Below are 67474 nucleotides of genomic sequence, written 5' to 3' on the forward strand. Positions count from 1 at the left end.
CCCCCCCCCCTCTAGACTTGTACCCCATCCCCTTGGGACCAACATATATATATATATATATATATTTGTTCAAATGCGACGGCGAGCTCCGGTGCGGTCATGCGGCCTAATCTGCACCATCCAATTTCATTAATCCTACTGAAATTCGCGTATGTTTAAGTGGGTCTATTATGGTAATTTTAGTATTTATATTACGTGAATTGGAATGGTACATTTTAGTACATAGTGTGGTGCGTTTGAATACATGATGTGATGCGTTTTATTACGTATGTTGGTGCATTAACTGTGTTCAGGAATGGTGTGTTTTAATCTATCCGCTGGTGCATTTTCATACGTAGAATGATGTGTAACTGTGTTGTGGAATGGTGTGTTTTAATACGTTGTTTGGTGCATTTTAATACATTGAATGGTGTGTATTTTAACACATGTGTTTCTAATAAGTGTGGTGAATTTTAATATGTAGAATGGTGCATATTTTAGCACACGTTTTCTAATATGTGTAAATAGTGTATGCTTATAATCTAACATGAGGCACGTTGTGGTACATTTTAATACGTATAATGATGTGTTTTATTAACTATATTGATGAATTTTAAGTGAATAGGCGCATTTGGTATATTGTGTGGAATGGTGTGTTTTATCGATCATCTAGTGCGTTTTAGTACGTAGAATGGTGTGTTTTGTAACATAATGCGTTATGACCTGTGGTCGCCTGCCTGGTGGGGGCGGCTCCTCCGTTATGGGTAGATCCCAGGGAACTAGTTAAGGCAATCGGGGCCTTTTTGATCTCATTCGTATTAGCGCGATTGATTGTTGGAAGAGGTTTCACCGAAGCCGGTTATCGCCTTCCAGGCCCAGCTACTGAGGCATGAGAGAAAATCATATTGGCTAGTGATTGTGAGGCCCCAATTCTTGACTGGAGGGGACACCAAAGGCCTCTACCCTTCCATCTCTTAGCTCCGTTGGCCCCCGCTTCTGCCTTTATCAAGCGGCGACAGCCCCCCCGCCACAGCATAGACGAGTTGCTCCTTAATCGGCGCTACAACCAATATATATTGCGCGTTGATTTGATGAGTTGATATGATCTAATGGCTGAAAATAAGCCGCACGGCCACACCTAATGACCAGTCCACACTTGATCATGACTCTATATATATATATATAGGATTGCGTTCAGGTGAGAACCACCCCGCCCAGAAGAGAACTGAGAATAATGTTTCGCAGTGTGCCACGTGTCAGATGTAGTTGCACTTAAAGTTATAACTAGGTGCATCTAATGTTATAACTAGCCAACTAGGTCCACCTAGGTTGTACCAGGTGCATGAATGTTAACAAGGTAAATTACTTGCACTTGGTGAAAATAGGTGCACAACTGCAAGTAAAATGTATTGCAGGTGCAAATAAATTGTACACTGAGCATCAATACTAAGTGCACCTAATGTACGTTATAATTAGGTGGGTGCATGAATGTTAACAAGGTAAATTACTTGCACTTGTAAATGAAAATAGGTGCGAAAATAGGTGCACTTGTAAGTGAAACTAGGTACACTTAATATATATATATATATATATATATATATATATATATATATATATATATATATATATATATATATATATATATATATATANATATATATATATATATATATATATATATATATATATATATAGGGTAGAGTTCAAGTGTGGACGCAAAGATGCATGTGAACAGTGCGGCTTCACCACTATGTATACAGATATACACCACTCAGTGTTAGAAAATGCACCACACAAATATGCACCGTTAGGTACACATCACCAAAAAACACAACGGCCCTGTTTGGTAAATGATTGTTAGCTGATTGGGTTGGCTGATTGGGTTAGCATTTTGGAGTTACAAAAAGCTTATTATTTACCAACTAATAGTGGTCAAATAAGCCAATTGCTAATTGAAAAGGCTGCTTTGAGTAGCCTTTTGAATTTTAGCATTTTGGAGTTACAAAAAGCTTATTATTTACCAACTAATAGTGGTCAAATAAGCCAAAATTGGCTGATAGGCTGATTATTTACCAAACAGGGCCAACATTAAGTATGGAAATATACACCACACAGTGTTTGGAAATACACAATTAGGGGTAGGGGAGTTATGGTGCATTATTTTGGGTGTGTGATGTGTTTTTTTGGTGTTTTTTTCGTATTTAACATTGAGTGGTGCATTTTATAACATTGAGTGGTATGTTCGCACTGTTCACACGTTAAGACGCGTCCACACACTTGGACAAACTTATATATATATATATATATATATATATATATATATATATGAGTTTCTCGATCGTATAATCTGCAATCCGGCGGCGCAAGAGACAAGAAACGGAGAAGAAGAAAGGCATGCGAGTTGCCTCCATTAAAAAGTTATAAAACATAGAAGCTGTTGTAAGAATCTGCTATCTCCTTCTCTTTGTTAAAGTTGAAAAATAAGAATGAAAAAGTTGTAAACAATGTGCCTTCCCTTGCTTGCTTGCATTGTTGTGCTATTCCGGTTGGTAGTGGTAACTGTTGTCCCTTCTACTACCAGAGGCAAAGCCAAATAATTTGACTGTTTAATATTTAGTGTTTGTGGTGAAACAATGAACTTACTGCACACTATGCTCTTCTGTTTAAAATAGAAAAAAATAAGGAAAGTTAAAAAATAATGTGCTTCACTCTTGCCTCCATGGATTGTTTGTATGCTGGATGATAGTTGTTTTTTTGTCTACTCATGGTAAAAATGGGCTCCAAGAGTTATGAAACCTTTTTTTCTTAATTTTGTCAAGTGAGATTTGAGAGTGAAATTATATTTGAAACCTTTTTTTTTTCTTCTCCTAACCAGTAGTTTCTATGGTCAAGTTGTATATTGTGTTTGAATTGTAACTTCTCTTGCAGCTCAGGAACTTTAATGCTGGTGCTTTTGACCTATTTATTAGATCATGTGTGTTTTGACAAACTGACAAAATGCTTTGAAACATATTTTGTATATAACAATCAAATTTAAAATTCATATATTTCCTTTAGTTAAGCAAAAGCTTCCAGCACTGCCTCTGGTTATATGTCTATTTACTATTTGCAAGTGCTAAATTCTATAGAGATATTTTTATTTAATTACGAGTTTAATTTCTTGAATTACATTTATAAATTATTTTTAAAAAAAATTATTTCGTAATTTATTAAATTATATTTATAATCAAAATTAAAAATTATAATTATAAAGTTGAAATTATTAATTATAGAAAAGTAAATAAAATAATATGTAGATGATGTGTAGGGGTGAGAAGGAGCCACAAAATGGGAAGAAAAGAGGAGAAGGATTAAAGAGAGAAAAGAGGAGAAGGATTAAAGAGAAAATAGGAGAGAAGATTAGAGGGTGATGTGAATTGAAAGAGCTGGGCCCATAAAATTGGGAGAAAAGAGGAGAACCATTGTGGATGCCCTAACCCTTACTATTATTATTATTTTCAATTTCAAATTGAAAATTTTCATATGAAATATAAGTTTATAAATTGATGGAAATTTTATAGAGTTGAGGGTGAAATTGATTCATATGAAATTTTATAGAAAATGAAATTGAATTGATTCAATAAATCATAGGGTCTAGTTTGTAGTTACGGAAAAATTAATTAAGAAGACCAAAATGTGATGTATGTTTTCCTTTGTCCTTGTGTTACATCTTAGAAAATTGAATTGTGACAGGTGCATTCGATGATAAGGCATGATTGCAATCTGTCACATATTTATATAGTAATAGAAATTAATATTTTAGATAGACTATCATGAAATTTTAAATAATATTAGGAGTTGTGGAATTATAAATATTATTTTAGTTTAGTAGAAAGTAAATTGAGAAATATGAATATTGAGTACGGTTGGAACCAAAAAGTACACCGAGGCATAAATACAAGTGGTTGAATTAATGATTTGTATGTTGACTTGATATGCACGAATCATTGTTCAACAATTCGTTGCTTAACGATTCGGTGGAAGAATTGATTTCATCAATTCGGGTAGAATTGCTCTCCTCGGGGTGAATTATGTATGTATTCGGATCCTTCGGCTGAGGAAATGAAGTCAACTTTCGAATTAGCAATTCAAATATGTGCGACTGCACTATAATATGTACATATATATATATATTTAATATTTTATTTGCATGGACCCATGCATAGGGGTGGAAATAGGCTAGGTCGAGCCGAGCTTTAGAAATTTAGGTCTGGGTCTGCTATGGAAATCTAGAGCCTAAGCCTACGCCTGGGCCTGCATGTAGGCTTTTTTTTAGGCTCAAGCCTGAGCCTACAGTTGGCCTGGCCTGGCCTGAAGCCTTTTTAAAAGCCTATTTAACATATAGGCTTTTGAAAAGACTTCAAAATAGATCATAAATAGGCTTTGAGCCTATTTAAGGCATCCATTTTTAAGCCCTTTAAAGTATACATGTAAAAAATTTACAAAAAATACCTAAGTTTAATTGTATTATTATTAGTTATCCTATCTTTGTGGGGAGGAATTCCGGGAGAACCCGGGTTCAATTCCCACAAGTGACGATTCCCCTTGGACCAGCTCCTGTGCCTCTCGGAGCGAAAATGGGTCCCCCTCTCGGAGCGAAAATGGGTGGACCCCGGACCGTTAAACGGACGGAGAGAAAGATCTTGTAAATTTACCAAAAAAAATTATTAGTTATCCTATATAATATCATAAATAATAAACAATCCAATCACATTTCATTAAAATATAATACACATGATCTAGGCCTAACTAGGCTTTAATTAGGCCGGGCCTGTAGGCCACATGTGTGTGTGTGTGTATAGGCCCATGATCTAGGCCTAACTAGGCTTTAATTAGGCCGGGCCTGTAGGCCACATGTGTGTGTGTGTGTATAGGCCTGTAGGCCTGAAGGCTGAGCTTGGTATATATAGGCCTGGTCTTTTTACTAAACGAGTTAGGCCTAACTAGGCTTTAATTAGGCCTAGCTCTACTGGCCGTGCATATAAGATATTAATATATATTTGTTTACTTAAATATTTTGCATGAGTACATATACGTGAGTACATTTCTACTATATCCCAAGGCAAGTTATATATTACGGAGTATTATTTAAGATATATCTGGTGGAAGCTGGAGTTTTGAACTGTCCGTAACTTCCATGTAACCTCTTTAACCGTCAAAATATTTAATATAAATATTTTGGAGAGACATCTGAAAGACACAGACAATTAACTTGTTTTTTACCAAGATATTTCATAGTCTTACAGTTCTACAGGAAATCCTTAATCAAAGCAACTTAATTAAGAATTTCATTCATCTTCTTGTATCCCATAAGATTAAATCTTGAACCTTGTTGGTTTTTCTGGAGGAGATTTAAAGCTTATAGGAAAGTGATTACACGCTTGAAGATATTAAATGATCCAATTTTGTTCCCTTGTTCTTCTGTATTTTTGTTGTATATCAAATGTATTACAGAATACCAGCATTTTTCTAACACAATTAGCATTTTCAAAGAATTTTCAGTTAGAAGTGGTGTTTGATGATTTCAGGAAAAAAATGTAGTAAAGGTTGATAAAAAAATGTATTAAAGGTTGATATATATATATATATATATATTGAAAACAGTAAAGGTTGATATTAAGTAGCAATTCAAAGTTGTGATGTCATAGTATGTGATTTCTGCACTGCCAATTCAAAATTTCAAATGAGTTGTGCTGGTTGTATGCAGTTCTTGCCACAGAAGAGTTCATTAGAGTTGAACATGAGACACCATAAATGTAACATACAATTTATGCATAATGTAGCGTCCGAGCCATTTTGCTATACACCTCTGAGGTTAGCTATATCGTTCTAGAAATTTCCTGCACTAAGTAGTCTAGTACATAGTTTTCCAAAATTAGTAGAATTTTTTGGAACCTTGTACATAACACTAGTGACGTAGAGAATCATAGAATCTTCTACAACATTTTAGAACCCATAAGATTGTATAGAATTTTAGGGAGGGTTATAACTATAGAATACAAGTAGATCTCTACGGTCTATTGAGGAGGTGGAAGGTAATAAATACCCCTCAAATTAAAGGAACTCATTTTGTAACAACCCCAACAATAATAGTCTAAGAATCAAGTTAATCAAGTTGGGAATAAAGCTTACCAGTTGAGAAGTGGTTAGCACCCTACTCAAGTCTTTTTTATTTTATTTTTATTATAAGGATGAGTCTTTAATAAACATACAAATGTTTATACAAGTCAAGCTGAAATGACCCAAACTCAGAATCTCTATCAAGTAATCAAAGCCAAAAGGCTACCAAATACAAGAAATAAGTTCTCAAATCATAGGCATAAAGTTTCCCTCAACTATTCATACATTTATCTCACACAACACATACAAAAGCCCTTAATTAATAACATGCTCCTTGCCCTACACCAGAGGATGGGAACGATGCCCAAGTAGTCAGATCCAATATAGCTTCCAGCCACCCTTTGGGCAAAGGCCAGCCCCACCGTACAGATCTCTGTATTTTAATCCTGAAAACCTTTACAGCCTCTACCCTAAATAATAGCTCTCTCGGGGGCTCATAGCTTAGGAAATCAAGTCAAGGCTACCTCCCCTGTCACCCTTAACATCCTAGTTGGTCTCGTACAGAACTCTGCATTTTAACCGCAAGAGCCTTTCCAACCCGGATGCAAAGTAATGGTTCATCCAAAGCCTACCTCAAAGATCTCTTCTACATCTGGAGCATGGAAAATAATAAAAACCTTTACAGCCTCTACCCTAAATAATAGCTCTCTCGGGGGCTCATAGCTTATGAAATCAAGCCAAGGCTACCTCCCCTGTCACCCTTAACATCCTGCTAATCGGTCTCTCCCGACAGAACTCTGCATTTTAACAGCAAGAGCCTTTCCAACCCAGATGCAAAGTAATGGTTCACCCAAAGCCTACCACCCAAGATCTCTTCTATATATGGAGCATGAAAAATAATGAGTCAATCAACATGGGTATGCAAGTCAAGAAGTGACTAGCCGCTCAAATCAAAACCAACTTGCAAACCGTTTTCATAGGATCTCTAGTGACAGAGTTGTGTCGTGGCTTGGGGCTTGAAGAAAAGTTGGAAAGAAAGAAGGTGGAAGCAAGAATGGAGCCGATTACCTGGGCGGATTTGGATAGCGCCCGCAGGCCTAAGGAGAGGAGGTGATGCTTTGGAGGATGATGATGATGGTGATGATGAGGAAGAGCAACAAGAGCAACAAGAATGAGCAAACACTGTGTCACAAGGGATGCCATGCTTTTGGAGGATGATGATGATGGTGATGATGAGGAAGAGCAACAAGAATGAGCAAACACCGTAGGCATGCCAAATCTCAATGTCCACAGTTATTTTTTTTTTAAACCGTGACAACATGGGGTTGTTGCAGGAGAAAAACTTCTCCAAAATGCAACAACACCACATGGGGTTGTTGCAGGAGAAAAACTTCTCGAAAATGCAACAACACAATTTGTTAAAAACTAGGCCTTAAGTTTTTATTTCTTAAAATCTGTGCCAACAACGGCTAATGGGAGGACCTTACAACTTGTACAGTTTTACACACATGAATTGTTAAAATTTAGAGTTATATTTATTAGGACTCTACATAATAGAGTCATACTTATGATTCTCAGTCCTAGTTTACTTATGATTCTCAGTCCTAGTTTACTTATGATTCTCTTGTATATATACTCTTGTATTCCTACAGTTATATTTTGTGAACTCTAATACAAACATAATTGTTCTCATTTGGTATCAGTCGCTAGGGTTTCGTTCTTGTTCCCATGGCTACGAATGACGGCTCTGCCTCTGAGCGGACCGTTTCAGATGTTGCTGTGAGTTCTGCGGTGCCGGCTCCCGTGTCGTCGCTCTCTTCTGCTCATCACTACATTAGCATCAAACTCAACCACCGCAATTTTTTGTTTTGGCGTACTCAGGTTCTCCCGTTTCTACGTGGCCATGATCTCATTGATCTTGTTGATGGATCGTGTCCTTGCCCGGAGGAGTTCCTCCCTGCCGTGTCTGCTGCTACCTCGTCCGCTGCTGCTGCCCGTGTTCGGAATCCGGCGTTTGTTGCGTGGTCTCGCCGTGATCAAGGGTTGCTGTCTCTCCTGGTTTCTTCGCTGTCCGAGGAGGTGCTCTCCATCGCCGTCGGCTGTCGGACATCGAAGGAGTTGTGGGATGCCATTGAGCAGTCCCTCGCTTCCGCCTCTCAATCCCGCCAACTTCACTTGCTTAGCCAACTCCATGGTCTCCGGCAAGGAGATTCGTCGACGGCAGAGTATCTCGGGCGAGCTCGGCTTATTGTTGAAGATTTAGCTCTCGCCGGCCGGAAGGTAACGCTGGAAGAACAGAACCTGTACGTGTTCCGCGGCCTTCGACCGGAGTTCAAGGGTGTCACCTCTTCGCTGGCGGTTCGAGGACATCCGGTGACGCTCCTTGAGCTTGCTGACTTGCTGGTCGCGCAAGACTTCATCGCCGGTGATGATTACGCATTGCCTGGAGGTGCTGCACCGGCGGCTTTCGCTGCTCAGGGAGGTCGCCAGTCACATGGCGGTGGGAGAGGCCGTGGCAGAGGCTCTTCCATCCAGTGTCAAATTTGCGGTTGATTTGGTCACTCGGCTTTGTCTTGTTACAAGTTGCCTTATGTTGTTTCTCCGCAAGCGAATTTTATTCATCAGGGTGATTCGGCGAATAACGTGACTGCTCATACCTGGTTGCCTGACACTGGTGCAACACATCATGCCACACCTGATATAGCTGCCCTCTCTACTTCTGAAGAATATGGTGGTAACGACACTTTACGTGTTGGTGACGGTACGCCTTTACTTATTAGTAACGTGGGTCATGCTTCTATTTCTACGCCTTCTAGGTCTCTTAAGTTGTCTCACATTTTACATGTTCCCCGTCTTTCTGCCTCTTTATTATCCGTTCAGCGCTTTGCGTCGGATAATCAGGTGTTTTTTGAGTTTCACCCTTCCTTCTTTGTTGTGAAGGATATTCGGACCAAGGAAATTCTTTTGCGGGGCAATAGTTCCGGTGGGCTCTATGCCTTGCCGGTTCCTTCTGGTTCACCTTCCGCGTTTATTTCTGCTCGTGCTTCGGCGTCTACGTGGCATGATCGTTTGGGTCATCCGCATCAGCGTGTTTTACATCGAGTCTTGGAGTCTTGTTCTGTTAGTGAGTCGAATAAAACTTCTCATACTGTGTGTTCTGCGTGTCAAATGGGTAAATCTGCACGTTTCCCATTGCCACGTGTTGTCTCTGTTAGTTCGAATGTGCTCGATTTAGTTTATACGGACATTTGGGGCCCTGCTCCTGTACTCTCTTCTGAGGGTTATCGTTATTTTGTTTTATTTGTGGAAGACTTTTCTCGTTATACTTGGTATTTTCCTATGAAATTAAAGTCAGATATATATTCTGTTTTTGAGCGTTTTCGATGTTTAGTTGAACGTGCCTTCAATCGTAAAATCAAAGCTGTTCAATCTAATTTAGGGGCTGAGTATAAAAAGTTACATTCTGTTTTTGTTCAGCTTGGTATTAGTCACAGGCAATCGTGTGCGTACACACACGAACAGAATGGTCGTGTGGAACGGAAGCACAGGCATGTGGTTGAAACCGGGTTAGCACTTATGGCTCGTGCCTCTGTGCCGTCTCGGTTCTGGCATTTTGCTTTTGAGGCTGCTGTTTTCCTTATTAACAAAATGCCCTCGCATACTCTCCATAACTCTAGTCCTCATGTCTTAGTGCACAGATCTCAGCCATCATATTCCTTTCTTCGTGTCTTTGGCTGTCTGTGCTATCCGCACTTACGACCATATAATCGTCATAAACTGTCTTACAGGTCTTCTCCATGTGTCTTTCTGGGCTATCCTGATTCGTTTCGGGGTTATAGGTGCATGGACCTGCGTACTAATAAAGTTTTTGTGTGCCGTCATGTGCGGTTTGATGAAGCTGTGTTTCCTTTTGGTGCTAAGTCTGTTTTGCAGGCTCCATCAGAATCTATTGCACGACCTTGGGCTGAATCTGTTTTTCATCCTGTGGCTGATCCATCTGTGGTAGCTCCCTCGCCTCCTGCTGATGTGGCTCAGAAGAGGCCTCGTGGTCGGCCACGTGGTCGTACTGTGCGTCCCACGGAGAGGTCTCACTCCATGGCCACTAGGAGTCGGTCTGTGGCTCCGGTTGCGGGTTTGACTGTGCAAGTTTCCTCTGTTGATCCTACTTGTTATACTCAGGCAGTCAAACACTCTGAATGGAGGGAGGCAATGGATCAGGAGTTCAATGCCTTGTTGCAGAATCAGACATGGTGCTTGGTTCCTCCCACTGCGTCTATGAATATTATTGGCTGCAAGTGGGTGTTTCGCACGAAAAGGAAGGCTGATGGATCTGTTGAGCGCTACAAGGCCAGGCTCGTGGCTAAAGGGTTTAATCAGGTCCCGGGTCAAGATTTCTTTGACACTTTCAGCCCGGTGGTTAAACCTACTACAGTCAGGTTGTTGCTCTCTCTTGCTCTTTCTTCTGGTTGGCTAGTCAGGCAATTGGATGTGCATAATGCATTCCTTAATGGTAATCTTACAGAAACTGTTTACATGCGTCAGCCTCCGGGGTATGTTGATTCTCAGCACCCTGATCATGTTTGCTTGTTGAAACGCTCCCTGTATGGTTTGAAGCAGGCTCCCCGGGCTTGGTTCACTCGTTTGCACACTTTTCTGTTATCTGCTGGTTTTAATGCCTCTAAAACTGATGTTTCGTTATTTTATTATTCTCGTGGATCGGCTACTGTTTACCTGCTTGTTTATGTGGATGATATTCTTGTTATGAGCAATGAGCATGGTGCATTGGAGGCTTTGCTCTCCAAGCTCTCTAGTACTTTCAAGATTAGAGATCTTGGTGAGCCTGGGTTTTTCCTTGGGATTGAAACAGTCAAGTGTGCAGATGGAGTGTTGCTTTCTCAGCGCAGGTATATGACTGACATACTTAAACGAGCTGGTATGACAGACTGCAAACCTGTGTCTACACCTACTACGACTTCAAAGACAATATCTACCTGTACAGATCCATATGATGATCCCACGCAATACCGGAGCATTGCAGGTGCACTACAGTACCTAACTATCACGAGACCAGATTTATCCTTTGCAGTTAATCTGCTTTGTCAGCACATGCATGCTCCAACCACTGCACACTGGGAACAACTGAAACGTGTGTTAAGGTATGTTAAAGGTACTATGTCTTTGGGTCTGCGATTGAGAAAGTCAAGTTCAGGTGAGCTTCATGCATTCTCGGATTCTGACTGGGCTGGTTGTCCTACGGATAGAAAGTCTACTAGTGGGCATGCTGTGTTTCTTGGAACCAATCTAGTGTCCTGGGTATGCAAGAAACAAAGGACTGTTGCTCGATCTTCTACTGAAGCAGAGTACAAGGTTCTTGCAGATGTATGTGCTGAAGTTCTGTGGATCCTCTCTTTGCTGCGAGAAATAGGAATTTCACCTCTTCCAGTGCCCAAACTTTGGTGTGACAATCTTGGAGCTACTTATATGTGTGCTAATCCTATTTTTCATGCTCGCACAAAGCATGTCGAAATTGATTATCACTTTGTGAGAGACAGAGTAGCTGCAGGAGACATTCAGGTGCACTTTATTTCTACTAAGGATCAGCTAGCTGATATTTTCACCAAGTCACTCGCAGGTCCCCGGTTCTGCTTCTTACGTGACAAGCTACAGGTTACTTCCGTACCATCCGCTTGAGGGAGAGTATTAGGACTCTACATAATAGAGTCATACTATAAGTCTCAGTCCTAGTTTACTTATGATTCTCTTGTATATATACTCTTGTATTCCTACAGTTATATTTTGTGAACTCTAATACAAACATAATTGTTCTCATCATATTTGTTAAGAACTCGTTAATTTCATGTCTTTATGAAATTTGCTTATTAATTAAATTTACTATATTAATCCGTTACAAGCTTCTTAAAAGCTGTTAGTACAAATTAATTTATTACGGAGTACTTAATTTAGATTTCTGTTCATTTTTTTTATCCTCGACTGTACTCTTTCACATATGGTCTTTGACAACCAATTTAAACCTGTAAATTAGTAAGACTTATTAAGATATGGGGTCCTCAACTATTACAATAATTTATTTAAAAAGGTTAGATGGTTAATTTTTTACTTGATTTAGTCCCCTAAGGCCCTAACTACTAAAACATTATCTTGTTAGATTATCTATTATGTTTGTCGTAAATTAAACATAGGACTTTTTTTTAAAAAAAAGTAAATCGTCATAGTCGAGGGATCCCAACTATTTTTAATATTTTCATGATTCTCACACATTTTATATCTTATATTTTTAAAAATTGTTTTTTTTTTTCATATTTCATGTCACGCTTCCTTGTTGCCTAGATGATAGACAATAGTATTGGTCTCGAATATGTCTGATAAATCAAAACATAAATCAAAATAACAAGATTTAATTTTAAGAAATAATCTCAACAAAGGTGTTGACGGTAAATATGTTATCGGAGTATAATTGTGTATTGGTTCATAAGGAAGCACCGCTGGGGGAGGAGGAGGCGCCGCTGGAGAAGGAGGAGGCAATGCTGTGGATGAGGAGGCGACGCCGCTTGGGGAGGCGACCCCACTTGAGGAGGCGGACGCCCTGCCATGGAAGGCACCGGGGCGGCCTTTCTTTTGTAATATGTAGAGCTGTGCTTGAGATTTGGCCTCAGCTCTCAACAAGAGCACCAATGACGGTAAATATGTTACCGGAGTATAATTGTGTATTGGTTTATAAAGACAATGTTCATTACAAGGAGTGTTTTGTATACAAGAGTACATAAGTTTTGTACAATAGTGTTTGAGGACAGTGGTGTTGTGTGTTAGAAACCAAGTCCCCCCTTCTCCAACGAGACTCCTCTTTTATATCCTCAAGTGCTAACGACTCTTTGCGAGTAAGTAACGGATGCGTAATGTTGTACTAAGTGCTGCTAATGATGATAAGGAGTAACTCCTCTTCAATGTGTCGTCTTTGTGTAGCGGGTGACCGTTTGTTGCCTTCGGGTCAGTGCTGGTTATCCGGGTCGAATGCTGCATGTCTGATTACTTTGTCAGGTGTATAAGAAAAATCCAAGTTGCGTGCAATGCACACTTTATTGAAATTGATTTGCTACGTCCCATGAGTGATAGGAGTGTTGTAGCATCAAAAGAAGATATGAGTTTTTCACACGCGAGAGAGAGTCTCTATGTTACACAATTCAAACTCTCCCAAAAAGGAAATTTACATGCTAGTACAAACTTACATCATTTTTTCAATATGGGACAAAGGCTATTATAACAAAGTCTTCTCAACTTCGTTTTCCAACTAAAATTCATACACTTTTAGAATTAATTTCTTATTTACTCATTATTGTCTGTTTTGAGCATGTAATATATCAAATTAAACATCCCAACTTAAGAAAATGCGAATTCACTTTGACTCAACTCAAATTAGATGTGAAACACAATCAAAACTTTGCTTCAATATGACCATTTTACATGCTAATTTTTTATTTTTTTTCTAACAAATAGTTCTTGGTTCCCTCAGAAACTACTTCTCTCCATTTGTCCATTGATAATTGCATCATTTCTTCTTTTATATATATTTTGTTTCATCAATTGATTGATTGTCCGATGACATTGAACTCAAAGGCAACAATCACTCTAAGCTGTAAAAAAAAAACATAGTGAAATAGTTCTAGTTTGACGACAACCGTTCCATGCTTACATAGGAGGGAGAGTCCTTTGGGCCCTTGCCGGCACCAATTACACTATAACAGTGGGATGCACACTATATTATTGCATCAAAATTAGAGGCTGATTCATATAATATAATGAGATCTCGAATTCATGTGAAATTGTGCATACATTAACGTCTTTAGAAGAGTTGTTTTTGAATTGTGTCGAGTCTGACTAAATTTCAGTTAGATTTGTGTACTCGTGAACTTCAACTAAATTAGTCGTACCCACTAGATACAAATATTAGCACAATACATGAAAGAAAAGAAAAGTTAATACCATATGAATTCCATCGATTATTATGATTTACTTAAAAAAGGCAAAATTTAATTTTTTGCTTGAAAAGATGACTTTGTCCTTAAGTTTGACGGACAACTAATGATAAACATAACAGAGGACATAACAAGTTAAGGTAACACTTTAGTATTTAGAGGACTAAATTGAGCAAAAAATTAAATAAAAATTCTTTTTAAGTAAATTGTAATAGTCGAGGGACCGCAACTAGTATTTATATTTATTAAATTTATTTATTTATATAATAATAAGGTTACTCGTTGATCTCATCAAAATAAAAAATCAGTGATACTTTGATTTGTGGTCAACCATTGCATTTATGAGGCATTGGAATAGATTATTATGAAATGAAGTTTGGGGGTGAATGTATGATAACATGAAAGAATGAGGGTGAGAGTGAAAAACTAGCCACAAATTTTCACGTGTTTTGTTTTGTTTTTTTTTTTTTTTCTTTTTCTTTGCGCTTCCCTCCACATCTTTCCGAACCAAAATTCCCTCGCTTCCCTCGTTTTCTGCTTTCTCTTCCACCCCCCACACCGCAACCAAACCCTCAAAGGCTCAAACCCTTTACCGCACTCCACACTTCATATCTGTAAAACCCTTTGTTCATTTCTTCGATACTCTGCATCCATCGCTGATTGAATCGCCATCTCCGGCGCCAGAGCTCGATCTTCGGATTTTTGAATAATTTTTAAATTATGTCTGGAACTCCGACCAGAGCGGCGGCGCCACCTCCGGCTCCGTCGAATGCACCGCCCGCTAACGGAGTTTCAGGAGCCCAGATCCCTAGGCCAACCAGGCGCCACCTCGCCTTCGCGTCCATGAAGCCGCCGTTTGTCCCTCCCGAAGACTATCACCGATTCTCCACCCCTGGTGCCGATGGTGGGCTCGCTGCCGTGAACAATCACCAGCCTGAGGCTATTATAGTCAAGTCCCCCGTGAGTTCCTGTTTGGTTCTTATGCATTTCGTGTTTTGATTTTTTGCGGGGAGTTTATTTGTTCAGTTGGGGTTTTGTGAATAAATTTGAGTGTATGGGTCCGTGAGGAATGCCATCATTTCGGATTAGATGATCTTAATCCAAGTAAGATTTGACGAAATTTGAAATAAATTTGGAATTTCCTTGTCATTAGATAACTGCATTCTAATTGGCTGATTATAAACACATGTCCACTGCCTCTTTACCGAAGATAGTTACTTTTGAGCAGCTTATATTTGGTGATTAGTTGATTTGTAAATTATATTTTTACTTGAAGAATTTTGGGTGAGATGAGATGAGATTATAAAGACTTATGTGATTGCTTTTATGGAAATGCATTAAGATTGGCAAGTGTTCCAAGTAGAGTCAACTCCTTAAGTATATAACTATACTCAGGTGGCAATTATAGATACTGAAGCAAGTTAATTGTAATGGGATAAACAAAGACTTCCGAATGGGTAATATGAGCTGTTTCTGGTAAAAAAATGTTTTTGTTATTTTTTGGACTGGATGAAACATCCCACTCTATGCTTCCTTTACTGATTCATTCTAGAAACAATGCTCGTGCAAATTGTTTCTAAATCCACTGCAAGAGGCTCTCCTGTTCTGTATTAAGTGTCAAATACTTTCTGAGTACCCATACTCAATCTGCAAAGATAAGATGCTTACTTTGGGATGTCGTTGACTCTTGACATTCTTAATACTGAGGAATATCAATAAGCTGTTTAGTATTTGCCATACTACCTTAACCTTAAAAGTTAATTAGTTAAATAAGATCTTCCTTATAGGTTGCACCTCTCTGTGCTTGATTTCTAAGGATGCAGCTTTCTCAAATTTGCACCTAGGCCCTAGGATGTTGTTACTGAAATGTTTGCCATGGACACTAGGACATTAGGTTCTTGAGGGAGGAACACAGACTATAACAACTTACAGTTTCATTATGTGTAAAAATGTGTTCTATTGGTGTGTGCAGGTTGCCTGCTTAATTTTAAAAAGTTGAATTGTTTGATGTTATATCCACTGGCAATCTGGCATGAGTTATTGAACTGCTATTTGCTTACCTTAGATTGATATTTTGCCAATATGAAGTACCAGTTTGCTCTTATTGTTGAGGAATAATTGCAAAAGTGTGGGAGAAGAAATTTAAACTTCTACTTTCACTTGATGACAGTGGTTTGTGGCTTGACATTACTATCATGTGCAGTACATTGTTCAATTACCATTTCAGTCACTAATTTTGACACTACTATTGTGTGGCTTCTCTCAGCCAATGAAGAGAAAGGGTAGAGCAGCTTCTTGTGAAGCTGAGTCCAGTGAATGGAGTGCAAGTCCTGGGTATACTGATATGGTCAACAGTCCCCTCCAAACACCTGTATCTGTAAAAGGCGGAAAGGCATACGGGCGGTCAAAAACCACAAAGAACAATAGGTCTGGACCACCGACACCTGTGTCCAATGCTGGTGAGAAATGTTCTTTATTACAAGATATCATGTTTCACTTTTGTGCATGAATGCTTTTACACTTCTTGGGTTTTATGCTGACATGGTGTCATTGTTCTACTGGTGAAGAAAAAAACGTATAACATTAAAGTTTTGCAAATTTTCAGGTTGTCCTTCCCCTCTGACTCCCGTTGGCTGCCGCTATGACAGCTCCTTGGGTAATTCCATTACTCAATCATTTGGATTCGTTGATTGCATATACTTCTTTATTGGACCTTGAAGAAGCATGATCCAATATGAATGTATTTCAGGACTTTTAACAAAAAAATTTATCAACTTGATCAAGCATGCGGAAGATGGTATGATTGATCTTAACAATGCTGCAGACGCTTTGGAGGTATCTGCTTGCTAGATTATGTCATGTCAAGACTGCATTTAAGAAAATTATAATGGGAAGTTATATTTTACAGGTGCAAAAGAGACGTATATATGACATTACAAATGTCCTTGAGGGGATTGGTCTGATTGAAAAGAAGCTCAAGAACAGGATCCAATGGAAGTAAGTTAGTTTTGCTGATATCAGTTTTTCTTTACCATCAAAAGGTACGTTTAATTTTACTGAGCATTAAAGTCCTGCATAGGGGAGTTGATGCTTCACGACCAGGGGATGTAGATACCGATGCGACAATTTTACGGGTATGTAGTAGACTTTTATCCAACTCCAAATTCTTTGATATTATTGCATGGATATGTTTTTGAGGCTTGTCCACACAGTGGTATCTTAAGCTTCTGTTTATCAATATGTTTGGTAGTATCTACTTAGAGATGCCTTTAACAGTCACATGTAAAATGCAAATGGTACATTTTGTTCAAATGTCAAGCTACTTTTCAGCTTTGTATTTCTGTCTTCAGGCAGAAGTTGAAAACCTTTCCATGGAAGAGCAAAGATTGGATGGCCGTATAAGGTAATGGTTATCAAATATTTGAGTACTCCATATTTTTGTTGATGTGGGCTGTTGTATTGATGGTTCAGATGACTGCAGAGAAATGCAGGAAAAGTTGAGGGGTTTGAGCGAAGATGAAAATGACAAGAGGTAACCTTAATGCCCTCAACCAGAAGTATCTCTTACCTATGTAATTTTTAAACTTCACTGATGCAGCTGTTCAATTGTGATTTTTTCTAGATGGCTTTTCGTAACTGAAGAGGATATCAAAACTCTACCCTGCTTTCAGGTACTTGTTTCATGGTTTCAGTATATGAGCCATCAGCGTTATGGAGTATTTTCATGCTTGTGGGTAAAACAATATACATTGGATCATAGATGAGTTTACACCTATCTGATACCAACTTTAATCCTTTTGATTTGACAGAATGAAACTCTGATAGCAATTAAAGCTCCACATGGGACCACATTGGAAGTCCCTGAGCCTGATGAGGTACGTTTAAAAACCAAAATCTTATGCTATATGTGTATTATATGTTTGTAGTGACTGATGCACCTGGCTTCTTGTAACAACAGGCTGTTGATTACCCCCAGAGGAGATATAGGATAATTCTGAGAAGCACAATGGGCCCAATTGATGTCTACCTTGTCAGGTAAAAGGCATAATGCTTCTTCTGTTTATTTGGTTAGAAAGTCTTACTAGCAATTTTCTTCTTTCAAGATCCTAACTGTCAAAGAAAATGAGTTTCTTATCTCATATTGTATTTGAACTTCATCTTTATTTAGTCAATTTGAGGAGAAATTTGAGGAGATGACTGGTGTTGAACAATCAATGAGTGTCCCACTTGCTTCAAGTTCAGGCTCAAATGACAATCCATCAACAGATAGATCAACTGTTACAAATAATCTGCCTGGTAATGGATCACTAGCACATGATAGTCAAATGAGCTGTGATCTTGGTGCTTCTCTGGAATTCAATGGAGGAATGATGAAGATTGTCCCTTCAGATGCTGATGTGAGTCTGGTTGTTATTAACTTGATTTGCTGGACTGATAAGAACGCTATACTTAGATTTCTTCAAGAGTCAAAATAGCATATCTTAAAGGCTTTAAAGCTGGCCCATAAAATAATATTGCAATACATAGAAATACAAACTCTATTCTTTTCCCATCACCATGTTCCATATAATATTACAGGTTTGAAGTACTTATTTTTCTTTTACAGAACGACACAGATTATTGGCTCCAGTCAGATCCTATTCCTGGTCTTAGCTTAACAGAAATGTGGAAGACAGATGGTATCCTTGTTTAAAGTGGTTATACTGATTTGTTTAATAACATTAACATAAAATGCTAAATTTCCTTATTTTGTTAACAGGTGACATTGATTGGTGTATGGAGAATATGCTTAATGAATTTGGAATATCTGAGATAAGTACACCACGACCACAGACTCCATCAGCTGTTGCTGATGTACCTCCTGCTGTAAATATGCCACCAAGATGATATGCTAGTGCGAAAAAGCTTCGTTTCTACTCCAGGGCTAGCTCTGCTTCATCAGAAGCGAGCCCATTTGATTTCGTTGCTAATTTGATCAGCTTGGTTCCTTTATAGACTTTGCATGTTAATTCTATACAAATGGAATCACGGTGAGGATACAACAAAGAAAGCGATAGGAGAAGACCAGTTATATATGTTCAGCTCAGATCATAATCGAGAAACTGCTTTGCCCTTCGATTACAGAGGTTAATTAATAAATTGTGCCATATGTAGCATGGAGAACATGTACGATAAATTGAGTATACTGTAGGGGTATTATTGTTGAACAAATAGACAAGGCAGTTCTAGATCCTGGTAATTTATCTCAAGTCTTTATGAGTCGTGACATTTCATTGTATACACCTGCTTTCTCTCCCTAAACAGAGCTATGAATCTCATAACATTTGCTGGAGAATTTTATGAAATGCAGGAGTTGTTGCAAATTCATCAGATCATTTGATTTATGTGCTTTCGTTTACATACATATTGTTACATTACATAGATTGAATGACATTACAGTTATAGTATGTTTGTTTGTTTTAAGATGACAATTGACATTGTTGCAAAATCTTGGTACTGTTGTTCCAGAAGCCATCCCAATTAACTTTGTCATGGGTAGAAAGCTGGTGATCCTTCAAAATCCCAATGAAACAATCCTTGCCAACATCCTTCAATACACCACAGCAACGTTTAACCACACTCCCCTTTTTGAGAGCACCAGTAACAAACTCTTGCTTGCACTTTCCATCACTCGCCTTCTTCAAGCAGTCCTCGAGTTCCGGGCTGGGCGGCGAGGTCACGCCCTGGGTGGCTAACATGGCAATGCTGATGAGCAAGAGGATGGCTAAAATGGTTGTGTTGCTAGTGAAAGGGGAGAATTTAGCCATAGCCATGGATGAACTTAGCTTAGCTACCTAAAAAAGCTGTCTCTCTTGTTGTTTTTCGTATTTGCGTGCTCAGTTACGGAATGGAGGAAGAGAGGATGGATATATATATACAATGCAGTTTTGTTGCTGTAAACCAATGGTTCAATGTTTCTGACATGGAAATATGGAATAGCAGTTATTATTATTATTAGAATTCATGAATCATTTATCTTAGAGAAGAATTTAATGCTAACCCGTCTTAATTATCCCATCCCCTTTGTCCATTTGTTGAATATGAAATTTATATGGCTTGTACAATTTTTTTTTTATAGAGAAGTAAATAGTTGTTTTGAAGGGCAACAAAATTAATTTTATTCATAACTTAAGATATAAGACATTGTAAAATCAAAGGTGGCCACTCCCTACAACCTGATAAAGAACGAGCTTACCTGTAATTTTTTTTTACATTATCAATATAATCAAGCCAAACATACTATCCTCGGACCCTCAATGCACAACCAAAAAGACGTGTTGAGTGTCCATTTCCACAATCACATTATCCATACTCAATTCCTTGAGCCAACTTAGAGCTTCCCGCAACTCCATCACCTCTGCTCCCCTTGTCTTTCCCTTAGTAGCAACAAATTGTCCCCATGCATGCATCACGTATTACCCACCTAAAACTCATACATTGATTATGATTATCAATTGAAGCATCTACATATATTCATCTTAACTCTTAAGGAAACCCACAACCGGCCTCACCCACAACTAATTTCCTATACCCACTTTTTTGCCATATCAGTCATTAAGGAGCTCACCCGAACCCCCTATTTAGCCTTAAAGACGTACTAGTTAGACATGCAATTAATAATGTTAGAGAATTTTTCAAATTAAATAATAAATGAAATGTTGTAACTTTTATTTTGAATATGAAAAGTTGCAACTTTTACAAGAAACTCCAACAACATTTAACACAATACCAAGTTTTTGAAAAAGTTAAGCAACACAAAAAAAAATTCTATGTTTTGAACTCAATTTTGAAACTCCATAGCTATATATCCAAGAAAGGAAAAGTTGTTTGAAAAAATTTAAGGATTTTTCAATTCTTTGTTTCCATTCTAGCTCTTTGGTTTGCACTTTCGGTTCTCCTGAAACAAAGAATTATTAAATTTTTTATATATTGACCCCTATTATATTTATTTTAGTGGGGTCAATTTCAAGATTTCTCTCTCTTTCTATATAATAATAATAATAATAATAATAATAATAATAATAATAATAATAAAAAACAATAAAATTTGAGTGGGGTGATAGTCTTCTCTAAACAAGCACGCATGGTTTCGAATTAGTTTTTGAGTCAAATAAATTTGTACTGTCGGGGTGTATTCAATCATGACTTTCATAGAATTTTAAAGACTTTTATGAACTTTGAAAGTTTGGAGGTATTCAATTCAAACTTTTAGAGAGTATTTAAAAGTCATGAGGTATTCAATCAAGATTTTTAAAGAGTTTTTAAAAGTCATGTGGTATTCAATTAAAACTTTTAAAGAATCTTTAAAAGTCATGTGGTATTCAAAAAGTTATGAACTTGTAAGGACTTTTTAATTTTAGAACTTCTGTAGACTTTTATATACTTTTCCTTCTCAAATATAAATAGTTGAAATCCAACCCCCAGCCCCAAGATTTCAAAATTTTCTTTCTACCAACACTGAAGGTTTTTTTTCCTCTCTTCCTCTATTTAAACTCTATTTTTTTTCTCCTTATTTAAAATTTTAAACTTTATAAACCTTATACCTAAATTCAATAAATTATTTTTTCTTCATTATCCTATATTTTCTACATACCTAAACTCTACCAATTTTTTTCTCCCTCCTAAACATTACAATCTTCCTCTAAAAATTCAAAATAATATTATTTTTATTTCATTGTTGCTTGTATATTTTGATTTTTTTCTACGAACTTTTTATCCCCAACTTCTAAACTTTTTCTCCTAAATACATGAACAGAGTAAATTTTTTCATCTATCACCGTCAACTTTTACTATATGTTTCATAATATTCATATGTTTATTCGTAATATATTTTTTCTTTTTTCTTTTCAACAACATGCTGTTACGAATAGTGAACTATTGTTCGCAATAGCAATTTGAGGCTACAAAGAGAAGCACCTTGTTGTTGATAGCAGTCCCATATTGTTATTGCAAATAATAGTTCTTTGCTTGATACCTAGCAGTATATCAAATATAATATATATATATATATATATATATATATATATATATATATATATAAATTTTTTTTATGCAAATAGTAATTATATATTTTTTTAAATATTAATTTCTCAAGAAAAAGTAATTATATTTTTAGATATTTTATTTGAACAATTCTATGACTACAAATTTTTAGTGTTTAATATTGTTATGAATTGCTTATGAAAGTTTGTAAGGATGTATTCAATTTAGAATTTTAATGACTTTTGTAGACTTTGTAAAATAAAAAAGTTGATAAAAGTTTATGCAAGTTTTTTATACAGACTTTTATAGAGTCTTACAAAATTTTAAAAAGTTTTGAACGACTCTAAGAAAGTCAATAAAAGTTTATTAAAATCTATTATTTTAAAAGTTTTTAATAATCTACAAAAGTCATGATTGAATACACCCAAGTTTTTTAATAATCTACAAAAGTCATGATTGAATACACCCAAGTCTTTTGTTGGTAAATGTTTTAGGTACGATGGGATGCAATTTTATGTTTATAGCATCATTATCTAGGACATGCTAATGAGAAAATGTTGCATATTATGAGTTCTCTTGATTCAAATATTATATTATGTTTCAGTCTGATCTTGTGGGATATATTTTATTAGAGGAATTTAATGACTGGATGTTGATATTTGCAGGAACCTATTCCTCTAATTAATATATTAGCATAGAAGTTAGGGTTCCCAAGAAGCAACAAGCAATAAGCAATACTTTGAAAATGTTAAATTGCTGCATTCCATAATAATATCCATTTGGTTTCCTTGTATTTTGGCTTTCCCATGGGTAGGAATTAGGATCCACACTACTTTGCTCAAGAAATGCATGCATACTCAGCACAAGTTGCAAGAACTAGCACAACAGGTTTCTGTTGAAAGGAAGCTAGCTATCTCTATCGGCAAATTATACCATGGATTAGGATCGACCTTACATTATGAACCTTGATCCAAAATGACAATTAGATTGTGTCTATAATTAATATATTACGTTCTTGTAATTAATATGTTGATTACAAATTTAGAAGTACAACATAATAGGTTAACGCATATATATTAACTACATACCCATAACTTTAGGACCAGAATTCACAATGTAACGTGGACCTGAAGTTAATATGTTAACTACAATTATATAATAAGTTAACTGCAAGCACATAATATGTTAACATTATGGACCTAGTTGGCCACCTAGACCTCCTAGTCCATGGTATAACAATTGATCACTATTATTAGGTCCATATTGAGCTTGCAAAAATATAATTTTAAGGTGGGGATGGCTGAGTTGGTCTAAGGCGCTAGATTCAGGTTCTAGTCCAAAAGGGTGTGGGTTCAAATCCCACTCCCCAGAATATAATTTCTTTTTTAAAATGTCACATTGTTGCATTCCATATTCCAAAATAATGATACCCATTTGGCCTCCTTGCTGCCTAATTTGTTTTATTGTTCATTTGACATACCTTTCTTTTAATGCAATAATGCTCTCCCTTTATCTCTCATTCCTTGTGTTCTATATGATGTCCAGGGACACATGTATCTTCCTAAATCTCAATAATCTTCCTACCTAGCTCATATTGGCTATACTTCCCCAATCCTTCTACCATATCAACATATTTTAATTTGTAGCTTTCACCATCTTGTGAAGAAGAAGGCAACTTTGACAATGGGGCATTGATATTTTTGGTTGACGAGTCGATGGAGACTATATGTGCTAAAACAAAAATCACTAAAACTTAATTTCTGAAAGAAAAAGTCTTAGCTTTACTTGAACTAGTGCATAATTATGTATGTGATTTGCATAGCACACCTACTTAGAGGAGGCAAGCTTTACTTTGCAACAATATTTGTGGATGATTTTTTTAAATTTTGTGAAGTAGAAAATATGTGCAACACCAATATTAAGTTTCTTTGAATTGCTGAGTATCAATTTTCTATATATTGTCATGAAAAAATGGGCATAATACATGAAACTTCTATTGCTTATATATACTTTAAAACGAAATTGTGTATTCAAAAGGAAAAATAGAACATTAATAGAAATGGTAAATGACATGTTGTGTTACTCAAGTTTAGCAAAAGATATTGGTATTGGGAGAAGCTTTACTTACTGCTTGCCATATCCTAGATTGAGTTTCAAGTAAAGGTAGTAAGGTTACTCCATATAAACTATAGAAAAAATAAAAAACCTAACTTGTTATATCTTCGTGTTTGGGGATGTAGAACAATAGTTAGGCTACTACTTGACCCCAATTTGTTACACTAGGTGGAGGTGTTATTGCTTGGGGGTTACGTTCAAAGAAACAAACTTGCATATATAGTAGATTCAACTATGGTTGTGGATTTATAGCTCTTGCTTAGAGTTGTTAAAACGGACTTAACCCGCCGACCCGGCCCATCCCGCTCCCTATTTGAAAATAGAAGCCCGCTAAAGAGCGGACATTTTTGGCCCGCGGGCTGCCCGCCATATTTTTTAATATATATATATATATATATATATATATATATATATATATATATTATATTTTTTAAACATGTATAGGTTATTTTAATTATTTTTGTATAGACAAATGATACAATTTAGATAAACAATAAACTAACAATTAAAAAAAAAGAAGAAGATAGTTTGGTGGGGGCTCGTCTAGCCCGTGGGCCGAAGGCGGGGCGGGTCCGGGCTAGTAAAGTCCAGGTCCACCAAAGAGCGGGCTTTTTGGCTTGTTTTGTTTAGGATCGCGGCTCGCCGGGCTTTGGCCCGCCCAGTCCCACCAGCCCATATTAACAGCCTTACTCCTGCTTCAGGGGTGGTGCCGTCTCCAAAGTGGTTAGGCAACTATTCAATACATTAATGAATAAATCCAAGATATGGATTAAAAAAAAAATATCCAAGATATGGGATACATGCCCTCTTTATGTGTCATTTTACGAACACAAAAAGAACATTCAATAAGTGTGTGAGGTGTAAGCTTTTGGTTAATCTCATAGTCATAGGGTTATTGGTTCAAAGCTTTTCTACCTTGCCACCTTCATTAACATGACATATGAAACATTTTTACTATGCAGATATAGACACATTTATTTATGGATAAGTTTGGGAAACTTGCGTTAGAGATTTTTTCAAAATCACATTCATTTTGAAAATGGTGGAAGCTAAGATTGTTATGGCATTTTCAAGGCATGAATGGTTGTAACTCTTCATATTTTCTTTTGAATTCAAAGTTTGAATGAAAAGTAATCTCTTTTGAATTTAAGGACATCTCCATCCTTTCTTCAATTTTCTCACTATTTATGGGCTCAACTCTCCCACATCACCACTCAATCTCTTTCCTTACTCTTGTCTTGAGTAATATTACATGAATTCTCATTTTCTACTTTATTTTTACTTCATATTATGTGCCATGCTTGCTTGATTGATTAATAAAAAGGGGTAAACCATGATTTTTGATCATTCATTTTTCTTAATCCAATAAAAAATAAACACTTGGTGAGAGTAGTTATACTCCATGGGAGTACACTTACCATGTTCCTTTTATCTCCCATGCATCTAGGGGTGAAATAAGCCGAGCCGAGCTTTAGAAAATTAGGCTTGGGCTTGTTACGAAAATCTAAAGCTTAGACCTGGGTCTGAGCCTGAATATAGGCTTTTTGTTAGGTTCAAATCTGAGCCTACAATTCGCCTGGCCCGACTTGAAATATTTTTAAAAGCATGTATGTTTAATATTTAGGCCATTAAAAAGGTTTCAAATTTAATCCTACTTTGAGCCTACATGTTAAGACTTTTTTAAAAAGTTGAATAGGTATATCTAAATAATTTAAGAAATATACCAAATACAAAACTAATACATAATTACATAAGTATATCACCACAATGCAAACATAATAGCATTAAAATATAAAATGAAATAAAACAAGTCACAACTTTAGAATACTCGTTAACTTGTTTATTAGAAATAAATTCAATTGTATTATTGTTTGTTATCTTATATTATCTCATAAATAATTAACAATCAACACACATAATTAAGTTGCGACATTCCATTAAATATTAATATGACAATAAGAACAGTTAATAAAATAATTAAACAATAAGAACACTTATAGCAGGATTAGCAGCAATGTTTATAGTTGAATCATAATTTAGAATGAGATTTTGGAGGTGGAGGATTAGGATTTAGAAATTATATATACTTGGGTTATATTGTAAATATTAAAATATACTCCGTATTTTATATATATATATATATATATATATATATATATATATATATATTTATTTATTTATTTATTTATTTATTTATATAGGCCGAGCCTAAAGGCCAAGCCTGGTATATATAGATCTGCCCTGTTTAGTTTAATAGGTTTTGAAATTGGCTCAAGCTGATCTTTTTACAAAACGAGCTAGGCCTGACTAGGCCTTAATTAAGCCAGTACATAGGCTCCTACAAGGGGCTTGCATTCCCGTCAATACTCCCATCCTTCTATCATTTTCTCCTCATTTCGTAGGTCCCACTCCTCCCCATAATCCATTATTACTTTATTCACTTTACTATTATTTTAATTTTAATTTATAATTATTATTTCACATTTCAATTTTAAATAAACAAAAAATTTGAATTAAAAAATAAAATTTCAAATATTAAATTAAAACAATAACATCACATTGAAATTCATAAACAGATACAAAATATTAAATACTAAATCACAAAATATACAAAGTATATGATAATGAAAAGGAAATCAAACTACAGTTAATATATTAAAAAAATAATTATTGTTTATAGCCTATATGTGTTCAACAAAGACGCACGTAGTTCATGATGTACTCAAAAATCAAGTAACTTAGAATTCCTACGGAAGCATTCTTGAAAATTCTTCAGTTGAGCCTTAAGTAGCTTGTATTGGCGTATTATTGTCATTGTCTGACCAGAAAGTTATGCCATACCCTCATCCTCAACAATCATGTTTGACACTAAAAATTTGTTAATTTTGATTATTTTTTATATTAGTATATTTAAATAGATTTTGGATAATATTGATATTATCTAATTTGTTAATTAGATAGTATCAAAAGAGTTTGAATTTATCAAAACTCTTTATCCTACAACTATAAATAGGAGTTTTTTATGTAATCATCTTAGGAAAAATCATAGAATTAGCTTTAATAAAATGATCCTAAATGTAAAAGCCCCTCCATGAAGATGATCAAGCCATTTGAATGCGGAGGCCCTTCAATGGAGCGTTCAAGACATCAACTTAAGAATCAGAGGACCATATATCCAGAGATTTTGTAACCATGTTTTGAATTACAAAATATATTATTCAAAATTTTGTGTTTACAAGAACTTGATCTCCCGATCTTCTTGCATTGAGGCTCCCCCTCAACAACTGCACGGACGGCTTTTCAGAGTGAATGCTTGCCCAAGTACTCACATAGAGAAAGTGTATCTTGTGTCAAAGGTAAGCTTTGCCAAGATCTCCTTTAATCTTATACAAAGATCTTCTTTTCTGATCTTTCTGTGTAAAATCCTTCAACCTTCACAAATAAGAGTTGGCTCTTATTTATCCTTTTCAGAATCTTGAAAACTGTTGTAACCAACTCTGAACATCTTTTATGTTCTGGTGCAGATACTCGTTCAGTAAGTTGTCTTTAGAGTCTTCAAAGTCTTCTGAACTACTTCCTGTACTATAATCTAAGGATACAAGATTGACCAACTAGATTTGAACTATCTGCAGAACTAGATACACATTGTCACGAAACTTAGTACAACTTAGGGAGTTCTAAAAAAAAACACTTGTTTATTATTTTTATTAACAATGGCATTGTATTAAAAGTCTACTTGAAGATCAAGAAATGGATTACATCATGAAGAACAATTAATTAACCAAAAATCTGTATAGTCAGAGTAGTTAATAAGCTTAATCTCATTGTCTACAGTTTATAAGGTAAATTTTGAAGGGAATCAAAATTACCTAAGGAGCCAAAGTATGAGAAGAAATCTCAAAGGGAATTAAATTCGAAGATGAATTTCAAGGGATGAGATTCAATATTCATGGGATGAAATTTCATGGGCGGAAGTTTTTCAATAATCATGGGATGGGATAAAATTCCATGGGCGGAAGTTTCAAAAGGAATATCATGGGATAAGATTTCAAGGGGCAGAGATTTGCAATGAGCTACAATTTGCAATGGGATGAGATTCCGTGAGATACAAATTCGAAATTGGTATGTGATGAAATTTGATATGGGATGGGCTACAATTTGCAATGGGATGAGATTCCATGAGATACAAATTCGAAATTGCTTTGGGATGAGATTCCAAGGGCTACAATTTCAAAGGGATAAATTTCCTAGGCAAAGTGATGAGATTTCAAGTCGATTCCAAGGGCTACAATTTCAAAGGGATGAATTTCCTAGTCAAAGGGATGAGTTTTCAAGTTAATTACCATGGGATGAGATTCTAAGGGATGCAATTTCAAAGGGATGAAATTCTACAAGTCAAAGGGATGAGATTTCAAGTCAATTGCTATGGGATGAGAATTCAAAAGCCAATTTCAAAGGGCTAAAATTTGAAGGGCTGAAGTTTCATAGCATTAATTAATGGATGAAATTATAAGGATTGGAATTCACAAGGGATCCAATTCCAGAAAGGTAGAAACAAATTAGTTTGGAGATGAAATTCAAGGGATTCAATTACAAAAGTAATTTCATAAAATCTCAATCCCAGATTAAATTGAGATGGCCAAAATATATATTCCTAAGGGAATAAATATGAGCTCAAGTTATATTTGGAAAGTGGCTAATCCAAAGTAGAAAGGGCTAAGATTGGAGCAATATATGAAGATTAATTCATCAAGATTGGCGTGGAATCATCAGACATTTTTGAAGATCAATTATGGACTTGGAGCTCAGTACAACGGCGTGAATATTTTTAATGTCTCACAGAACATTAAAAATATAAATGCTTATTTCTAGTCTGAAAAGGCTATGAATTTAGCTAACAAAGATTCAAAATTGGGAGCGTCTTTTTCCAACGGACAAACTCTCAATACCTATAAAAAGATGAACATATGAAGCAACTGATAGGAAGAAGGATTGATATGAATCAATCAAAAAGTTTACAAAGTGCTAAATTCAAAATACACAAGTTAAAAATCTAGAGTGCTAATCTTCATATGAGAGAGACTTGACCTACATTGAAGCATCTACAGAAGAGTCTCAAAGTTGGAAACAAGCAAAATCTTATTTTTACAAACAAGTGGTTTCTCTACCAAAGTGTAGAAAGACGATTGTAACAAAAGAGTGTGAAATCCTGGTGCAATGTTGAAGACACTGGTGAAGCGTGATTAGTGTGGGCTTGGTGATCAAAGCACTAGATCACGGGGCGTAACTAGTGTGGGCTTGGTGATCAAAGCACTACGTTATGGAAGGGCATGATTAGTGTTGGCTTGGTGATCAAAGCACTAGATCGTGAAAATTTATTGTATCTTGTAACCAAGGAGTGGTGGATATAGTGAATCTTCATGGAGATAGGAGAGAGTGGAGTAGGAGGATTACATACACCTCCGAACCGCTATAAATTTCTTGTGTTCTTTATTGCTTTACTTTATTTATTTGTGCTTGCTTGATTCACATGTTACACACACACTACACATTATTTTGTATTCCCATGTGCACGAGATACTAACAAATTGTTAAGTGTTTTGCTTTTAATTTTGCCTTAGCAAGGTTTGCAAAGAAATTGGGAGTAAAGTCTATTCACCCCTCCCCCATAGAATTTACCTTATCTCTTTTAGGACCAACACAAAAGTTCCTTACTCTAGTGTTGTTGGAAGTCTTATGTATGCCATGGTATGCACTAGACCTGATTTGGCTTATGATGTAAGTGTTGTGAGCTGTTATATGCACAACCCTGGTAAGGAACATTGGAACGTTGTTAAATGGATTCTTCAGTACCTAAAGGGTAATTCCTCTCCGGGCATGGTTTTTGATCGGAATTATTCTACATCTACTGACATTGTGGGCTTTGTAGATTCTGATTATAGTGGTGATCTTGATAGACGTCAATCGCTTTCCAGTTGTATTTTCACTCTTTGTAATTGTGCTATCAGTTGGAAAGCTATGCTTCAGTCTATTGCTGTGTTATCTAATACCGAGGCGGAATATATTGCAGCAATAGAGGGTGTCAAAGAAGCTACTTGGCTACGAGGTTTGGTTATTATGGAACTTGGTGTTTCATAGGGTTAGACTGTTGTGTTCTCAGATAGCCAAACTACTATTGATATGATCTCACTAAGAATGATACATATCATGCCAAAACCAAACACATTGATGTCAGATACTATTTCATCTGTGATGTTGTAGGTGCGAGAGATATAGTTGTCCAAAAAGTTCACACATTGGAGAATCCAGCAGACATATTTACCAAGCCTCTACCTATTACTAAGTTCAAGCGATGCTTGAATTTAGTCGGTTGCTCTAATTGTTAAATTTGACCCAAGGTGGAGATTGTTAGTCATGTGGCTCAAATTAAACCACTCACCCTGCACTATTATCCCATCGTCCACGTACTCCACTACATACCGCAATTGCTTACACGTCGTCTTCGATTTCTTCGCTCATGCCGTAGCTCTCGCATAGTTTAGTGTATAAATAGCTTTCCTTGGCTTTGTATTTCACACTCATCAATTGTATTCATCCTTATCCATTTCTTTTGTTTCTTTCTTTTTCACGTACCAATATATATATATATATATATATATATATATATATATATATATATATATATATAAGGGTTGCACTCTCGTGCGAACTACCGCCCAAGTAGGAAATGAGAACGCTCCATAGCCGTCCACGTGTCCAGATCAACGAATCAGATACAATTTAAAAAAAAAAATGATGCGGTGGCATTTTCATAAATAACTAGAACTTTGTTGCACCTAGTTTGACTTGCAAGTGCACCTATTTTCGCACTTATTTTCACTTACAAGTGCTAGTAATTTACCCTGTTAATATTCATGCACCCATTTTCGCAAATATTTTCACTTACTAATGCAAGTAATTTACCTTGTTAATATTTATGCACCTGGTGCAACCTAGGTGCACCTAATTATAACATTAGGTGCACCTAGTTATAACATTAGGTGCACCTAGTATTGACGCTTAGTGAACAATTCACTTGCACCTGTAATACATTTTACTTGCATCTGCAATACATTTTACTTGCACTTGTGCAAGTAATTTACTTTGTTAACATTAATGCATCTGGGTGCAACCTATGTGCACCTAGTTATAATCTTAGGTGCACCTAGTATTGATGCTCATTGTACAATTAACTTGCACTTGTAATACATTTTACTTGCACGTGTGCACCTATTTTCACTTATAGGTGCAAGTAATTTACCTTGTTAATATTTATGCACTTGTGTGCACCTATGTGCACCTAGTTATAACATTACGTGTACCTAGTTATAACGTTAGGTGCAACTACATTCCGGACACGTGGCGCGCTGTGATTCGTCCGCAGTTTTCTCCTGGGCGGCAAGTACACACCTGAATGCGATCCTATATATATATATATATATATATATATATATATATATATATATATATATATTTCCATATTCCCAGATATATATTTTGTTATTTTATATTTTCCCTGTTTCTTTATAATTTTCAATCTCCACAGTGTTTCCCTCTTGGGTTCCTCTGGCACTGATACTCAAGTTTTGAATACTCAAGTTGTCTCCATCCAAGACTTTTCCATTTTTATTTCTCTTTTTCTGTCTTCTCTTTTAATTTTCTCGTGATGATTCCCCCACTTCCTTTAGTGGTTGCACACTCACAGTTTGCTTAGAGGATGATATGCCTAGGGGTTCCACTCTAGCATCCTCATTTAAATCCCTCAAAACAGCGAACTTTGACATTCCATAGTCGGCTTGGTGACCACCTTCCTTACTTGCCATCACATTAGTCTAGTTCATCACCCTACCAACACCCATCTCTGATGAGTTCCCCTCATTTGTAGTCTAGCTTGATTTACCATTGTTATCGTTGTTTCCTTTTTGGCCTCTCCTAGCATGAATCCTCTAACTTGGCGCAAGCATCCAAGGGCCGTATGAATCTAGCACCTCCGGCCGAATTTCTAGCGATGTACCCTTATTTAAACATGTTTCGCTAGCGGCAACGTCTCTACCTTCCTCTCTGGCAGGCACCCCCGTAGCGTCAATGCTCCCGGGGTAGGCTGCATCGTTGTGATCATAAATACCACATTTGAAACACACTAGATGTATTCCCTCGTACTCAATTCGCCTAATCTTACGTAGCAATTTGAATTTGGATAGGAGCGATTTTGTGATGTCCACTTCTACGCACATTCGCACAAACCGTCCTTTGGAAACTAGGCTTATGGCTTGATCAATATGCTTGGGGTCATCAATCTTCTTCTATATCTTCATTAGAAAAGAATAATCATAATATTCAATCGGTAGGTCTGGGAATTTGACCTAGACTATAGCCCTTTTAGTTTTACCAGATTTCTGGTCAAATTGGGTCTCTAGTCTTGGAAAACCAGATAATAGTCTCTGGCAAAATCATAGTCATCAATGGACCAGAATTTGACGAGAAAATAGTCGTCATCTATGCAACCAAGTCCATTTTGGCTTTAGGATGCCACATTGCTTGTAACCTCTTTGATAGGTAATTGTACCTGACTTTTAACCCAGAACATTGACAATGAGGGGCATTTTCCATGTCATGTGTAGATGGGTTTTTTCCTCTTTGGTCAAAACAATTTCTGTGCATTCCGGATCGTCCTTGGCCTTTCCTTCCTCATCATTAGAGACGATGGCATATTCTTTGTTAGGATTGTCCTGTGTACCCGAAAACGAGGCTATGTATGATTGCTTCTTGATAAGTGACAAAATGTTTATATTTTCACCTTGCATTTAAGCTTATTTCCATTGTTATTTGATATAATTTTACCCAAAATGTTTCTCATTTGATTGATTTGTGTGTTTAGGTGTAATTCCTGGTGATTTAGATGAATTAAATGATTTTTAGAGCATTTTGAATGCATGTAGAGTCAATGAGAGCCAATGAGAAGCTATGTAGATGGGGGCAACACCTCTTAGATAGTCAAATTGTGGTGTTTTCAATGGTCTTAGTCATTTGGACAAACAAAGGCAAAAGTGGAGCAAAAGGGCAAGACGTTGAAATTTTCGCACAAATCATCTATTGTTTGGTATTTGGACAATATATCGAACTAGGAATGTCCAAATAAAGTGACTCTTGCGCCATTGGAAAGAATACTCGAAGAGCTACAACTTTCATGAAGACATCAAAGTCTAAATCAGAAGGAAAAATGGTCAAAATCAGCCTGTAAACCGGACCTTTGTCATAGGAGGATTCTCGATGCATCGAGGAGAGGTAGAATGCCTCCATTTTCACTCCAAATTAGCTGGACGCGTCGAGCCTAGGACCTCAGATCTGCAGATTTTCAGCCCGCCCCAGCTCCTATTTAAGTCGGTTTTCACTCATTTATCCATGGTTCCGACCCATTTTAGAACCCTAGCTTCTCTCTTAGCTTTCATTTTCTTTGATATTTTTAGTTTATATTAAGCTTATATTTAGGTTCCTAAACATTTTGGAAGCTTTGATTGAAGCATTTAATCTTGGATTTCAAAGAGTTCATATCCATTTTCAATAGATAAGTTTTTCTTTTGTTTATTTCATTCCTTTACAATTTACTTTCTTGTTTTATTGCTTTGATCTTTATCTTGTGTTTGTTATATAATTCATTGTTGATTTTGAATCTTGTGCTATTTTCGTTATGGTTATGTGTGATTAGTTCTCTTTGGAGGGAGGTAGGGATGTAGGCCAGGTGTTTGATGGATGATTTTAAATTGGTTAAGGAAACTTGTGACATAACCTTGATGTTGTTGATGGACATGATTATTGAATCCCGATTAGGGAGTGACAACCTAATCTAAGTTTAAGGAGTTGATCAACAATGCTCCACCTTTGAGAAAAGGGGAGTGTGTGATGTTAAGAACACCAAGTGTTTGATAAAATGTCTCTTACACCTTCTTCAGTCATGAGAATGTCCTTGAATGTTTTAAGAGTGCGGGATGACCTTGAGTAAGGCTTCCCTACTGTTATATGACATCTATCATCTTTTGGCCCCCAATTTGGTCTCACACTCTTGACCTACCTTTAGTTCCTATCTACCTTCACTTTCTTATCATTTGTTTTCACTATAGTTTGTTGTTTGATATTGTGCTTGTATCCAAATCAACCCTTTGGTTTAGCTAGCTAGATTTCCATCAGGAACATTAGTATCTTATGTTTGGAACACTAAAGCTCTACTCCTATCACCATTCCTTGTGAGAATGATATCCGGTCTAAGGATACCCTCTTACACATCCGCTCACACAAAAAGACTACTTCATCATTCCTCTCCATGCCTAATCTACTACGATGCTTTCTCCATCTGCGTTTCAACCCCCTGCATGGTTCCAGTACCGATAAATCCTTCTCCATGGTTTTTTGTTGCCTTTGCCTTCTTAGTGCTTTTCTCCAGAAGATCAGATTCTTCTTCAGCCTGCACTTCCTGCCCGGAGGTGCGTGACAAGTACTCGCAAGCACTTCTTGTATGTGATAAGGTGAAATGTCAAAAGATGTTTATAAATATGATAAAACGGAAGGTTAGTGACTCCCCGAGTGTCGGTCTCGAAGGAAGGACGTGGAGGTGTGTCAAGTGTTTGTGCGTTTAAGTGATTGATTCATGCTAAGAATTTGAGTGTGGTGAATGGTGATTTGAGAGTGAAAGGGTTCATAAGATTGGGTTTGTGTGAGCATGGAAGTAAAATAAATAAGATTGAAATGTATGTAAAGAGGTAGGGATTGGATAGTGTTCATCTATGTTGCATCCTCGTGTGTCTAAGGTAATGGATAAACAAAGCAAAGATGTTGGCTATTCAAGAGTGTGTGTTCTTAGTCCTCTTCTACCTTTGTGTACTAAGGCTTCTTGGACTTAGAAATGCCTTCAAGCATCCAAAGTCCTAAGAGACATTTTATCAAACACTTAAGCTACACACTTTCCTACTATTCTTAAGAAGTCCATAGGATCTATGATTGTTACAAAGCTTTTAATCCTAACTCTAATCAAATACATGAAAGAGTCAAGAGCTCAATCTCTCATCTAGATTGGCCAAATCCAAACAAGATACCATCAAAACAACAATCAATAGACAAGAATAGATAATCCAACAATCCAAGCATTTAGATCCAAAATAAGATATAAGATCATCACACTAACAACATATCTTCACACAATCCAAATCCCTAGATTAAACTAGCCACTCATGATAAGAAATTCAAGACAAAAGCTAATTCAATCCAAGAACAAAGTAGCAAAGTAGATTAAGATGTAATAGAAATCACCTAGATTTGAATTGTTCCTTCAATCCAAGCTTGTTGTCTTGCTACAAGGAGAATTCTCTAAACTAAGCTATTCTAGGAAATGAAAAATTGCAAGAAAGAGAAATCCTAAAAATTATCTAAAGTGAATCCCAAAATTGGGAAAAGAAGAAGACTCCCCTTAAATTCTATCAAGGGAGTTTAAATAGTCTCCGAAAAGTAGCCCTAGGAGGAAATTCACGCAGTGTCAACTCCACGCCCATCCACACGCGTGTGGCCGTGCGTGGATGTCTACTGGAACGTGGCCACGCGCACCAACAAGCGTGTGGAGGTCAGTTTGGGTCCTTCGGGGCTTCGGACTTGCTTGGTTTGTTCCTTAAGCTCGGTTTTCGTTCCTAACAGCTCCCGGGACTCCTGCATTGACTCCATTTACGCTAAAGGTAGCTTTGCGTGCGGTTAGTGAATTTAAAGCACATTTACTCACAAATTTATCATGTAAGGATACTAGAAACGTTACAACGCACCCTAAATTATACTCAAATAATGGGTATCTTGGGAGCTTATCAGTGCGCATTTCCGATGAAACAAAGTTACCGTTGCTAGAGAGCATTTTTCTTTTTTATTGTGACTAGATTTTAATGCTTTAGTATTAAATGAAGTTAATAATAATAATTATATTTTTACTAAAGCACCTAGGCAACAACTAAATGCCAATCGTATCAATGTCTTCTTGCAAACGTAGCCTTATTTCCACAATCCCAAACTTTTTTTTTGAGTAAATTAATTAATGATAATATCATAATTGCTTATGAACGATATCGCTTCGTGAAGTGTCACACCTAAAGTAAGGAGGGCTTTATATCTTCATGACTCAACTTGACTAAAATTAATGATAGGATTACATCGATCTTTATTGGAAAACGTATGATCAAATTTGGCTTTGCCAAATATTTGATTGATTTAACCTTAACTTGTGTGACTATCATACTTTATTACATTAAATGGTTACTAACATGCATATTTTCAAGCTAGCAAGGGTATCAATCAATGAAATCTTTTGTCTTCTTTTCTCTTTCTATTTGTAATAGAATCCATGTCCTGTTTACTCAAGAAAGCTATGAAAATATCAGTGGTGTGAGGATGAGTAGAAAGTGCATAAAAAATCACTCATCTTTATTTATTTATTTTTCATTGGACGATGCGCTTATCTTTGGAAGAGCATCCAAGCAAGAAGAAAATTTTATCAAGTACATTATTCTGATCTTAACAAGTTTGCTTTGGTTTCTTGCATTGTCAAGAAATTAATTATGACAAATCGACAATATAGTTACTTTTGGCAAGAGTGTTTGTAAAGATGAAATGAAAGAAGCTTTAAGTTAAAGAAGTAGAATGTAATGCATTGTAAATTTCTTGGACTATGAACACTTATCCATAGATCTATGAAGGAGATCTTTAGAATAATCTATCTATACTATATATAAAAGTAATATCTTCCTCTCAAATTTTCCCGCCCAAACTTAGGGGCATTTTAGTCAAAATATTGATTTTATTAATTAATTAATTTATTATTTATAAATTTATTTATTACTAATATTGATTGATGATTGATTAATAATATTAATTTTATTAATTATCCATATATAGTTATTCATAAAATCAGTCAATTGGTAAGAACATACCTATTTCATTCACCTATAATATTATTATGGTAATTATGGTAGAATAATATTATAATTTACCATTCATATGTATTAATATAATTGGTAATATTGCATTATCTATCACCCCATTCTCCCACGCTTTCACCCACCCTGCAATAAACATATATATTATTCTTAATCAACCACCATGCACTAAACATATGTATTCATACGTATTAATTATCATTTAAAAATTAGGAAAAATATGTTCTAATCTATACGTATAAAATATTTGAAAAGGGAATGGTCAGATCAGCGTGAAATAATATTTTGATTAACATGGAAGACAATCTAATAAAATACTATATATTCATAATTAAAATTGGAAAAGGAAATACTCCTTTGTAGAATTCCCGTCCAAAAAATAGTAAAGGTAAATTGAAAAAAAAAACTGATATTACTAATTGACCGAAAATATAAAAGAATCCTAAAGGAAACAGAAATTAGGTTCAGATCAGCATGAAATAATATTTTGATTAACATGGAAGACAATCTAATAAAATACTATATATTCATAATTAAAATTGGAAAAGGAAATACTCTTCATATTCTATTGTGTATCATTCCGTTGCACAACTTTAGTATATGTGTGCTATCATTACTGCTAACAAACTATTCATATCCCTACAGAATATTAAAAACCACACCTCATTATAAATTTGTTTTTTAACCCTAACTTTGTTCTTCACGTCTCTATATATATTCATTAAATCTGCCTTATAAATCACTAAATCAGAACACTATTATTTTCTCCCAAATATGGCAATTGAATATTATAAACAGTTAGGAAGTACTATGAAGAAACTCACAAAATCCGGAGTAATAGGAAACAAAAGGAAACATATAACAGGAAACAAAGATGACAATGCATGTTACTACTGTCCTTATTTTTTTAAAGGGTTTTTCTTACCATGAACAAATCTAAGGGTCAAATAGGCTACCGAACTGCACACGAAAATGCAATTAGGCTACTGAACCTAAAAAAAAAAAAACTACAATTGAGTATCTAAACTAACTCATTTCATGCAATTTGTCTAATTTGCAGGTTTCTAAAAGTTCACCTCATATTGTAATTATTTTTTAAAAAAAAATTAAAATAATCTATACTATATATATAAAAGTAAAATCCTCACATTTCATTTTTCCCGCCCAAACTTTTGTAGTCAATTAATTAAATATTTTACTGGTCAAATAATTAATAAAGCTTATTTGGTAAGAAAATGTAAAATGGAAATTAACTAATATCTATTAATTTGGTAATATTATTTCTATATTCACGTATCAAATCAATACTATTAATAAAAGAAAAATCATCACCTTCAACTTTTCCCGCACAAACTAATATTAATAATTAATTGGTAAAAAAAATAATAAAGTTTAATTAGTAACAAAATTTTATTTACCAAATTCTGAGAATAATTAAACCATTATAATTGTGAGAATAATACTATGAGGCTTATGGTTCTAGTATTCTATGTACGTACCACTATTACATTATAATACTATGAGGCTTATTTTGATATCTTATGATATGGTATGTACGAATTGTTTATGTTTAATAGTGTTTTATAGTTGTTTTATTGCTTTATTAATTTTTGGACACAAAATTTTAATTCTGTAACATGCAAATTGAGGGTAAAAGAGTTATTGACAAAAGTTAAAATTAAAATTAAAACCTTAAACTTTGCAACTTTTCATACGTGTCTAAATTATAAAACATGTAGGTCAATTAATTGTAAACTCATCAAATTGGCTAGTCAAAATAAAATTATAAAAATGAAAAATCAATTTTTGATTGGACTAAGCCAAAATGTTCGGGTATAGGTTTTGGTATCATCAAAAAGGGGGAAATTGTTAGGAATATATTGTAATTGTTTTGATGAACCAAAAATGTAATATTAGACCCACCAATTTTATTTTGAGTCTAGTATAGGATTACGCCGAATACAAGCCTAGTTGATTAAGTGGAAATTACTATAGTATAAATTTTTAATTTATACTTGTAAGTCGTTCGCTTCCACTTTACAAATTGAGGAGAATTTGGAAGATTGATCAAGACTCGAAGACATTCCGGAACAAGACAACGGTTCGAATTGCAACAATTAATTCTTTGGAAAATTAATTAATTCAAGATAAGGATGTTGCAATTAAAAGTCAAAATTGAAGTCAACCTCGAATGGGTTCTCTCACAAAATATTTTAGAGGCTAACTCATGCAAGGGAAATATTTTTGGAGATGAGGATGACCCATCAATTAAAAAAAAAAGGGAAGAAAGATCTTAATTATGAGGATGACCTTGCTTCTTCAATTTATTGGTTATGAGGATGACTAGCTCAATATTAAAGGAGAGGATGACTTGGCCATTGAGGATGACTTAGCCGAAATTGAAATCAATAATGAGGATGAGGATGACTTAGCCTCTTGGAATTAAATATGAGGATGAGGATGACTTAGTCACAAGTCACTATGAGGATGAGGCTAACCGTGTGCATTCTTGAAGGAGGAAAATGTGATTTTATTTATGGAATTAAAAATGAGGATGAGGATGACCTACACCTCATAAATAAAGGTCAACCTATTATGCCATGCATGAGGATGATTTACGTGAGATCCAAAGCAATAGGGGGGAAGAACAAAAACCATTTTTGAGGCTGAGTATGGCATGATCAAGGAGAAAAATAGGATGGTCTATTTATTCCAAAGGAGTCCAACACTGCCAACAACACTTCTAAAAAGGAAAAATATTATTTTCCTAAATATGGCATGAGTATGACTCCAAAAGGTGAATTCAAATAATCTTGCTACATGGAGCTGAAGATCATTATGAGAAAAGTCAGTGTACTTTTCGGTGGCATTAATTATGCCCAAGCAAGAGTCACCGAACGGATATATCTCAGAGCAACCTGACTTATGGATTATGAACAAAGTCAAGTGTTCACACACCAAAGTCAAGGATGGATGGCTACAAGTTACAAGAAAAATTATATCAGTGATTGCAGAAGAACGTTGGAGGATTATCAGAAGCAAATATTCAAATTCATCTGACAGAGCCATCAAAGTTGACGAAGACCATCTGAAAACATTTAATGCTCTGAAGAATTACAAAGGGCAAATAGCTAATTTAGCTATATAAACCCAAGAAGACTTGATGACAACAACGGACGAGAAAAGGGAATAGACACAGAGAAAAAATATTAGCACTGAATACACTACAAGTGATATCAGATTTGAAAGTGCTAAGTAGTGAGCTAAACACGAGAAAAATCAAGTCTTAGAAAGAAATACTCTTATTTCTTGAAAGAAAATTGTAGGAGTGTAGCTTTGTGCAAGACACTCGGGGAAACTAAGTGTAGCTGGGTGCAAAACACTTGGTTGATTAGCTTTGTGCAAATTACTTGGAGGAGTGCAGCTTTGTGCAAAACACTTGTGGAGACTAAGTGTAGCTGGATGCAAAACACTTGGTTGAAGGGCGTAGCTGGGTGCAAGACGCTCGTGAACGTAGCTGGGTGCAAGACGTTCGGGTTTGAGTGTTGCTGTAGGGAAAGTGCATTCGGAGTAGCAAAGTGCTAGAAGAGCACTGATTCACTATTGTATCTGGGTGATTGAAGATAGTGGAATCTCTCCTAGACGAAGGAGAAAGTGGAGTAGGAGGATTACATAACCTCCGAACCACTATAAATCACTGTGTCATTTACTTTATCTGCTCACATATCTGCTAGCATATTTATCTATTTGAGCATTACATGCATTGCATATTTTGTCACATTTATTACTCTTGAGCTTTATAGATTCACGTGACATCATTTTTGCATGCAAGATATATTTGCATACTCAACCTCATCCTATCAAAGTTTATTCGTTGTTATGCTACAAACCCAATTATTCATTGCATATACTATTTGATCTGGGTTTGATAGTTCCCACGTCTAGCCAAACTTTATATACTCATTATTTGAGTTATTCCTGACGTTTCTAACGTGTTGCATGTCGTGAAACTCTTCATTTTTACGTAACTTTGTTTATAGCACTTTATCATATTATTATTTCTGCTGCATAATTCAAGTTGAATTTATTCACTTGGATTCTCTCTGTTAAAGTGTTATAATATTTTTTGAAAAGTTAGAAAAGTCTATTCACCCCCCTCTAGACTTTTCCCGGCCCTATCGGGACCAACATGTTATAACAAATCCATTCCGTGCAACGCACGTGCGAAAATACTAGTATTAATAATATATACTTTGATGATAAAGTGTTACTTACCGTTACATGTTATTTTACTTACCACCTTAAAAACAATTACTCTTCGAATTTTTATTACACAATTCACGCTTTAAAAGTGAACTGCCAGGTCTGATTCTATCTTGCAACAAAATGCCACTGCACATTCCTAAACCACACTAAATATGCGGCAATTCTTGGTTTCTTTAACTAAATAACTACAGTAATATTTACCAAAACACCCCATTTCTTAGCTAGTTTAGAGGATGCTGTACGGCGGTACAGCATACTGTGGAATCGTAGCCGGAACTCCATATCCGCCGCTGTTTTCGCCCACTTCGTGGATCGCGTCATTCTTCTCCTGCTGACCAGAGCTTTTAAATGGTTGTTTAGTTTGATTTAAATCAAACGCTCCACATAAAATTTGAAGCTGATCGAAAATTTAATAATATAATAAATTAAATAAATTCAAGTTTTGATTGTGAGCTTAGATGGTTGTATTATTGCTAATGTTCAGCACAAATTGTTCATTAGCGACGAGTAAAATCGTAGCTAAACAATAGAAAACAATTATAAAAAAATTTTAATGACAAGAAATTTACCATCACGATTCATGCCATTATCTCTTTTATGCGTAAAAAGAAAGAATCATGGGATATATATGATACATATTGTTAATAAGCATATAGTGATATAGTATAATTACATCATTAAAATGTTATTTTTGTGAAAGAGAATCTCACCATTAATACAACTACCCACTCACAAAATTTTCTCTCATTATATTATTTTAAGAGTTAATACAATTTTTTTTTTTTTTTTGAAAACAGAGTTAATACTTAATTTAGTTCTCTAGACTATTGTGATTTTTCTCGATTTAGTCCTAAACGACTTTTTATGCTTAATTAAGTCCTTGATTTTGATGGTTTTCTCAATTAAGTATTCTATTAAAACAACTTGGTAATTTCACTTCTATTAATAATCAATTTAGTCTTCAATTATAGTAGTTTTACCAAAATTAGTCTTCGACTATAGTTATTTTACTCAATTTAGTCCTCGAATATACTGATTGTTTTTCAATTTAGTCCTTGCTTCTAACAACCAATGACTCAATTGGTTAAAACTATCAAAATCAATAACCTAATTAAATACAAAAAGTCATTTAGGACTAAATCGAGAAAAATCATTATAGTTGAGGACTAAATTGAATATTAACTCATTTTTTTTAATAATTGAAAATTCCATCATTAGTATTACTGTTTACTAAAGAAATTCCCCTCATTATATTTGATTTTGCCTATCACTAAATATTACGGAGTATATTTAAGTGTCAAATATTTTTTTTTTAAATTATTTTGTATATATTACTGCTTTTCATTAAACATTAATTTTAATAATATAGTTTTTGGTCACTAATCGACATTTTCCTATAACTATATATATTGTATTGGTAAAATTTATAAAATTTTTTTTTACCATAATGCAATCAAAGTAAACTCAATATAATAAAAGACTTTGTCATCACTACCAATTAAACTGAAATATTTCACACTACTTTATAAAGACCTGATTATAACAAATAGTCATAGTAATATATATGTTTGCTATTTTGAAAGGTGAGATTGTACAAATAAACCTTTTAGCTTAGGCAAAAATAAACCCCCCCAAAAAAATGCCCAACCTACTTACAAAAAAAAAAAAAAATCACGGTAGGAAAAATCACGATTCGTGACGGAAGAATTTCGTCGCAAATCACGTTTGGCAACGAAATCCATTCCGTAGGCTCCAGGCTTGACGTATTTCATTTCGCGACGAAAAACAATCCGTCGCAAACTGTGATGATGGAAAAGGTGACTGAATTTTTCGACGTAATGTAGGTGAAGGAAATTACTTCGTAGCAATTTAGGCAACGGAAATGTTTCCTTCCGTCATTATTGTTTGAGAAAATATTTCATCACAAAACTTATATTGACTGCTATTTCCATAGTGAAATATAACTATGGAAATAATTGTCGTTGCGATTCTAATGCTAAACGTTCCATTGTAAATATCGTCTTCCGTCACAAAGTTCGACAGAAATAATTATCATTGTTATTCCATCGCTAAATATTCTGTCGTAAATTTTATCTTTCGTCACAAAATTTTGTTGTAAAAAATAACAGAAATAATTCCATCACAAAAATCTTTGCGTCATCAACTTTGTAGTCATAATGATAATATATATTCTGTCACTAAAATCACATTTCATCGCAATTCTGCTAAATAATTATTTTTTAAAATATTTTGGAATTATTATTATTTGGTTAAAATTCTAATTGTAGTATTTTAAATGTTAATATGCAATTATAATTATAAACAAAAACACTATTAAAACAAAACTACAATATACTCCGTAATTTGTAATATAAAAGTAATACTATCTCCGTCCCAAAATAGTTGTCTGGTTCGTTTAACGAGGCTTGACTAAAGTAATTTTTAATCCAATTTTTCATAATATTAAGTTTAGAATTAATATATAAAATTTATATATTTAGAAACTACATTAAAAGTACTATTAAACACAAAAAATTAAATTTAAAAATAATAAAAAATTACTAAAGAAAATAAGTAAAGAAGAAAGAGTTGGTTTGACCAATGAATAGTAAATAGGACAGGTACAATGGGACAGATGGAGTACTACTTTATAATTCAAAAAACTTAATGTTGTACTTAATGCCAAATTCATGCCTAAACAATAATATAATAATCTATAAAATAAAATCAATATCAATTTCAGTATGGTTGCGATGAGGGTGATGATGAAGTGCCAACTCTCTCACCGTCAAGAGCATCTAATCTTTGTTGCATAAGAAATATAGAAGTCTTCAAATTCTAAATACCATCATTGTTTGATTGCTGTGATTTGGAGTCAAGTTCATAAACTCTTCTTTTCTTATCATGCCTGCCAACCACATCATAGTACAATTGACTCTCATCTATATCCTCTCCATTTTGTGTTAAAATTCCCCGTTGCAATTCAACTTGCTCCTACAAAAGTTAAAAACTTTAGTATAATTATTTTATTATCTAAATTCATATATATTCAAGGAAAATCAAGATAACTTACATGAATTTGTTTGTCTTTCTCAACTATGAATTGCACATCATGTTTTTTGGTATGTGTACGCTTTGATAATTCAAAATAAAATGGGCGAGGACAGACTTGCTCTTCCTAAAAATTTTATTTAACAAACAGAAACGAAACAAAACAAAAATTAAGACAAATAGGACTATAATACATACTACAAATATCTCAAACATCAACTCGATAAGAACAATATAACATAATTACAATTTTTTTTATCACAATAGTCCCAATAAAAGTTTCTACCAACATAATAGTACATAATTACGATTTAAAACAAACGAAGTTCAGAAAAAAAAATTCAGCAATGTTTCCTTTATAAATATAGCCATTTCCATGCACAATATACAATACAAACATTTCAAACGTGAACTTAATAGGCACAATAAAATAAAATCACAATGATTTTATCACAATAATCTCAATAAAAGTTCCTACCAACACAGTATCACATAATTACGATTTAAAACAAATGAAATTAAGAAAAAATTCGGCAAAATTTCCTTTATAAATAGAACTATCTCCTGCTTAATATATAAAACAAATATCTCAAACATCAACTCAATGTGCAAAATAAAACATAATCACAATAATTTTCTCACAATAATATCAAAAAAAATTTCTACCAACACAATAACACATAATTCAAACAATCCAAATATAATCACTTATAACTAAAACAATTAAAATGAACTTACTTGTTGAATGACAACTTTGGGATGAAGTGTTGATCTTGTGGTATGGGTTGATTGGGCAACTCCATCTAAAACAATCCCACCTTTATTTCTCTTACCCAATTCTGACTTTTTCTTATTGTCTTCAAAATTCCAAACATCATTACGCTTTGTGCATATTTCTTCGATGATACTACTTGACATTTCTCCATGCCTATTCCACTCAAAGTAATTTGGCACAAAGCCAAATTTACACAAGTGATATCTCACAATCTCAGCTTCTTCAAATTTGATGTGATGACATTTTACACACGGACATCGAATTTTACTTCCATCCATGAAATCTGGTTTACTACATGCAAACTGAATAAATGTTTCCAATTCTTTTACAAAATCTGGATTAAGATCACCACGTTGAGTTCGTCTTCGATACATCCAACTTCTATCCATAATACTTATTTTTAAAGTCCTACATATATACATTCATATATTGAAGAAAGTGATTAGATGCATTTATACTGGAAATTTATAATAATAAATATGCATATGGACAACAACATTAAAACTATTGTGAAAAATAACAAACAGACTACTATGACTATTGGTAGGGAATGAATAAAAAAATTAGTTGGTGACTCAAACATCCATTACACTATTTCAGTGCCTTCCAACAAAATTCAACCTAAGCTTCTGTTTAATTTGGTTCTGTAATGAGTTTTTGTTTCCGCAGCCTCCTTTGACCAATTTTAAAACAAACCCTTTTGATATATATATATATAAGTATCTCAATCACATATGTTAATCATTGGACAGACTGATCATCAATGCATTTCATCCATCTCGAACAACATTATTGAGTAGGTTGTTTCTTAAAGTTTAACACTGCTGCCATAAATTTGGATAACCAGATAAAAGATATCATTCATGGGTTACTACACTACACCAAAAAAACATCACAGTAATGAGATGATTTCAGGAAATCTATCGAATAGGGAGAGAGCCAATAGCATAAATGAAAGTGGCCCAGACAATGCTTATTTTCATAGTTTATTACCGAAATGGTCCATCGACTATTGCGAAATTACTAATTTGGTCCTCGACAATTTTTCGTGCCCAATTAAGTCCCTCGACTTTGAAAATTTTAACCAATTTGGTCCTTCGTTTATTTTGAAGTTAAAATGAGGACCAAATTGATAATTTTGCTATAGTCAAGTAATCAAATTGGTAATTTTACTATAGTCAAGAGACCATTTCAGTGAGAAATTAACTGCCAATTTGAAATTACCAATTCATAACAATATTAAACACTAAAATTTATAGTTATAGAATTGTTCAAATAAAATATTTGAAAATATAATTACTTTTTCTTGAGAAATTTATATTTTTAAAAAATATATATAATTACTAGTTGCATAAAATAAAAAAATTAATAATATATATAAAAATTATATTTGATATACTACTAGGCATCAATCAAAGAGCTATTATTTGCAATAACAATATAGGACTGCTAACAACAACAAGGTGCTTCTTTTTGTAGCCTAAAATTGCTATTGCGAATAATAGTTCACTATTCGTAATAGCATGTTGTTAAAAAGAAAAAAGAAAAATTATATTACGAATAAACATATGAATATTATGAAACATATAGTAAAAATTGACGGTGATAGATAAAAAATTTACTCTGTTCATGTATTTAGAAGAAAAAGTTTAGAAGTTAAGGATAAAAAGTTCATAGAAAAAAATCAAAATATACAAGCAACAATGAAATAAAAATAATATTATTTTGAATTTTTAGAGGAAGCTTGTAAAGTTTAGGAGAGAGAAAAAAATTGGTAGAGTTTAGGTATGAAGAAAATATAGGATAATGAAGAAAAAATAATTTATTGAATTTAGGTATAAGGTTTATAAAGTTTAAAATTTTAAATAAGGAGAAAAAAATAGAGTTTAAAGAGAGAGAGAGAGAGAGAGAGAAAACCTTCAGAGTTGGTAGAAATAAAATTTTGAAATCTTGGGGTTGGAGGTTGGATTTCAACTATTTATATTTGAGAAGGAAAAGTATATAAAAGTCTACAGAAGTTATAAAATTAAAAAGTTCTTACAAATTCATAACTTTTTGAATACCACATGACTTTTAAAAACTCTTTAAAAATTTTAATTGAATACAACATACATGACTTTTAAAAACTCTTTAAAAATCTTGATCGAATACCGCATGACTTTTAAATACTCTCTAAAAGTTTGATTGAATACCTCCAAACTTTTAAAGTTCATAAAAGTCTTTAAAATTCTATGAAAGTCATGATTGAATACACCCCCCTTAGTTGCTTTTGAAATTATGTGAAAATTAAGTGAGAATGGAATTTAAATTCCTAAGTTTTGCGTAATCTACACTATTATTAATTAATAAAAACAATATCTTCAACTTTAAATTCCCGCCGAAAACACTAGATTTGCGTAATATTTGTAAAATATGGTAATACAATTCCTAATAAAATATATTCTTCCCTACGTTCCTATTCGTAATACAATTCTAGATTAAAATTACTAACTGTAATCATACAGTACATATATTTCCCTGCAATGCAATCTATCTATATCTATACTATTAATAAAAAAAATAACTTCCCGCTCAAAACACTCCTATACTATTAAGGTTTGTGTAATATTGTAAACTATGGTAATACGATTCCTATTTGTAATAGAATTGACATTCAAATATGGTAATGCAATTTCTAATAATATATATTCTTCCCTACGTTCCTATTCGTAATACAATTCTAGATTAAAATTATTAATCGTAATAATACAGTACATATATTTCTTTGCAATGCAATCTATATCTATACTATATATCTATACTATTAATAAAAACAATATCATCAACTTTAACTTCCCGCCCAAAACACTCCTATACTATTAATGTTTGCTTAATAATGTAAAATATGGTAATACAATTTCTAATAATATATATTCTTCCCTACGTTTCTATTCGTAATACAATTCTAGATTAAAATTATTAATCGTAATAATACAGTACATATATTTCTTTGCAATGCAATCTATATCTATACTATTAATAAAAATAATATCATCAACTTTAACTTCCCGTCCAAAACACTCCTATACTATCAGGGTGTTTGGTTGGAGGGAATTACAATTCCTTTCCCACGTAATTCCCACTTAATTCCGAAGGGAACTAAATTCTTTCGTTTGGTTGGAGGGAATTGCAATTCCCTCATTTTCATAGAATTAGAATCCCATGCCCCCCCCCCCCCCTCATTTCATAAATATTTATATGCAGCAACTATTCAAAATTTGCATTGTTTATATACAGCAACTTTTGTGTATGTTCCTTTGAATTCTTTATATGTATAACTCTACAAAATTTCTGACTACCCAAATCAAATGCTTGTGATTTTTTTAGTTCAAGAGATACGGTAGATGAGTGCTTTTGAATTTAATATGTTATATTTTTTGGGTTTGAGTATGCAAATAGGTCCAATAGATAAATAAATAAATAACAACAACGACAACAATGGGCATTTTCGACTTTATATTACTTATTCCCTCTCAATTCCCATGTATACCAAACATTGGAATTGAAATTCCCAGTAATTTTATTCCCGCATACCAAACATTGGAATTTAAACTCCCACTTTATTCCCGCATTATTCTTTTCCCATGGAATTGCAATTATTTTCCCACCAAATTCCTTGCCTCCAACCAATCGCCCTGTTAAGGTTTGATTAATATTGTAAAATATGATAATACAATTTCCATTCGTAATACAATTGTACATTAAAATATCTATACTATTAATAAAAACAATATCCTCAACTTTAAATTCTCGCCAAAAACACTCCTATATTATTAAGGTTTGCGTAATATTGTAAAATATGGTAATACAATTCCTATTCGTAATACAATTGTACATTAAAATATGGTAATATAATTCCTAATAAAATATATTCTTCCCTACGTTCTTATTTGTAATACAATTCTAGATTAAAATTACTAACTGTAATCGTACAGTACATATATTTCCCTGCAATGCAATCTATCTATACTATTAATAAAAACAATATCCGCAACTTTAACTTCCCGCTCAAAACACTCCTATATTATTAAGGTTTGTGTAATATTGTAAAAAAATACAGTAATATGATTCCTATTTGTAATACAATTGACATTAAAATATGGTAATACAATTACTAATAATATATATTTTTTCCTATGTTCCTATTCGTAATACAATTCTAGATTAAAATTATTAATCGTAATAATACAGTACATATATTTCTTTGCAATGCAATCTATATCTATCTACTATACTAATAAGTGCCAAAGAGAGTTAGGCCTAAAATGAGTAGAAAAAATGGCGGTCAAATTATTTAATCAAATGGATGGTTCAGATGAATTATTTAATCAAATATATGGTTAAGATAATTTAGATTAATATTATTAATAGAGATTACCTAATTTAACCTTACTTTTATGATTATCCGTTAAACTTTCTGTTAAATATTCTCTTCTCCGTTAAAATTCCGTTAACTTTTAACTTACCATTAATTTCTATAAGAAAGATCTTAGGTTCGAACCTCATCTCAATCAAATTTGACATAATTAAGTTTCTCACTCTATTTACTCTTATTAAATTAAATAAATTAGTAGCTACAACAAAAAATGATACATATGTATTTATTTAATTTAGAATTATGTGTCTACAATACCTTTATTTGAAAACATTAGTCATTATAAAAAAATTAAATTAAATAAGAGAAATAATTTCATTAGTTATATTGTCTTTATTTTCTCTCATGCAAAGATTCTTTACATTCAAATTTATCAACTGATATTCATTACATTGTCCATTATCATATTTTTACAATATCTTGTAATTAAATATCAAAGTTATAGTACAAAATAATGTTATATATTTATTTAGAAAGTATTTTATTAATACTATGACAAAAAAAATTTAAAATAATTTGTAGCTAATTATATTAACTACTTGGGGATTGGTTGACAAAGAGAGTACTCAAATAACCCAACAAATTGAAGCGGAATCGCTCTATTTTACTCTTATTAAATTAAATAAATTAGTAGTTACACCAAAAAATGATACATATGTATTTCTTTAATACCATGAAAAAAAATAAAAAAGAATAGTTTGAAACCAATCATATTAACTACTTGGGGGATTTGTTGACAATGAAAATATTCAAATAACCCATTACCCAGCAAATTGAAGCGAGAAACTACCTTTTAATATCTTTGGAATATATAATATTTTAAATTTTCAAATTTTTATTAATTTATTTAATCTTTTTTCTTAAACTAAGGATTTCTTTATCCACAATAACTCATTCAACAATAATGGTTGAACCAAATGAACCCCAAGCAGAACACCTAAAGGAAAGTCCATAGCTCCTATATCATAATCTCATTCCATGACGTTGTCATCTATGCTACCAACAATAACCGAATTGCAAATAACACACTACCAACAAAAAGGAAGAGAACAAATAGTAAAGATGAAGACAATGACAATGTTACTCAAAAGAGAATTAAGAACACTTAGAAAAATTAAAATGAAAAGTAGTATTTATTTAGACTATAATTTTTAGACCAAATATTTAGACTATTACAAGGTTGCAAACATTTATTTTAGTAATAATTATAATGAATTTTCTATTTTATTTTGGATTCATATACTTTGAGTTAGATATTTAAATAAAAAAATTCGACATTCAATTACCCATGTATAAACTTCTCCTATATAATCTTGCATTGACATACTTTCAAATATTTATTTAAATATAAACATTGGGCATTAACCCATTCGCGCAATGCGCGTATAAAACTAGTACCATTAATAAAAATAATATCCTCAACTTTAACTTCCCGCCCAAAACACTCCTATACTATTAAAGTTTGCTTAATATTATAAAATATGGTAATACAATTCATATTCGTAATACAATTGTACATTAAAATATGGTAATACAATTTCTAATAAAATATATTCTTCCCTACGTTCCTATTCGTAATACAATTCTAGATTAAAATTATTAATCGTAATAATACAGTACATATATTTCTTTGCAATGCAATCTATACTATTAATAAAAACAATATCCTTAACTTTAACTTCCCGCCCAAAACACTCCTATAATATTAAGGTTTGCGTAATATTGTAAAATAAAGTAATACAATTTCTATTCGTAATACAATTGTACATTAAAATATGGTAATACAATTCCTAATAAAATATATTTTTTCGTATGTTCCTGTTCGTAATACTGTTCTAGATTAAAATTACTAATCGTAATTATATAGTACATATATTTCTCTGCAATGCAATCTATACTATCTATACTATTAATAAAAACAAAGTCCTCAACTTTAACTTCCCGCCCAAAACACTCCTATACTATTAAGGTTTGCGTAATATTGTAAAATATGGAAATACAATTTCTATTGTAATACAATTGTATATTAAAATACGGTAATACAATCCCTAATAAAATATATTCTTCCGTACGATTCCTATTCGTAATACAGTTCTAGATTAAAATTACTAATCATAATAATATAATACATATATTTGCCTGCAATGCAATCTATATCTATAATATTAATAAAAACAATATCCTCAACTTTAACTTTCCGACCAAAATACTCTTATAGTATTAAGGTTTGCGTAATATTGTAAAATATGGTAATACAATTCTTATTTGTAATACAATTGTAAATTAAAATATAGTAATACAATTGCTAATAAAATATATTCTTACCTATGTTTCAATTCGTAATAAAATTCTAGATTAAAATTACTATCGTAACAATACAGTACATATATTTCCATTCAATCTATACTCTATACTATTAAAGAAATATCCTCAACTTTAACTTCCGGCCCAAAACACTCCTATACTATTAAAGTTTGCGTAATATTGTAAAATCTATCTATCTATCTATACTATTAATAAAAACAATATCCTCAACTTTAACTTCCCGCCCAAAACACTCGTATACTATTGAGGTTTGTGTAATATTGTAAAATAAGGTAATACAATTTCTATTCGTAATACAATTGTACATTAAAATATGGTAATACAATTCCTAATAAAATATATTCTTCCGTACGTTCCTATTCGTAATACAGTTCTAGATTAAAATTACTAATCGTAATTATATAGTGCATATATTTCTTTACAATGCAATCTATACTATTAATAAAAACAATGTCCTCGACTTTAACTTCCCGCCAAAAGACTCCTATACTATTAAGGTTTACGTAATATTGTAAAATATGGTAATACGATTTCTATTCGTAATATACTTGTACATTAAAATATGGTAATACAATATCTATTAAAATATATTCTTCTGTACGTTCCTATTCATAATACAATTCTAGATTAGAAGTACACACTCCTAAATTCTTAAATAGTTTGAGATTGTATTATTTTCTTAATCATTCATTGACATTAATTAAAGGTCGGTGCACCTTTTATGTTATTGTAGAAGATAGACTATTCTCTTGGTCTGTATAACAGTACGCGACTCATCATCACAAGATTGACAGATCACATTGTTGAAGCAAGAGTAGTTAACGGGACACATGAAGGACCCAAAGTTCTTATCCCTCGAATGTCTCCCACTCTTTCTAATACGAGATTGTCCTTCAAGTTCTAACATATAAATAATTCCCATTGATGCTTGCATATGCCATGACTATCCAAAAAAATCACGGCCGAACACTAACTTACGTTGGATTATTGCTGAAAAAACCAGTTTTTAATCACGGTCAATTGTACATGGCTTTCTCCCGAGTCACCCATCCTGATAGCTTGAAAGTGTTAATTAGTTCTAGACGAGGATGGACAAGATTGTGTTGCTATTACCAATGTTGTTTACAATGAGGTTTTCAATAATGTGTAAATACAACCGGTGATATTATGTTTTTTTTCATGATGGCAAAATCACAATATATCTACACAAAAATATATCTTCCATACACATGAATTAGAATAGCAATTGAATACTATAATTGAGTTACTAGAGAACGAGCATATTTGCCTAATTTATAAAAATCATAAACAATGATATATAAAATCTCTAAAGTTCCAGCACCGCATACGTACATCTATACATTAGCTATTAATTAATTAAGCAATTATTTGCTGGAATTCAAACAAAGATAGCATTAGAAAACATAATTGATCCAAAACATATCTTCAATTACACTATATAATATTTTATGTTATAATTTATATAATTATATATCGATCCAAATATTCTTAATATATTATAACAACTCCATTCCGTGCATCGCAGGGGTGAAAATACTAGTATTATAAAATAGGGTAGTACAATTCCTATTCGTACTAAATTAAAAATATGGTAATACAAAATCCTAATACAATATATAATCTTTCCTACAATCCTATTCCTAATGATTAAAATTCCTAATCATAATATACATACATACATATATATATATATATATATATATATATATATATATATATATATATATATATATATAGTACATATACTTTCCTGCAATGTCTATTATAAAATATGGTAATACAAAATCCTAATACAATATATAATCTTTCCTACAATCCTATTCCTAATGATTAAAATTCCTAATCATAATATACATACATACATATATATATATATATAGTACATATACTTTCCTGCAATGTCTATTATAAAATATGGTAATACAAAATCCTAATACAATATATAATCTTTCCTACAATCCTATTCCTAATGATTAAAATTCCTAATCATAATATACATACATACATATATATATATATATAGTACATATACTTTCCTGCAATGTCTATTATAAAATATGGTAATACAAAATCCTAATACAATATATAATCTTTCCTACAATCCTATTCCTAATGATTAAAATTCCTAATCATAATATACATACATACATATATATATATATATAGTACATATACTTTCCTGCAATGTCTATTATAAAATATGGTAATACAAAATCCTAATACAATATATAATCTTTCCTACAATCCTATTCCTAATGATTAAAATTCCTAATCATAATATACATACATACATATATATATATATATAGTACATATACTTTCCTGCAATGTCTATTATAAAATATGGTAATACAAAATCCTAATACAATATATAATCTTTCCTACAATCCTATTCCTAATGATTAAAATTCCTAATCATAATATACATACATACATATATATATATATATATATATATATATATATATATATATATATATATATATATATAGTACATATACTTTCCTGCAATGTCTATTATAAAATATGGTAATACAATTCCTATTCGTACTACAATTCTATATATATTAAAATTACATTAGACGTCGACATAATATTGCATGAAATCTGTACTTCTATACTCTATACTACTAATAAAAACAAAATCATACTTTTGCAACTTCCCGCCCAAATACTCAATAATAATATTAATATTAATAAGGTATAATGGAAAAGAATCGGTACAAAAAAAAATACTTTCCTGTCCGTGATACAATTCTACTCATTACTTTACAAAATCTCCAAATAATAATATTGATTAAAATACACTATAAATACTTTTCTAACTGTAATACAATTGTATATGAAACATACATCTTTACTTCTTCAAATTATAATATTGAAATTTCAATAATTTAGAAAAAAGTTACAGTATTAATACTTTCCTATCCCTAATATAACTAGCGTCCGCACTCGTGCGATGCACGGAATGGATTTGCTATAATATTTTAAAAATATTTGGATCGATTTATAATTATAGAAACTATATCAAATATTATATAGTGCAATTGAAAAGATGGTTTGGATCGATTATGTTTTGTAATGTTATCCTTGCATGAATTTGACCTAATTATTGTGAATTTGACCTAATAATTGTTGAATTCATAACTAATGTGTAGATGTAAGCATTCGGTGCTGAAACTTTGAGGATTTTATAAATCATTGTTTAGGATTTGTATAACTTAGGCAAATTTGCTCTTTGAAAAAAAACATAATATCACCAGTTCGAATTGCACATTATCGAAAACTTCTTTGTAGACGACATTGGTAGTACTAACAGAATCTTGTCCATCTTCGTCTAGCGCTAACACCTTCAGGCCATCAGGATGGGTGACTCATGAAAAAGTCACGTACAATTGACCGTGATTAAACACCGATTTGCCCAATATGAGTTAGTGTTTGGCCTTGGCTTTTGTTGACAGTCATGGCATATGCAAACATTAATGTAATTGTTTACACTGAAACTTTAAGAGCAATCTCATATCAGAAGGAGTGAAAGACATTCACGGGATAAGAACTTTGGTTCCTTCATGTGTCCCATTAACTATTCTTGGTTCGACAATGTGATCTGCCAATCTTGTGAAGATGAGACGCGTACCGTTACAAAGACCAAGAGGGTGTGGTCTATGTTTCGCAATAACATAACAGGTGTACCAGCCTTCAATGTCATGAATGATTAGGGAGTCCAAACAATCTCAAACAATTTATAAATTCAGGAGTGTGTACTTTTGATAGATTTTCACCATCTGATTCTGCCTTACACAAACAGTTACAACTTAAATATGTTCGTTCTTCTGTAGTGTTCATGTCGAACATGCATTGATTAATTTGATAATAAAGTCAAATAAGTACATTAGACTAGAAGAAAAAATGAAAAATAAATGGGACAAAATAAAAAATATAAGAAAAATATTTAGGTCTCATTACTTAGCCATTTGCATAGTTTTGTTCATTATTATCTTAATAGGGTTTTTTGTAATTGTAAACTTTTAATACAACGAAATTGTGAAGACTACGTACTAAGACCAATTAATTCATCACTTTTAAAACTTGAAGTTGCTATAAAACAAGCAATAACAAGGTCATGTATATGGTTATGGAGGTGGAGTGTAGCAAAAAAAAAAAAACCTTAATGACTCTAAATCTACTAGTATAAAAGGGTTACATCAGAGGCTAAGCTTCAAGAGAAGGATGAAGAAAATTGCAACCATAAGAGACACATGGATATATTTGAAAGTAAGCTTATCCAAATAGAGAATTCACCTTTAGATAGAAGTACAACTAGTGATGACATTCAACATGTACATAAAATTATTGGAGAACAACCTTTAGTTGTTGCTTATTATATAAAGAAATAACTAACTTATATTAATTTTGAAGTTTCTTGTACAAAATGACGAAATTTTTATCATTACGATGTACTTGGAACTCAGGATATTAACATTATTTCTTTTGACTTTAATATTAAGGTAAAATAGAAATTCTATTATTTCTATAAATACATCAACATAAGTAATTGTGGCTCTCAGAAAGTATTGTTAGATGACTTGAAGAATCTAGGTGTATGTATAATGTTTATTTTATTACACATAATGTTATTACCTCTTTTGGAATACTCTTGTATTTTGCATTACAGTGCAGATTACTTCTAGCATTGATTATCATAGCAACATTGTGCTTTTGGATGATATAAGTACATCACTTCATTTTTTAAAAAGAAATATGTATATATGTTAACTATATACTGATATGAAATATATTTTTACTTGGCTTTGAATATTGATTTTTTTTTTTTGGGTTTAAAGTTGTTGTAGTGAAGTGGTGTTGGAACTAGTTTTATGTCATTAATTAGTTGTCTCATGCTTTGACAATAATATAGTTTAACATTTGCATTAGGGGTAGTTACACTAAATTTTTCTTAATTTAAAGTTTGCTGAATGTTTCTTGAATTCAAGTTTAATGAATGCTTGTTAGCTTGAATTGTGATTTTTAATTAGAAATATGTAACTTGTATTGCACATTACATTTTTCCTGGCCCTTCTTTCACCTAGTTCAATTGGTTGAAGTATACCATTAATTTATGATTCTTTAAAACAATCTTAACTGCTGCAATAGACACCTTTGACATGTGAATGTCCATGCATGATCTTTAACCGCAAATTATTATATATATATATATTATCAATTATACGGAGTATATCCACATGTTAGCCATTTTTATCTAAAAGATGGAAAAACTATCGCTGTTTGGTAATATAGTTAGTTTATGACTTGTTTAACTACTATTAGCTGTTTAACTTAGTTAAATAAGTTAAATAGTCAATATGAGTGTTTGATTAATTAGCCTTTTGTAACAGTTTATTGCTCCAAAAATGTAAAAATTCAAAAAGCTTTCGATTAGCTTTTTGAGAAAGTCATTTTGCATGTAATAAGCTATCAGTTAACTAATTTACAAAGCATTTGTTTTAAAAAATAAAATAAAAATTTACAAAGCATCTTTATAGAGTTAATTATCGAAATGGTCCATTGACTAAAACGAAATTGTCAATTTGGTCTTTAACTATTTTTTTTGACCAATTAAGTCCCTCAACTTTAATAATCTTAACCAATTTGATCCTCTGTTTGTTTTGCAATTAGACATCCGTTAACTCAAGACCAAATTGGTCATTTTGCTATAGTCAAGAGACCATTTCGGTCATCACATGAACCATTTTCTCTGAAAAGATGATTACTGAAATAGTCCCTTGACTATATCAAAATTACCAATTTGGTCTCGAGTTAATGGATGTCTAACGGCAAAATAAACGCAGGACCAAATTGGTTAAAATTTTTAAAGTTGAGGGACTTAATTGGTCAATAAAATAGTCAAGGACCAAATTGATAATTTCGCTTAGTCAAGGGGCCATTTCGGTAATTAACTCCATCTTTTTACAATCAGCTAATGTTATCCACTAGTGAAACCCACTAATCCAATAACACCCCATTGATATAAAAGAGCATGCCTAACACCGTATTGAAAGTAATGTTTTTTTTTTTTTGCCTATACTTAATTTGCTATGACTATTTGTTATAATTAGTTTATTTTCCATTAGTGTTTACAAAGTTATGTGAAACATTTCATTTTGGTATCTCGTGATGACGACGTCTTTTATTATATTGAGTTTACTTTGACTGCATTATGGTAAAAATTATAAAATTCACCAATATAATACCTATAGTTACTAGACAATGTCGATTTGTGACTATAGTAACTATCTAGAGAATGTCGATTATTTGTGACCAAAACATGTATTGCAAAAATTAATGTCTAATGAGAAGCAATAATTTATACAAAATTAAAGAAAATAGCCTATCACTATCCGCCGTATCATGGAGCAAATTTAAGGAAGTACATGTACTAAAACTCTATAATATTTAAGGGTGTAGGGCTTTAGGGAAGTGATTTGGCCTGTTGTAGCCAAAATCTAATATTTAGTGAAAGACAAAATCAAATATAATTAGATATATTAATGACGAGATTCACGGTCACAAATAGAACATTGTTGCGACGACAGTCTTTAATTTTTTTAATTTTGAAGGTTAATTAAACTTCCTGTCTCTAAAAATCTTTTAAGTTGATTAATATTTTTTTATTATTTAAGGAAGATTTTACCGCTCACTAATGAAGAATTTTGCTCAAAATTTATAATGAAGATTAGCAATAATAATATATCATCCAACTTCACTATTAAACTCCACTCTTCGTAATTTATTTATCAATATAATAACATGAAATTTTCAGCATTTGAACAACCATTTGAAAGCTGTGGACAGCGGGAGAAGAATGAGGCGATCCACCGAGTGCACGATAGCAGCGATGACGCTATTCTGAAGGATGCGGCGGAGGAAGCTGGTCGGCGGTGACAGTCAAATTTGGCATGGGCTTCAGATAGGCCCACGCCGCCATCTTGACCAGTCGATTTCGGATGGAGATTTCAGAGCCATAGTACAATTCCCGGTGAGCCGCAGGAGTCATGGGCCTCGGGGAGTTGATGATGGCGAGTGGCAAGAGGTCCCTTAAGGAAGTGTAAGCCGACGAATGGATTGATGGAGGAACCATAGCCATGGTAGATATGGAATTCCGGCTACAATCCACGGCCACCGGTGATGCTCTTTCGCCGTCAAACATCCTCTAAACTAGCGGAGAAATGTAGTTTTGATAAATATAATTAGTTGTTTAATTTGAAGAAACGAAGAATTGCAGCGTATTTATAGTCTAGTTTAAGAAGCTGGCATTTTTTTGCAAGCTATAATCTGATCTGGCATTTCAGTTCTAAAGCGTGAATTCTGTAATAAAAACACTAAAGGTGATCTTTTTTAATGTGGATGGTAAGTAAAACAAAATGTCACGTTAAGTGTTGAGCCATCACGTGATTTGATGCAAAATGTCACGTTAAGTGTTGAGCCATCACGTGATTTGATGATAAATGTCACGTTAAGTGTTGAGCCATCACGTGATTTGATGATAAGATCTGGCACTTCAGTTTTAAAGCGTGGATTCTGTAATAAAAACACTAAAGGTGATCTTTTTTAATGTGGATGGTAAGTAAAACAAAATGTCACGTTAAGTGTTGAGCCATCACGTGATTTGATGCAAAATGTCACGTTAAGTGTTGAGCCATCACGTGATTTGATGATAAATGTCACGTTAAGTGTTGAGCCATCACGTGATTTGATGATAAATTATACAAAGTAATATTTTAGTTGAATTTTGAATTGCTTTTTTGCGTTTTGAAAGTGTCTTTTGAGGTGTCGCATTCATAATTAAGATAATAATTCCAGTTGAACTTAAACTTGTGCTGCTACATGTGAGGACATCTAAACACACTTGCGTACATATGGATGAGAGACCATGAGAATGGTGCTTGATTTTAGAAATGATAATAAATCTCATCCATCCATGAAAATACAATGGGAAAAGAAAAGCTGAATTGGATCCAATGTTGATGTGGGGTAGTAATTACCACTAATTGCCTACACCCCGTCTCCCTTACTATTTCTAATTGTCCTAAAAATCTCTATTTGATCTACAAATAAATATTCATCATTCAAGAAATTTATCATTATATTCTACTTCCTTAACTTAAAGCTTCTCTTTCTCATATCTATATAAAGTCTCTTGTCAAAAATAACCATAAATTTTTTATAATTAAATTCTTGACTAAAAACTATAGCGAATTTGTTAAGAGTGCACTTATTAATTTTTTTTTTCTTGATTGAATGTTCTTCCAAAGATAAGTGCATCGTGCAAGAAAAAAAGAGGTGAGTGATATTTGATGCACTTCTCATCATCCTCACTCCACTAATATTTTAATCTAATAGAGTTAGTTCTTGCCTAAATAGAGCATGAATTCTATTACAAATAGAAAGAGAAAAGGAGACAAGAGATTTCCTTGTTTGACAACCTTGTTAGGTTGAAAATATCAATATTAGTAACCATTTAAAGACACTTGGCCGCATTTAGTCATTGCGTAGGTGCTTTAATTCGTTAAAAAAACAAAAGAAAAAAAATTACTAACTTCATTTAATGTTAAAGCATTAAAATCTAGTTTTTAAAAAAACTGATATTATTAACTTCTATGTGAAAGCCTAAAAGTCTAAACCTAACTCAGCCTCATAGTAAAAATATGTGGGACTTTCATGGGAGGGATTGAACAAGCAAACACAGTTCAATTATTAGTTGCTATTTCTGCGAACTTTGATATAGAAGAAAACCTTAAAGCGATCAGTGAATCTGACACTAAAAAGGTATATATAGCTCTTAAAATCAAGCCTATGTTAGCAAGAACTTTATTTAATTTTATATATTTTCATTTATAATTTAGATTTCTAATTATCTTTCTTCATTCTCGAGGTCTATTTGCCCTGAAAAGGTATATGTTATTATATCGAGACAAAGTATACTCCTATATGAGTGACAATGATAAATTTGGTGAACCTGTGTTTGTTACAAAGTATATATTACAAAATGGTTGAAAGTGTGCGATACTTATCATATAAAATTAAATTTTTATGTGACATTGAATATTTCTTGGATGCAAATATTTATTGCTTCATTTTATTTAATAGTTTCATCATCAAGAAACAAAGAAAAAAAAAGTTAGAGAAGAAAACATCAATAAAAATAATTTTAGCTTTGAACAAAAGAGAAAAACTTGATATTGTAATCTACATCATATCAACAGTCAAGTGTGAAAAAATCATCAATATTGGTCTAGACAATTAGGAAAAATCATGTATGATCGAAATATTTGTCCAATGCAAGTGTCTTCTTGAAAGGATTAAAAGAATACAGAAAAACTAACAGATGTGAGAAACAATAAAGGTATAAGTTAATAGTGTCACACAATCAAATTATTTCTTTGCTAGTGCTTTGACGTTTTGAGAAAATTTAATAATTGTGTATTCATATCTAAATTAAAGGTTTTATGTTTTTCGTCAAATTGTTGTAGGAATATTTTTATAATCTCAATATTGAATTATATTGTTATGATTACTCTCGTCCCTTGAGCATATATGTATTTTGTGAGACCTTGCAAAAGTAAGATTGAGGCTTTAAAATCTATCCACTTAGAGTAAATATTGAAGATTGGAAGTAACGACTTGTGACTAACAAATTTATGACTGAGAAGTTTCAGGTATGCGTTTATATAAGAAAATAAGTTAAATTTGAAATTTTTACAAGAAAGTCAATAAGTAGAATTCTAAGAATTAATCTGTATCAAATATTGAAATGTCTCAATAGTTAGGGATGATTTTACCCCTAACTAATGAACAATTTATGCTCAAAATTTATAACGAAGATTAGCAATAATATAATCATCTAACTTCATTATTAAAACTCCAATTTAGGTAAGTTATTATTAACATTAAATTTTAAGCTTTTAAACAGCCATTTAAAAGCCACAAAGTGGACGAAAGCAGCGACGACGCTGTTTGGAAGGAAGCGGCGGAGGGAACTGTGGTTGGCGGTGACCGTCAAAGTTGACATGGTAGATATGGAGTTCCGGCTACAAAGAGGGTTCCACAGTAGTTCTGTCACCGGCGGTGATGCTGTTACGCCGAAATACATCCTCTAAACTAGCGGAGAAATTAAATGGGGTGTTTTGATAAATATAATTTGTTGTTTAAAGAAACAAAGAATTACTGTATTTATAGTGTGGTTTAGGAAGTTGGCATTTTGTTGCAAGCTAGAATTAGACGTGCCAGTTCACTTTTAAAACGTGGATTCTGTAATAAAACGTAAAAAGTGATTGTTTTTAATGCCGGGAACAAGTAAAACAAGACGTCAGTTAGGTGTTGAGTTATCACGTAATTTATGATAAAATATACATAGTAATGTTTTAGTTGAAATTTGAATTGCTTTTTTTCAGGTTTCGAAAGTGTCTTTTGAAGTGTCTAATTCATAAATAAGATAATAATTTCAATTGAACAAAACTTGTATTGTTACATGTGAGGACATCTGAACACACGTACACATATAGATTAGATATCACGAGAATCGCAAATTATATCGTGGACCGCGCATCAAAACGACGTCATTTTGATTAATGAAAACAGACGGATGAATTCGCGCCACTCACTTTCAGTTCATATGCACTGCAGTTACATTTCAACACAACTTCAGTTACATTTCAACACAACTGCAGTTACATTTCAACACCACTACAGTTACATTTTGATATTACTACAGTTTCATTCGATAATATTAAAACACAAATGTGAAACTATTATTCAGTATCAGTTCATATACACTGCAGTTACATTTCAACACAACTACAGTTACATTTCGATATAATTACTACAGTTTCATTCGATAATATAAAACACAAATGTGAAACTGTTATTCAGTATTAGTTCATATACACTGCAGTTACATTTCAGCACAACTACAGTTACATTTCGATATAACTACAGTTTCATTCGATAATATCAAAACAAATGTAAGGCAGTATCTTTTGAGATGAACTGTTGTGTCAATTACGGGCTTCGTCTCCCACTTACTGAAACGACGTCATTTTGGGACCACGGTCCACAATGCATTGTGGACCGTGGTCCACGATATAATGACTGCATGAGAATGGTGCTTTGGTTTTAGAAAGGAGAATACATTTCATTCATTCATCAAAATACAATGAGAAAACAAAAGCTGAATTGGTCCAATATATATATGGGAGTAGCAACTACCACTGATTTAATGAGTGTCTGCTCTCAGTCTCCCTTCTTTTTTCTAATTGTCCTAAAAATCTCTCTCTTTGATCTATAAATAAGTATTCGTCATCCAAGAAATTTATAGTAAAAGATTTGACGTACTTCCTTAACTTGAAGCTTCTCTTTCTCATATCTTTATAAAAGTCTCTTATCAGAAATAACTGTAAATTTTGCATAATTAAATTCTTGACTAGAAATCATAGCAAATTTGTTAAGAATGCACTTACTAAAATTTTCTTCTTGCTTGAATGCTCTTCCAAGGATAAGTCCATCGTGCAGAAAAAAAAAAGGTGAGTGATATTTGATGCATTTCTACACATCCTCACTCCACTAATATTTTCATAGCTTTCTTGCATAAACAGGGCATTCTATTATAAATAGAAAGAGAAAAGGAGACAAGAAATTTCCTTGCTTGACAACCTTGCTACGTTGAAAATATCCATGTTAGTAACCATTTAAAGACACTTTGGGCGCATTTATTCATTGCCCAGGTTCTCTTATTCGTTAAAAAAAAATTATTATTGACTTTATTTAATGTTAAAGCATTAAAGTCTAGTTTTCAAAAATGATATTATTGACTTCTATTCCAAATTAAAGCTTATAAGTCCAAACCTAACTTAGCTTCATTGTAAAAATATCTTGGAAATTCATTAGAGAGATTGAACAAGCAAACACAATTCAATTATTAGTTGTTATGTCTGGGAACTTTGATATGAAAGAAAACCCTAAAGCGATCAATAAATCTTAAACTAAAAATCACTAGTACAAAAATGAACATAAAACACTTACATTTAGCTACTGTTCTTGTAAGAACAATAGTGTATACTTTAAAAAAAAAATGGGGTGTTTTGATAAATATAATTTGTTGTTTAAAGAAACGAAGAATTGCAGCGTATATACTGTAGTTCAGGAAGCTGGTATTTTGTTGCAAGCTAGAATAAGATCTGACAGTTCAGTTTTAAAGCGTGGACTCTGTAATAAAAATACTAAAGGTGATCTTTTTTAAGGTGCGTGGTAAGTAAAACAACAGGTCACATTAAGTGTTGAGCCATCACGTGATTTGATGATAAAATATAAAAAGTAATATTTTAGTTGAATTTTGAATTGCTTTTTCATGTTTAGTGTCGCATTCATAATTAAGGTAATAATTCCAGTTGAACTAAAACTTGTGCTGGTACATGTGAGGACATCTATACACACATACATACACATGGATGAGAGACCATGAGAATGGTGCTTCATTTTAGAAATGAGAATAGAACTCATTCATCCATCAAAATACAATGGGAAGAAAAGCTGAATTCATCCAATGATTATGTGGGGTAGCAAGTACCACTAATTTAGTGAGTGCCTGCACTCCCGTCTCCCTTATTATTTCTAATTGTCCTAAAAATCTCTAGTTGATCTACAAATATATATTCATGTTAGTAACTATTTAAAGACACATGGCCGCATATAGTCATTGCATAGGTGCTTTAATTAGTTAAAAAAAAATAAAAAAAATATTACTAACTTCATTTAATGTTAAACCACTAAAATCTAATTAAAAAAATGATATTGTTTTCTATTCCAAAGTCTAAAACTCCTTAACTCAGCTTCATCATAAAAATATGTGGGACTATCATTGGAGGGACTGAACAAGCAAACACAGAACTTTAATATGGAAGAAATTTTAAAGTGATCAATGAATCTAAAATTAAAAAGGTATATATATAGCTTTTAAAATCATACCAAAGCTAAATAGCAAGAACTTTATTTAATTATATATATTTTCATTTATAATTTAGATTTCTAATTATCTTTCTTTAGTTAGGAGTTCTATTTGCCCTGAAAGGCTATAGAGTTTTATATTGTGACAAAGCATACTTTTATGAGTGAAGATGGTAAAGTACGGGAACCTGTCTGTTTAGTGAGTGATGCTTATTATATGAAATTAAATTTTTTTGTGACACTGAATATTTATTGAATTCAAATATTTCAAACTCATTTTGGGATTTGATTTGCACCCCTGCGCGCGAAAGAGAGCATCTATGCTATACAAGTTAATTAGTTATAAAAGGACTCTTGTATTTATAGTGGGTGAAATCCTCTCCCAAACTAATGTGGGACAAATGCTTTCCTTAAAGCTCTTCCCACACTTTTTCCATCTCAATGGGTCTACTTTGAGAACCAATTTCTCATTCACCCATTATCCATTTTGAGCGTATAATGTATCGATTTTTTCGTCTCACTACGAAGAATCTGAATCCACTTTGACCCGACCCAAATCGGATGTGGACCCTATATATATTTATACCACAAAATGACCACTTAAAATGTCATTTATGCCATTTTTTCCAACAGTTTTTGCCTATACTTAAAAATCATTTATTTGTACAGTCTCACCTTTTAAAATAGCCAACATATATATTACTACGGCTATGTGGTATAATTAGTTTCTTTGCCATTGGTGTTTACAAAGTTATGTGAAACATTTTATTTTTATAGCTCGTGATATTGACGTCTTTTATTATATTGAGTTTACTTTGATTGCATTGTGGTAAAAATTATAAAATTCACTAATATAATATCTATAGTTACTAGACAATGTCGATTAGTGACCAATGTCGATTTGTGACCAAAAAATGTAATGCAAAAATTAATGTCTAATGAGAAGTAACAATTTATACAAAATTTGAAAAAAAAAAATATTCGACACTAAAATATAAAATTTTGATATCAATATATTTACAGGGGCTAACAGTAATAAAATAGCTTATCATTATCCGCCACATCATGGAGTAAATTTGAGGAAGTAAATATACTAAAACTCTAAAATATTTAATGGTGTAGGGCACTTAGGGTAGTGATTTGGTCTTTTGTGGCCAAACTATAATATTTAGTGAAAGAAAAAAAAATAAAATATAATTAGATATATTAATGACGAGATTCACGGCCACAAAAACAACATTGTTGTGGCTACAGTCTACAGTGTTTAATTTTTTTTGAAGGTTAATTAAACTTCCTGTCTTTAAAAATACTAGTAAGTTACCCGTGCGATGCACGGATTTATTATATTTTTAAATAATAAAATTAAAGATGAAATTATGAACAATTTTAATATTTAGATGTCTACATTTATTTGATTATAAGATTAGTGCAAAAGTATCACTCAATTAATTGAATAATATATAACTTGTTGATCTGCAATTATCTTGAAAATTTTAATTTGTAATATGATTTATGTAATTATATTATTACTAAAATAAATATGGGAAAAGTTGGAAATAATTTAATTGTAATTATTATAAAAATAATAATTTCTGTATACACTAATATGAAGTTTGGATCTTTATTTGATTATAATTAGTAATATATGTATAGTAATTTGTCTCATTATTAACTTAATTGCCATATTTAAAAACAACCTATTAAAAGGTGCGAAATAGTGTAATGGTATTTTTTTTTTATAGTCTGGATCAATATTTGATTAATTAAAATTAATTCCTTAATACCTTATTTCTTAATATTATTATAGTACAATCATTTTGAATATTAATATGTCAAAATTTTTATTTTTCGAACAGCCTAATAAATGGTGAGAAAATGACTTAATTAGTATTATATGTATAGCAATTTGTCTAATTATTAACTTAATTACCATATATAAAAACAGCCTATTAATTACCATATGAATACTAATAATTGTATAGTAATATTAATAATTATTAGCGTAGTTAGAATAATAATTATTAGTATACTAATCTGACCATTATTAGCTTTACTATAATTAATATCTCAATTTGCAAAATAATAATTTCTTAATTTTACTAAAATTTATTCAACTAATTCTTTAATTTCATAAAATAGTAATAATTGTATAGTATTATGATAATTATTACCTTAATTTGAATAATAATTGTTAGTGTAATAATATGATCATTATTAGCTTTACTACAATTAATTCATTAATTTTAGCAAAATAATAATTCCTTAATTATACTAAAGTCTATTTAATTAATTACTTAATTTTGAAAAATAGAAATATTTGTATAGAATAATAATTATTAGTGTATTAATATGAAGTCTGGACAATTATTACAATTAATTTCTTAATTCTTTAATTTTTTAATTATAATAATTATAA

The 67474-nt window shown here is 32.9% G+C and overlaps 2 protein-coding genes and 1 non-coding gene across 4 annotated transcripts; 2 read left to right on the top strand and 1 right to left on the bottom strand.

The window, feature by feature from the left end:
* Nucleotides 1-14594: 14594 nt before the first annotated feature.
* Nucleotides 14595-19436, top strand: LOC116015763 (transcription factor E2FA-like). Its single transcript, XM_031255938.1, has 14 exons — nucleotides 14595-15029; nucleotides 16336-16528; nucleotides 16675-16725; nucleotides 16819-16904; nucleotides 16978-17066; nucleotides 17149-17203; nucleotides 17420-17472; nucleotides 17551-17601; nucleotides 17692-17740; nucleotides 17879-17944; nucleotides 18028-18104; nucleotides 18238-18466; nucleotides 18676-18748; nucleotides 18829-19436. Exons 1-14 carry the CDS (start codon nucleotides 14790-14792, stop codon nucleotides 18954-18956), a joined length of 1440 nt encoding a protein of 479 aa, XP_031111798.1. The 5' UTR covers nucleotides 14595-14789; the 3' UTR covers nucleotides 18957-19436.
* Nucleotides 19437-23381: 3945 nt separating this feature from the next.
* Nucleotides 23382-23462, top strand: TRNAL-CAG. The gene has a single exon. It is a non-coding gene; the product is annotated as a tRNA-Leu (tRNA).
* Nucleotides 23463-44108: 20646 nt separating this feature from the next.
* LOC116001683 lies at nucleotides 44109-45703 on the bottom strand. 2 transcript variants are annotated; one of them, XM_031241588.1, is made up of 3 exons: nucleotides 45263-45703; nucleotides 44547-44651; nucleotides 44109-44467 (listed from the first exon to the last, which is right to left on the bottom strand). In XM_031241588.1, the coding sequence occupies exons 1-3, from the start codon at nucleotides 45686-45688 to the stop codon at nucleotides 44312-44314; spliced, it is 687 nt and encodes a 228-aa protein (XP_031097448.1). In that variant the 5' UTR covers nucleotides 45689-45703; the 3' UTR covers nucleotides 44109-44311. The 2 variants fall into 2 exon arrangements, with proteins under 2 accessions (XP_031097448.1, XP_031097456.1); XM_031241596.1 differs by lacking the exon at nucleotides 44547-44651.
* Between the last annotated feature and the right edge of the window lie 21771 nt (nucleotides 45704-67474).

This window comes from Ipomoea triloba, chromosome 1 (genome assembly GCF_003576645.1).
Source record: "Ipomoea triloba cultivar NCNSP0323 chromosome 1, ASM357664v1".
NCBI classification, from domain to species: Eukaryota; Viridiplantae; Streptophyta; class Magnoliopsida; order Solanales; family Convolvulaceae; genus Ipomoea; species Ipomoea triloba.

What these genes read in the sequence shown, in the direction of transcription:
- LOC116015763 (XM_031255938.1), top strand. Translation starts at nt 14,790, where the DNA reads ATGTCTGGAACTCCGACCAGAGCGGCGGCGCCACCTCCGGCTCCGTCG. An exon ending in AAGAACAGGATCCAATGGAA is followed by an intron (nt 17,067 to 17,148) that starts GTAAGTTAGTTT and finishes AGTCCTGCATAG; the next exon opens with GGGAGTTGATGCTTCACGAC. An exon ending in AGAAATGTGGAAGACAGATG is followed by an intron (nt 18,749 to 18,828) that starts GTATCCTTGTTT and finishes TTTTGTTAACAG; the next exon opens with GTGACATTGATTGGTGTATG.
- LOC116001683 (XM_031241588.1), bottom strand. Translation starts at nt 45,688, where the DNA reads ATGGATAGAAGTTGGATGTATCGAAGACGAACTCAACGTGGTGATCTT. An exon ending in CCAAAGTTGTCATTCAACAA is followed by an intron (nt 44,652 to 45,262) that starts GTAAGTTCATTT and finishes TAAAATTTTTAG; the next exon opens with GAAGAGCAAGTCTGTCCTCG. An exon ending in AGAAAGACAAACAAATTCAT is followed by an intron (nt 44,468 to 44,546) that starts GTAAGTTATCTT and finishes TAACTTTTGTAG; the next exon opens with GAGCAAGTTGAATTGCAACG.